This window comes from Lolium rigidum, chromosome 5 (assembly GCF_022539505.1).
Source record: "Lolium rigidum isolate FL_2022 chromosome 5, APGP_CSIRO_Lrig_0.1, whole genome shotgun sequence".
Lineage (NCBI taxonomy): Eukaryota > Viridiplantae > Streptophyta > Magnoliopsida > Poales > Poaceae > Lolium > Lolium rigidum.
In genome coordinates, this window is record NC_061512.1 from 268,330,257 (window position 1) to 268,402,345 (window position 72,089).

A 72,089-nucleotide genomic window follows, 5' to 3' on the forward strand; every position below is an offset into this window, starting at 1 on the left:
GAGACAATTTTTAGCCTTGATATACATGACATGCTTTTATCTAAAACATGCGCTCAATTCAGTAGGAAGGAAACAACCAATTTTTAGTTTTGATCAACATGAAATGCTTTTACCTACAACATGTGCTTCCATGATCAGGGCTCTCTCTCCTGAAGATAGAACCATGACGGGAGGTGCCCATCTCAGAACTAACACAGTCCGGCACATCCAATCAGGTACATTAGAACATATTCAACAGGACCTAAGGGATCTCTTTAGCAAGGCAACATGGAGGAGGAGGAGAGGGAGCTCACCTGCAGAAGGTTGTTGGTTTGGCGTCCGTTTGCCACACGGAATGCTTGCCGAAAGCAGGAGGTTGCGGACATTGCTGTTGGTTTGGCGTCCTGTTGCGACACAGAATATCCATGTGGTCTTATAACTGCAAGTAGCAGCAGGTCCGATAAAATTGATAATCCTAGGAATGAAATGGTATTACAATCGACAATATAATGAAGACAAGCTAAGCTTTGGGAGATCATACAGTTATCAATTTGTCATTACTATAGGAAACAGAATTTGAAGTTATGAAATTGTTTTAATTCTGAATAAGTCATCCGTTACAACTGACCTAATAGGAGAAACAATAGCCAAATTTTCTTTGAGGATGTTACGTTTAGGTTTATACACCTTAGCTCCTACAATATCTTGGAAGGCAAAATTACAACTAGCGCAACTACTGATCAAACAATTTTTAACGTACAGTGACACATATTGGAACAAATGAACAGTAGATAACAAACAGAAGAGGAATAAAACCATAGATTAAAAAGCGTGCACTAAGCACTTGACAACTTTCTGATGAATTATTTAAGACCAACTCAATACATATTACTATCGAGGTACAACCAACTATAGAGATGCAATGTCGAGCACTAAAGTGTCTTCACAACGGACATGTCATCTAATCAGCAATGCACAATATATAGCTCTACAGACCTCTTGATTTTTTGGCAAGTATTGTGTTACGAAAACAGATTATTTCTTCTGAACAACTCACATTTCTTGACTCTGAAATCTTATCTGAATATTAAGGAGTACGAGTCAAAACAACACGCAAATAAATCGTTTTTATTTTAACCAACATAATAACCGAATTGGTTTCCAAGTAGTAGTAGTATGCAAGCTTGTACTTTGCATATGCAGCTATAACATGTGCAATACAACACTAGCGAGAATTCCATGTTTAAGGGGATATTTGCCTTCTGTTTGTTCCTGTGGCTTGGACAGATCATTTCACCGAGCCAAAATTTCAGCATAGTTTTCTTGGTTCGGTGCCAAATTCTCCTTTTTCTTCATTACCGGTGTGCACCTTTAAACAAAAACTATCAAAGATATTAAAAAACAATTGCATAAGTAACACAGATTATCTCGACGAGAATACTTATTCTAGAGAAATAGAAAGTTACACAACTATAAACCGCACAAGCCAACTTGGCTTACCCAAATTGGCGGAGAACCATTCGTCTGCTTCAACTCCTTCATCATATGCAGAACAGACCACTCCCACACAGAGACATCATCAAGCGTGGCGCATTCTGCAGCAAGAGGGGTCTTGAGTGTGTCCGTTTTTGGTGCTCTTATAACTGCAAGTAGGAGAAGGTCAGATATAATTGATAATTTAGGAATGAAATGGGAACACAATCCACAGTGTAATCACCAGCTGAACTTTGGGTGACCATACAGTTCTCAATTTGTCATTAATATAGGAACCTAAATCTAGAAGATATGAAATTGCATTAAGTCTGAACAAACCATCCATTACAAATGACAGAATAGAAGAAACACTGGACAAATTTTCTTTCAGGATGCTACAATGAGGTTTATACACAATAGCTCTGACAATATCTTGGGAGCCAAAATTACAACTAGCACAACTACTGATCAACCAATTGTTAACGTACAGTGACACATATTGGAACAAATGAACAGTAGATAACAAACAGAGGAGGAATAAGACCATAGATTAAAAAGCTTGCACTAAGCACTTCACAACTTTCTGATGAATTAATTAAGACCAACTCAATGCATATTACTACTGAGGCATAACCAACTATAGAGATGCAATGACAGGCACTAAAGTGTCTTCGCAATGGACATGTCATCTGACCAACAATGCAACAATATATAGCTCTGCAGACCTCTTAATTTTTGGCAAGTAGCGTGTTACAAAAACCGAGAATTTCTTCTGAACAACTCACATTTCTTGACTCTGAACTCATCTTATCTGAAGATTAAGGAGTACGAGTCAAACAACACGCAAATAATCCGTTTTTATTTTAACCGACATAATAACCGAAGTGGCCTTTTCCAAGTAGTAGCAGTACGCGAGCTTGTACTTGCATATGCAGCTAACATGTATAGTACAAAACTAGCAGCTACCAATCCACATATATAGTAGTACCTACTGTAATATAGTTGTACGCATGCAGCTAGCAGCAGGCAACAAGGTGAGATTCTTCAGTGACCACACTTGTGTTCAGTCGTACTAGCACTAGCACGCACACGCAGGATACTTGACAAACACTACTACCACAACTGCATACGCAATAATTCCACTGATCTACACCGGCCACCATCCTCGGCCAGAAAGAGAGCGACGGTCTGCAGAGGGTCTTTGTTCAGCGGATCCGCCTGGATCCCTTGTGCTCCACATGGATTCAATTCACAATAACGATGCCACAGAGAAGACAGAGCAACATCATCCAAGAGAGGTTGAGGATCACCAAAGGCTCATTCAGTCCAAGCCCAAAAACAAACATGATATACACTGCTGATGAGATCCATCTATCGGTCAGATTAATATACGCGCAAGCATCTATCTACTGCCTACAGACCTAAACATTCAATCAAAAGGGAAGGAAAGAAAGAAATTTTAGCAAGGCAACATGGAGGAGTGAGGGATCACCGAGAGATGCGTCCTGCTGTGACACGGAATAGTGGTCGCGTCACCGGCAGCGGTAGCTCGCGGAGGTGGGCCAGGAGGTACTTTGCATATGCAGCTAACTTGTGCAGTACAACACTAGCAGCTACCGATCTACATATATATAGTAGTACCTACTGTAATATACTTGTACAGATGCAGCTAGCAGCAGGCAACGAGGTGAGATTCTTCAGTGACCACACTTGGGTTCAGTTGTACTAGCACTAGCACGCAGAGGAAGGATACTTGACAAATACTACTACCACAACTGCCTACGCAAGAATTCCACTGGTCTGCACTGGCCACTATCCTCGGCCAGAAAGAGAGCGATGGTATGCACAGGGACTTTGTTCAGCAGATCCGCCTGGATCCCTTGTGCTGCACATGGATTCAATTCACAATCACGAGGCCAGAGAGAAGAGAGAGCAACATCATCCTATCCTGGAGAAGTTGAGGATCGCCAAAGGCTCGTTCAGTCCTCTAAACAGAGGAGCCCAAAAACAAACATGATATACGCTGCTGATGAGATCCATCTATCGGTCAGATTTGAAACGAAACTTGTGAGATTAATATACGCACAAGCGTCTATCTACTGCCTGCGGACCTACACATTCGATTAAGAGGGAAGGAAAGAAAGAAATTTTAGCAGGGCTACATGGAGGAGTGAAAGCTCACCGTGAGATGCGTCCTGCTATGACACGGAATAGTGGCCGGCACAGCAGGAAGTCGCGGACGTCACCAGCAGCGGCAGCTCGCGGAGGTGGGCCAGGAGGTCGCCGGCAGCAGACCCCCATTAGGGCCTGTAGCAGCACCTCGCGAAGGCGACCATCAGCTCGTCCCCCGCTCCTCCGACCGGCCGCGGCCGTCGCCCGCGTTGGACGACGGGTGCAGCTCCGCCCATGGCCCCTTCGCTGGGTAGCTCGCCATTGGTCTAGCGTGGATGCTCCCGCGAGTGCTCCGTCGTGTGGGGTGGATAGGAGGAGCGAAATCGCGTGAGGGGAACATAGAGGAGGCCGCAGTCAAGGGAGTTGGGTGGAGGAGATAATGTGGAGGCGGCGGCGGTCTTGGGAGTTGGAGGAGATAATGGCGGAGGGGAACCGAGGCGGCGGAGTGAATGCGAGGAGAGTGGTGTGCCTACAGTGCAGCCTGTGCTTTCCATGGGACTAGTTTTCACCCGTTGGATGGGATAGGGCGTCAATGGTGCGGCTAGGTCACACATGATAATTTATCTTGTCAAACTTATATGTAGACGGAGGGAGTACATGAGTATCCTTAGCACCAACCATCGATCTCCTTGTACCCACCATTGTTCGTAGGTTTAGAATCCACCGCCCGATGAGACACCCGATAACCAACTTCGTCAACATTCTTGTGACACACCTAGCTACCATTCTTTCGTATAAGAACGGCGGAGAACCATAACCCGGCGGTGGCAACAAGGACTATCAACCTAGTATGTACATGGCACCAGACTAGCGATGGCATGGTCGTCCAACACCATATATCCTTGGTCAGGTAGCTCGGCAATAATTTTTTAGTCAATGCCCTGTGTGCTGAGCAAAACCTTTTTTCGACCATCGCCCATGGCACGTGTCAAGCACCCGTCGATGACGCTGTGTTTGCGTCATCCATCGCTGACAACAAAACATGTGCAACTCACATAGCCTACTACACCCAGCTACAAAATTATGTTAGAACAATGCATATGAAAGTTACCAACTCAAAAAATATTACATGTTCCTACAAAATTTGTGTCGGTGGCATTCAAGTGGGAGTTATGCACATCAAATCTATAATCTTTATGCAAGATTGTCCTAATAGTGAAGCAAATGTCGTTTCAAAATTATACTTTGGCTTTTCCTATATATGTCGGTACTATAAACCTACATGCGTTTCAAGATTGTACTTTTTTTTTGGAAAGTCATAAATCATATAAAGGAAATGGAAATAAAAGGCAACACATGCATTAGCTCTAATACATGGTACATTTCTGTAATTTTCCTGCGGGGTGGTCTTGTTTATGAACCAAATTCCATTTCAGAGTTGTGTCGTATTGGATTTTCCTATTAAAATCACACTTACATACCAATATTAGGGCCCCAAGAAAAAGGTTAAGGGTGTAAAAGGTCCAAAAAAGCAATGCAAAAAAGTAAGCATGTGTTTTATTTTTTCGATGGAAGTTACCATGCATACATTAAAAAAACATTTGGTTACAACGCAGCAACATCACGAACACTCCAGAAACACCAGTTGTGCCAACACTTTGCACAAAAGACCTTGCGAAAGAAGAAAATTACAAAGATGCCCTGAAGATCTCTGTGCAGGACGCCGACGAGCACCTCCTACAGCCGCCGTTGTTGAAGACGCCGGAAGGGAAGGAGATGGCATCCACACACCAAAACTCGGAGGAGCACCCCCGCAGACACAGCTGCCTTGTGGACCTCAATCCGCACCTGCCGCGCCCGGCGGGATTGCCTTCTTTGGGGAACATGGGCCGAGGAGAGCCCCGAGCTTGTCCGAGTCACCACGCTGCCGGAACCAATCAACAAGGTCGATGGTAAACTGCCGCCTCGCCCGCCCGCTACCACAGCCCGCGTCGGCCAAGCCAACCTCTGGAACTTGTTGACATCTAGTACCAGCGCTACTCCTATACAAATCCGGTGAAGGGGTAGCGGAGAGAGGGGAACAAAAGTCCACATCCGATCCGCCGCCGCCACCTCGACAACCCCTCCTGGACACACACACAGCCGAGCCAGATCTTCGATTGACGAAGGCAGAAACAACCTCATCAACCTCGGATCCGGAGGTATATTATTGAACCCCGCCACCGCCGCCGGAGCAGAGAAACAAGGGGAGGGGCAAACCCTAGCATCGAAGACTATACCTAGTCTATCGCTATACAAGTCGGACGCCGGATCCGGCCGACATGGGCATACCCTTCGGGTACCCATTATTAGTATACCTGGCTCGGCCCAATATGGAGAAGACCAAATATGGAGAAGGCCCAACAAGGCAACCCGAAGAAGTAGTCGACTAGGACTCTTGTAAAACCCTAGGCTGGTTGCATATATAAAGCTAGCCAGGGTACCCGAAAGAGAGAGGACAATAGATAGACAGAATATAGACAACATAACTCCGCTACAGCGGCACCATGTAAACATATTGTGACCATATAGTGGATTGCTAGCAGCACGTAGGGATCCTCCACCGAGGGGACCCGAAGCTGGGTACATCGTGTGCCTAATCTCGACCCCGGAATCTCCATCGTCGCTCTCCCGAAACCCTAGTCTACAATACGTAGGCATTGCCGAGGTATTCCCTCGTCAATTGGCGCCGTCTGTGGGAATTAGCGACAGTTGGATTTTGTCATCCGGGCGGGATCTATCAAGTTCGTCATCAACTACTGGCAGCCGGCCGGATTTTTTCTTCGCGTACAACAAGCGCGGGGCAGGATCTATCAAATTCGTCATCAACTACTGCCAGCCGGCCGGATTTTTCTTCGCGTACAACAAGCGCGGGGCGAAACAGCGGGTTCTGAGGCTCATCATCAACATCGTCTTCCACGAGCAGCTGCAGAACACATTCAAGAACGTGTGTCAACCGAACTCGTCAGATTGGATTAAAAAAAGGAACTAGACCTTGTTTAGTCAAGGCTGCGTGCGTGGCCGGATTGTGTGGATGGATTGCGGCTAAACAAAGCCACGGGAACTAAAGACTCGATCGACTTCTACAGAAAAAAAAAAAGCAAAGCTAAGTACTATTCTTACTACCTTACGTACATGCATACAATTACTACTACGTGGGTCTTCTTATTCTTCCATTAGCGCATTATTTGGTAGTATGAGTTGCTTGTTTCTACTACTCTACATAGATCAAGCTATCTCGCAAAATTAGACAAGCAACAGCGTGGATCCTTGGTTAAATATTTTTTGGCGGCTCGTATTGTTATTTGCCCGCTTATCAGCAGATCGAAATAAGCTCCGACCACTTTGCTGTGTCGATCATGTTTTCGCCATCATACATCCGCCGTCACGCACTCAACATCATGCACCTGTCATGCTCGGGGGCTCGCGTGTCGTGGATTCAGCATTGTGAACTCAACATGCTCGGGGCTCGCCCGTCGTGGATCCGCCACATCGACCGCATCTTCTTCATCGACTATGTCGGCCGCATCTATTACTTCCGGCCAGGCGCCACGAGACTACAAACCGCGTCCGAGAAACGATTTGCGTCCACATCGGCTTTGCCGTACCTGATGAAAAGCTAAGTTTTCCTCTTCCTTCAAGATTCAATTATTTATTTACTTTCCTCACATCCGAATACTCGGGGCTGCACCATTACATCATTACAGCAAATTTACCCGACATTTGGGGCTGCGCCATTATTTCGTTATCACAAATATACTCGGTTACTTGTGGATTTATCTTCTTCGGTGTACTGGATTTATTTGTTTCGGCTTGATTGGATTGATTTTCTTCGGGTGATTATTGGTTCACTATTATACAACATTACCCGATGTGTTTCCGGGACAATGGATTCATCTTCTATGGTTATTACTGGATTTTTCGGATCAATGGATTCATCTTCTATGGTTATTACTAGAACTATTTTCTTCGGATCAATGGATTCATTCTCTATGATATCAGCGGATTCATTTTCTATGATTATTACTGGATTCTTCGGGCCAATGGATTCATCCTCTATGATATCGACGGGCTTATCTTCAATATATGCTCTATATTTAATGGCGTAATCTTCAATATGGATTCATCTCAAATACTTCACCTGGGATTCATCTTCGTATATTATTGTCTATGGCTTCATCTTTAATGGCTTCACCAAATATGACGCCGACGTCGCGCCTAACGCTCGGGGGCTCGACAACGATTTCGCCTTGGGTCACGACTGCGACACAACAATCATGACATCACCTCAGCAACGCTCGGGGCTTGGCTATTTCTTCATCAACAATTTCGCGGCATCCACTTTTGCTATTTGGTAGTTTCTACTTTGGCTGGATTTCTTATCTACACTCGAAGACTTCATCATGCATCGACTTCATCGTGTCCAAAAAGCTAAGTGTTCTTTTATTTTGCACAAAGTTGATTATCATTTACTTTTGCTGCACCCGACGCTCGGGGGCTGCACGGCATATATTCACTTTACATATCATCAAATCCGAACATCTAACACCGCATGCGAAAAAGAGAGTCAAGGAAAAGATAGAAAAAGTTTGTTTATTTGTGCAGGAGATAGCAAATTTCAAAGTATATAAAAGAGCACCCGACGAAATTTTCTTCAAGAGAGAACCCGACAAAATCTTCTTCAGGGAGGAACCCGACGAAATCAAAATAGCACCCGACGAAATCTTCTTCGAGGGAGGAACCCGATAAAATTGTGAGAGAACCCGACGAAATTTTCTTCAAAAGAGAACCCAATGAAATTTTATTCAAGGAGGACCCGAAGAATTATCTTCAAGGAGTTGCCGAAGACTTATCTTCAAGGAGTTGCCGAAGAATTGTCCTCAAGGAGGACCCGAAGAAATTTTCCTGAGGGAGGAACTCGACGAAATTATCATCAAGGAGAAACCCAAAAAAAAAAAAAAAAAAAAGAGGAGAAGAAAAAAAGGGGAGGAAAAAAAAGAGGATGGACAAATCTTCGGGTCCATTGACTCGTCATTTGTTCTGAGCAAGAGCATCGGCGATGTGCCTGACGACAATATAGAAGAACCAATATATTCGGTTGTCTCATCAAGCCCGAGAGAAAAATATAGAAGAACTCGCAAAATGGGTCGTTGCATCAGCCGAACAAGGCACTCGACAATATATTCTCAGAACGCCAAAGTTGCGATCAATTTCTGAATGCCGCAAATTTGCGAAGGTAAGACCCCAGATCCGTTCTGCTGGGCGTGGCATCGCCAAAGACTGCGCTCTGCTACTTTTATCCGTATCAACAGATACGAAGAAAAATCCTAACGGACGCGTTAGGTACCCGATAAACATTTGCGGATCCTTCGAGTTCGTACCACACCTCAAGCCGCCGCGCTCGATTCCTGCAGAATCGTGCGACGACATGACCGCCACTTTTGGAGGCGTTCACTTCATCATCGACTCCGGAGGCTTTCTTCGCCTCCCTAGGACAGACTCATCTGGTTCGAGGGCCTCAGTTTCGGTAGATGACACTTCGGCAGCAGCTTTGGAAATCCCGCCCAGAAGCGTGCGAGGAGGTAGCGGAGGAAGTTTCGACCTCACAACAGGGCGAAAGAGAAGGCGAAGGGATTTGCACCGTGGAGAGGAAGAACGTTTGGCGCCCCATCCTCGCCAGTCCGAACGGGGACAGGAGGACGTGCAGCCGATCCATGGCCGCGCCCTTTCACCGTATCTATCGGCCACGGAGCAACTCGAGGCACCATGCTACCTTCACTCTTACATTGATCCGAAGGATGGGCGAGAGAAATCCAGCCATTTGCTAAGGAACTGCCGACACTTCCTGGAGATTCGACAGTTCTGTGATGATCTCAGGGCTGAAGCTACATCAAGAGTTCATGCAATGGAAAAGAGGACAAGGTCTTACAACTATCCGCCAGAACCGTACGTGCCAGAACCATATGAACCGATGGAAAGGGACAAGTATGTACCTGCCGAAGCGTTCCCAGAGCCATGTGGACAGGTCAACATGATCCATAAAACCAGTTTTTCAAAAAGGGAAATCAAGAAATTCTCACGAGAGGTGAAGTATGCGGAAGTTGCTATGGTTGACACACCCGACTTCATCGACTGGTCGCAGTGGAGGTACGAAGACTGAGTGACGACTGCTCCCTAGCCGCCCAATCCATCCGGAGCACCATGGTCTCTAGTTCCATTCCGTGGTCTCTTTTCTTCTTATTACAGAGAAGCGAAGGGGTAGATGCTGACATGCTTTGGGAACAAAAATAACAAGGGAAAGACAGAAACAAAGTCCAGGGAAGTCACCTGCTGCTGCAACCAGCCACATGGACGAAGATAGAGTGTCCACTGCTCCCTAGCCGCCCAAGCCATCCGGAGCACCATGGCCTCGACCTCGACCTCGCCTCGCCAAAGTCCAAAGTCACAAGTCACGCACGCGATGCCGCCCGCGGTTTTGGTATGGCTTTGTACTTATAGGCTCACTCTGGAGGGAAAACATGTTGGGATTCTGATAGGATTGGGGGATCTGGATCCAACGTTTGTCCTTTCTCTTGGTTGCTCCTATGGACGGGTGGGATGGGTAATCCACGGATTGCTATGTTGGCTTCCATAATTGCAGCGCCATGGAGAAGGTCATTGGTCTGCTTAATTTTGGGGTGGAATCCAAGAAAACCAACCAATGAATCGCGTGCGGCCGACAGCTCGGTTCTTAGTTAGCAAGTTAGTTGGACGGCCTCCCTCCATGTGCATTATATACCTGCGTCTGCAGACTCAAAATACAATTGATACAGCTACCTGGAAAAGTAGGAATAAGATAAGCTTCTCCACTTTTTTATTCACTACAAGCTACACCATGTTTACTTTAAATTGACGGTTTTCTAAGTTAATAATTTGCAAATTTATCAGTTTTTAGTGGCCAGAGTTATATAGTCGGGACTAGAACCACCACATCTGTAGTACTTAATTATTTGCACATTGCTATAGTCAGGACTAGAACCACCACATATGTAGTACTTAATTGTTTGCACATTGCTATTTACATTCGTGCATTCCATTTATATTCAGATCAAATATGCATATCCATTCTGGTCTTACTCATGCACGGAAAAACATCCCAATTCAAGACAGAGGTAGCTCAAAGTGTAAAACCAAAAAAAAGTGTGGACCAAATTGCTACATCATCGAATGCTCTTTCAGCTTTAGTTGCAACAAAAACAAATCGATGGTGATAGCTTCATTAGCCCCTGACTTTCCCAATGGATGTTCCTGACACTAATATATCAGCTAGCTAGAGGAAAATTAGTTAGAATATTTCGGCTAATACCCATGTTCTTTACCTCAACAAATGTATAGGCAACAATTCATAATCTAAAAGCAGAAGGGGGACTAATCGATGGGGAAAATAAATAAACAAAAGTACTCCAAAGATGGGGCTCTGCTTGTACTTACAGGCTAACATGCAATCCAGATTATCCCGCCTTCATCTGTAGACACAGGCTAGGAACAACTGATTGGTACATAACCTCAAAACCATTTCATAGTAGTAGTTATGTTGGAAAATTTGGCCAGTTGCGTCCATTGATTTTAGGACATTCACACCACATACGAAATGGCAAGCAATACAAGTGTCTAAACTCGAAAGCATATCTAAGTCGTGCCTCATTTGAACACACAAATCAGCCACAATTTTAATTTTAATTAAAGGAAAATTCAAGGGAACAAGTACACAATTATTACTACAAGTTCCAATCAACTGGACAGAAATAGCTGGGACATTATTATTACATAAATCAACGTAAGCATCCGAAGGCTAGCAGAACTAAACACATAGCTGCGTTCAACAGTCAACGGTAGAGCCATGTCATCCTCGCCCAACCTCTGGTCAACGATCAACATGGGAGTCATGCAAAGCCATGTAGTCCTCGCCCAACCTTTGCACCACACCAAGCGCAGACCTGCAGAAAAGAGAAACAAGACATCATTGCCATGTTTACCAATACTACTTTATATAATTACTTATAGGGGGCGAGTATTTGAGACCCAAATAAAAGCAGGTTTCACAATCTTGTATGCAGTGGCCTAAGTTATGAGTTAAATCATCTCCATAGTGAAGAAGGTGGATCACCCATACAAAGGGAATAAACCTGGCCATGCATTGAGTATTTCGACATAAATTCTAACCTCAGCAACATCATAGCGATATATACCCACAAATGCACTTAGTACACTAAGATCAGGACAACGGCTAGCAACTAAATTGAACCCCACCGAATCCTAAATAACACATACAAGGAACCAAAGTAGTACTCATCGGCCAAAGCCCAGATTACAAAACAAAAACCTAGAGGAGATAAGAGGGAAAGCAGGAGCTTACCCAAAACACGGAGACGTAGAGGAATGCCATCGATTTTCAACACCAAGGCCTACAACCGCACGAGGGAAAGACACAGGTTAACTTCTAGCAATAAACAATAAGATTGCACATAGAATATATAAGAAACTCGGATCCTAATTTATTTCCAGGGCAACACTTGGGTTAGATTTACCCATCATGTGGTGATTGCTGGTAAATTTGAAACAAAAAGGAAAGGACATCATGCACATATGTATGTGTTAACCTCCCCTAGACAGCGATAAATACCCACAAATGCAATTAGTACACTAAGATCAGGACAGCGGCTAGCAACTAAATTGAACCCCACCGAATCCTAAATATCACATACAAGGAACCCATGGTGACGACGGCGGCATTTGTTTGGAAAATAATTTGTTTGTCATTAGTTTAATCGTTTCTGTCATTTGTTTGGCAAAAAGTATAGTAGAATTCTGACTGCAAAAATGACAACATTTGCACATCTCGAGACACATACAACCATACGAACTCGCGCTAATAACAAGCAGAAACAAGGCACTAGTTATGATCATCTTGTAAGCACATTCCACTAGAGTTAAGATGGTAGCTGCACCAAATAAACGATTTCATGCACATACGCCACAACTCAAATATTTAAACTGACATTTATATATGGGGTATACAGAAATCTTACCATTGTGCAACTGTTGATCATCAACTCAGCTAGGTACGTAGAATCAGAAAAGGTAGATGGCGAAACAAAGGCATGGATCCTGTGTCGATTGTCCCTGGGTCCTGGGTCCTCCGTATTTGAAGTAGTGCAGCTACTGGTCCCATCTTGCCTCCTCCTTGCCCTTGAAGAAGAACAACACATGGTCAAGTACAACACACTCTGCTCTTAATTATTATTTCATAATCAGAATCAGCACAACAACAAAGCTAATAACTAGTTTATGAAAACAAGATCTGCAGAACATATAAATCCATCGATATACGTAGCTGATATGATCAGACCATTGGCGAGATGAATGGGCGCATTGGCAGAGCATTTCCAAATACACATAGAAAAAAATTTAATCACATCAATCAACCTCACATGCAAATACTAGATTTGCTTTCCATAAGAAAAATTTGAACATGTCCACATAACCATATTACTTCTAGTGCCACACTACCAAGTAATTTAAGGCCATTAGGTTGGCAAAAAATAAATCAGATCTCCTACTGTAAACATGGAAGCACTTGGACATCTACATGTTACCAAGATTTCGTACCATGTAAAATAGATGAAATTATAATTCTAAGCATCACGGCTTCTTTTCTGAAATAGTAAAAGATCAAGATCCCATGCGGAATAACACTATTAACAAGCAGAAACAAGGAACTAGTTAGGATACTCTTGTAAGCGCATTTCCCAAAGTTAATATGGCAGCTATACCAAACAAACAATTTCATGCAGATTAGCATATCTTGGAGGTTCAAATTCAGCTTTCAGAAGCCACATAAAGCTTACCATCGCGCAATTGATGATATCAGCAAAAAAGGAGAACCAACTAGCACGATGGCGAGACCAAGACATGTCACAGACGTCCCTGGGTCATCCAGCTTCCAAGTAGTATGGCTATTGGTTCCAGCTTCCCTAACTCCTTACCCTTGAGAAAAAAAAGAACAACACATGGTCAGTACACTGAAATTGGCAAAAAGTGAAAAAAGAAGAGCGGTTTACTTAACCCACACAACACAGAGCACTCGTACTTCTACATGTTTGCTATATTAACAAGTCACTTGTGGAATTATTGTGAACATCGTGGCATTAAAGATAAGAAAAAAGAACCAGAACAAAAGTCAGGATTAAAATTTTAATCAATCATAGTAGACTATTTCACAAAACATAGCACGTATACCATCACCAACTTGGCACATCAATTGAATCGTTGGAAAAAAATAACCTAGCGTATATTCAGCAAGTGAATCAAACTAGCTGGAAACAAAAAAGACAAGGGACCATACATCATAGAAATTGGCATAAACATGAAACTGTCTTCAGAATCGCAAAAACGCAATATAAAAATAAGTTTTATGCTTCGGAGAATGGCAGCTTTGGAGTACAGAGGACATGCGTAAACTTCTGACCTGTAACTAGCAGTTATTTTAGTAACCCATCTTCAAAAAATATGCAAAGGCCTACAATCACATATAGAAGTATGTGTTGCTACATAATTAACGTAAAGGCCACTGATAGTGTATAATAGCAAAGGCCACTGATATTTTAAGATGAAAACCCCATTCACAAGATAAAAATCATAGAGATTAAGACAGTAGTAGAGATTAAGACATATGTTCAATTGATTTCGACATCCGAAATCAAGCGCACACAATAATCAAAGATGCCGAACATCACATCGCAGTAAGTAGTAAACAAAATTGAATCTTGGTGTAGGAGCCTCATTCACAGCAAGCATACCTCACTATGGCAGAATCACACTCAATGAAGACATACATGGCCGTAGCATCAGGCTTGGGTCATCGGCTAGGTCAGGGCAGGGGATACTCGCATGACTCTCGGCCCAGGCCGCGGTAGCAGGGTTTCTGGCATGTTCACCACCCGTGAGCACACAACGCAGCTCTTCCCGCTCAAACTTTCTGTGTTAAAAAAGAAATGACCATTAAACACAGGACATTTTATCATAAATTTTCAGTCTTAAAAGGTTCAGTAAAAATAAGAAATGTCCTTCATTTAGAAGGTAAGCAAGCAACTCAACGATCCTAAAATTCAAAATTAAAATGAACAATTACTAATTAGATGGAAGTTATATTATTCACTTGATTTCACGTGCCTAAAAGATTCAGATGCTAACTAAGTAAGATAGAAATCTAGAACCGGCACCAACTAAAATGCTACACACAAGAACTAACAGATAAATTCCGATTCTAAAGTAAACTAAATAAAGAGAACTCAGAATCCTTGGCCAATAAAATAACTATTGTCAAACATTTCTGAACCGATTCATGCATTAAGATAATGCTACACTTTCCTAATTAAAATGGAATGGAAATCAGTAGATATCGATCTTAAATCTTGATTCACGTTCATATAAACATGTCTTATTTCGATTTTTTTATATATATCTGCAATGAAGAGCAAAGGGGCAGCGATAGCACGTTGTATTTATGCATCTTGAGCAGCTAGCGATAGCTAATTTTGCACACCACAAGCTGATGTTTAGATCTAACCAATATTGAAACGTATCTGGGTGTACGTGGACTTGCTCACACCGAAATTTAATCCTAAAAATCTGAAATATGTAATAAGGTAAGCATCATAATTAGTCAAAAGGAAACTTATTTAGGTATGTGGTTTAGCTTTCGTGTTTTAATCCAGCTAAACCCATATTTGTTCGAAGATGCTAAAAGAAAACCAATTGCATCCAACCATTAAACCACATACGCTGCAAAGCCAATCGGCATACCAAAAGATAGCTGCAAGTAGTATAAGGCATCAAGAAAGGAGTGTTGTCAACAACAAAGCCACTCGGCATACCAAAAGACACACATCACCTTAGAAGATAGCTATCATGGAGTAGAAGGAAGCAAGAAAGGAGTGTTGTCACCACCTAGTAACTTCTACTCCTCAAACTGTAGAAAAGAAATGGATACTAAACCAGCAAGACTTTACCACCACATACAAAACCTCTAATGCACACACAAACTTTACCAACACATATCAACTTTTTCAGTGTATTAATAGCTATGGCACCGAACACCCAAAAACACTAGACTCAACGAGATTCGTATCAAGATAAGTAGCAAGATATCCAGCAAAAAGAGAAAAAACAGGATTCATGTTAGGCACCATATAGTGTGTTGAATCAGAAACTATCTAGTCCAGATCAGCGCCAGCAATTTCAACCAGCAACATTGCATACGCAACCCTTTTATATTAGAACTCCAGGTTTAAGGTTGACATTGATTAAGTCTACAAAATCAACATATTTTGAAAATTACAACTCGTCCCTAGCAGCGATGGCGTCCGCCAGCTCGCGGTTCTCCTACTAGAAAGCCACATATTTCTATCCAAAACACTCAGCCAACTCAAGCCAACATTCAACAAACAGCTAAAGCCAAGACAAAAGCCACTACTTGGCATATCAAAAATAAAGTCACAGGTAGTTAACACTTCTAAAGCAGCCTTCTTATCGACTTAAGAAACCCAGCAACTCAACTTCATAACTATCAAGGAGAGTATGAAAAAACACCTGTAGCAGCGTAAGAACACAGTAAATGAAAAAGAAGCACATCTGGAAAACTTGGGCGCTGCCCCACGTCAAGCTTATCCACTGGTTGGCCTTCCATAACCGCTGCTGGAAAACGGATCCCCTGGCAAGGAGGGGCTTGCAGCACCACACGCGATGCCTGTTGTGCGACGAAGAGCCTGAAACCATGCGCCACCTGCTCATCGAGCGTCCCTTCACCAAACAGATCTGGCACGAGGCCTGGCCTGGCTGCACATACCATGTCGAACACCAAGTGACAAGGATGATTCCATCATCACCTGGCTCGAAGGTGCAAAGCACGCAACTCCTAAACCCCTCTGCAAAGGTCCTTCGCGTTTTCTCGAAAAAATAAGAAAATCAGCAAGTGAAAGCAAGTATCATCATCACCTAGTAAATCAGAAACCAGGAGCTAGAGCATTACATAACAATGTACATCATTCTCAGTAGTAAAGCGCCACTAGCACCAGTAGCATAGGATCACAAGGTAGGAGGAGAGAAGAAACACTCTAAACTCAAAAACAGTCTCAAGTAACAAGATTGGGAGACACCTAAAAGTTGCCACAAATCTATGTTTAAGTAGAGAAAACCATTCCAACATTGAAACAAAGTACAACCACATGCGAATTAAGGAGAAAGCATGCAATATACGTGTAATCAGTTCAAAATGGAAGCCAACGAACAAACTATCCACTGTGAGAATTCATCCAGAGAACACAGAAATGTATAAGCTATTGATGAAAACAGCTCATTCATCAGTCCATCCATCACAACACAGAGGGTCGTTGCAGAAGTACTACCTTCTTCGAAGACAGCGCCAGTAAGTGCGCTATTACTGCAAAGGAGGCGAATACAACACACTGGCTGCGCGGGAGCTGACCATCTACTAGCAGGAGGCCACATGCCCAGCAGCATGCAGGTACGCCTATGACGATGCTAGATCCACCTTCACATGCTCGACAGGGTCTCAGGTCTGGTAGTAGATAAGTTCCAAACAAGCACAAAATTCAGTCTGATTGTTAGGAAAATAAGAGGGACGCAAAATCAAGTAAAAGCACACAACATGTAAGAAATATCTTTGTTTGCATATACTAGGTACATCACTGCAGCAACACCATTCGGGCACAAACATGCCCATAAATCAGCAATTATGGTCATACGAATCATCGAGATGATACTTTGAGAATACATATGCAGAACTAAAACATTTGCACCCTATCAACAAGCAAAGAAGGTAACGCTGAGATATGGATCATGCATTGTTAACTAATTCAATTTTTCTTAGCAGCTACCGAAAAACAACCATTCAGCTCCAACAAGAAACTAAGACTACCTCAACATCAAGAATGCAAATTATGTACCGAGCCGGAGTACGGCTGCTCCTACATATCATAGTCTACAACAGAGCAGAGCAAAACAGGGGAAGTTGAGTGAGCCATATGTCATTGACTAGCTAGGCAGTAATTCAATGCATCTATTAGCTACAAATTGCTAGTGATCATAACAGAGGAGAAGAGCTAGAGATAGGGAGTTACACCTGGAGAAATAAACACCACATATGTACGAACGTGCCATCGATGAGGGAGACCGGTGGCAGCTCCAGGGGCACATCCGAACCAATTGAACCCGTGCCAGCTGCGAGAGCGCCACAGAGCTAGAAATAAGAGGCTCCAGTACATAGCTCGCAGGGACCAATAGCCGCTGCCAAGGATAGCTGCATCACTTTAGCAAGCAAATCTTAGTGAAAAAACATAAATAGAAAGTCAGTAGTATGACCAAACTGAAAATGTGCTAGCTTGGAAGCAGTATAATTATCCAAATAAATGGCCTATATTACAAACAATATGCATGAGCAGGAAAATCCAATACAATTTGAACCAAAAAGCATCTAAACAGAGTCAAAAAAAAATGCAGAGCATCCATTTCTTGTAAATGTACACAACATTCCAATTTTGTGAAGGAAACATGTATGTATCACCAGCAAATATATAGTATGAACCTGCCTATTCAAACGACACTGGCTTCAGCGAGATGGATTCATGTCTACTGCATACACGTATGCTTTTATCTACTACATATTGACCTAAACGTCAATTCAATAGAAAAAACAGAATGAATGATTAGCATTCATTTTCATGTGCTTCCATGATCGGGGTATCTCTGAGCATGAGGTGCCCGTCTCTAATCTGACACAGTCCGATGCATGCCAATCCCAATCAGGTACACTAGAACAGATTCAAAGGGACCTAAGAGATCGCTTTATTAGGAAGTCTACATGGAGGAGAGGGAGCTCAACTGCAGCAGATTGTTGGCCAGGCATCATATTGTGACAAGTAATGTTGTCCAGCAGCAGGAGGTCGAGGACATCACCGCCGGCAGTAGCTAAGGGAGGTGGTCCAGGTGGTCGCCAACAGCAGCTCCCCATGGAGACCGATAGCCGCACCTCACGAATGTGACCACCATATTACCTTCCACACCTCCCCTCCACCAGTCTTGGGCCACAGCGAGCTTCTGACCGCCCGCTCACGAAAAAAATTACCTCTATTCCATGATATAGGACGTATTGGCGAACAAAGCGTCCTATATTAAGGAATGAAGGTAGTACATGCAGCTGCTAACATGCCCAAGCTCAGGCTGGAGCTTCATTAGGGGAAGGGTATGTCTCCGGAACATAAACTGAGTTTCTGACCTTGACGATCATCCGTTTTCCCTTTGAGACTAAATTTTTCCCAAAGTACACCTACAAAACGAGAAAAAAAGCGGGAGCGGTTAAACGACCTAACTCTACTCTTGAAGGTAGTAACAGTACATTATGTTTAAGGGGATATCTACCTTCTGTTCTGTTCCTGTGGCTTGGACGGATCATTTCACCGGAGCCAAAATTTCAGCATAGTTTTAGTTGGTCGGTGCCAAATTCTCCTTTTTCTTCATTAACAGTGTGCACCTTTAAACAAAAACTTCCAAAGATATTAAAACAAAAATTGCATAAGTAACACAGAATATCGCGATGAGAATACTTATTCTAGAGAAATAGAAAGTTCCACACCGGTAAACCGCACGAGGCAAGTTGGCTTCCCCGAATAGGCGGATAACCATTCAGCTGCTTCACCTCCTTCATCATATGCTGAACAGACCACTCCCACATAGAGACATCATCAAGCGTGGCACGTTCGGTAGCAAGAGGGGTCTTCAGTGTGTCCATTTTTGGTGCTCTTATAACTGCAAGTAGCAGCAGGTCAGATATAATTGATGATTTTAGGAATGAAATGACAACACAATCCACTATGCAATCACCAGCTAAACTTCGTATGACCATACAGTTATCAATTTGTCATTAATATTGTAACCTAAATTTGAGGATGCTACATTGAGGTTTATACACGTTAGCTCCCACAATATCTCGGGAGCAAAAATTACAACTAGCACAACTACTGATCAAACAACCATTAACATACAGAACACATATTGTAACCAATCAAGCGACAGATGGAAATAACAAACAAAGGAGGAAAAGACCTGCCTATTCATGTATGCATCACCAGAAAATATAGTACGAACCTGCCTATTCAAACGACACTGAATTAGTGAGATGGATTTGCATGCACTAGATGCTTTTATCTACTACATACTAGCCTACATGTTTCAATTCAGTAGGAAAGAAAGAACCAATATTTATCATTTATCTATATATTCACAAGCAAATAGTGCAGTATACAACTCTTATATTTACAAATCAAAACAACACGCCAATAATCTGTTCTGATTTTAACCGACATAATTAACCAAGTGGTTTCGAAGTAGTAGCAGTATGCAAGCTTGTACTTGGCATATGCAGCTAACACATACAGTACAACACTACCATCTATGGATCCACATATGTAGTAGTACCCAATATACTTGTAAGCAAGCAGCTAGCAGCATGCGACTAGGCAAGATTCTTCAGTGGCCACATTTGGGTTCAGTCGTACTAGCACACATGATACCTGACAAACACTGCTAGCACAACTGCCTACGCAAGACTTCCACTGGTCTGCCACCATCCTCGGCTAGAAGAGAGCGACGGTCTGCACAGGGCCTAAGCGGATCCGTCCGGATTCCTTATGCTGCACATGGATTTAATTCATAATAAGGATGCTACAGAAAACAGAGCAACATCCTAGAGAAGTTGAGGATCACCAAAGGCTCGTTCAATCCTCTAAACATACACGGCCAAAAATAAACATGACATACGCTGCTGATGAGATCGATCTATTGGCCAGATCTGAAACAAAACTTGTGGAATTAATATACACACAAGCGTCTATGTACTGCGTACCTACACATCCAATTAAAAAGGAAAGAAAGAAACTTTACCAAGGCAACATAGAGGAGAGAAAGCTCACCGGGAGATGCATCCTGTTGTGACACGGAATGGTGGCCGGCACAGCAGTAAGTCGCGATCGTCACCGGCAGCGGCAGCTCGCGGCGGTGGTCCAGGAGGTCGCCGGCAGTAGATCCCAATGCAGACCTGCAGCAGCACCTCGCGAAGGCGACCATCAGCTCGTGCCCCGCTCCTCCCGCCGGTATTGACCATCGCCCGCGTTGGACGACGGTTGCAGCTCCGGCCATCCCTGCCCTTGGCCCGCTTGGCCCCTACGCTGGGCTAGCTCGCCATTGCTCCAGCGTGGATGATCCCGCTAGTGCTCCGTCGTCTGGGGTGGCCAGGAGAAGGGAAATGGCGAGAGGGGAACAGAGAGGCGGCGGAGGTCTACCTCGGGCGTTGGGTGGAGGAGATAATGCGGAGGGGAACCGAGGCGGCGGGGATCCAGGAGTGAATACGAGGAGGAGAGCGGTGGGGATCCAGGAGCTTTCGTTAGGATAGATGGGGTTCATTTTCACCCGTTGGATCGCTAGGGCGTCCACGGTCCAGATCAGCATGTGGGTGATCCGTGGGAGATGGCTTCTACCGATGTCATTGGCCGCACATGTAGCGGTCTTAGTTTTTGTCTCCCCCTTGGCAGGTTAAAAGTTTGACTCGTGCCCACTCTACTCATCAAAAACATAAAAGTCTGACTCCTAAAGGCAAAACGCGGCCTTTTGGTGAGACATCGCATGCAAATTTTATGTACTGTTGTATAAGCGAGTATCGGTAAACTCCTCAAGTTGCATGGGGCTAGGTCAAACGTACATGAGTATCCTTAGTTTGTACTACCCACCATTGTTCATAGGCTTAGAGTCCACCGCACAACGAGACGGTCGACATCAACATCCTTATCACACACCTACCATTCTTCGGTATACTTTGCTCACGTACAAGATCGGCGTAGAATCACAGTCCGACGGTGGCAACGGGTATCAACCTAGTATGTACATGGCGCCAGACTAGCGGCGACATGGTCTTCCAACACCATATATCCTTGGTCGGATGGCTCGGCAATAAATTTTTAGTCAACACCCCGCGTGCTAAGCAAAACGTTTTTTTCGACCATCCCTCATGGCGCGTGTCGAGCACCCGTCAACGATTAAAGGTGCCTGTGTCCACATCCTCCATCACTGACACAAAAACCTGCACAACTCACCTAGCCTAGATTACTACACCCAAAGTACCCCCTACGCTGGCAAGTTTCTATGAGAGACAAAGGCGGGGATGAAACATAGGGGTGGGTAGGGGGCACACCAGCGCCGGAGATGCACCACTATTTGTCCGATGGTTAAGGCCGAAAACATGCGATGGAGGTGGTTGGGGAGTGTGAGTGTCGAAACAGAATAGTTGTGTCATTGTTATGAATAATGTTAGATGTGTCAGGCTGGAAGAAGAACCCGAGGGGCATGATGATGCCCCGGAATTCTACACTAAAGCATCTCAACTACTTAGACTCGAAACAATTGCACAAATGAACCATTTTCTTGTCAACCAAGGCAAGGATGAAAAACATGATACTCCCTCCTTACCAGGGCATAAGGCGTATAAATTTTTGCACGTTTATTAAGGAGAGCTGAGGCATCGTTAGCCAGGAGAGAAAAAATCAGGAGGTTTCCTTGCCTGCCCCTGCATGCAGCGCTACCTCCTCCTTAATTCTCTCTCGGGAGACTCCAATGCATGCACCCCTGATTAATGACGCCCTTGATTATAGAGATTCCTATGCATGCACAACCAATTAACGTCACAGGAGATGCGAGAGAATTGATGAGAATTAAATCCAGTGCAGTAAAAGGGGATGGCTGGTGGGCTGGCTAGTGGTAATTACAGCGCGAATATTAAGGATCATTTAAACCTGATGAGGGTATTTCGGGAAGGTTACAACCAGCATGCAACCTACGCCTTAGACTGCTCATAGTGGAGGTAACATAGGTGGTAACATCACACATCTCAAGACATTTTGGTGACATGGCATACCAATAAAAGAAGAAAGAGAGTGAGGTGGTAACTAGCTATGTTACCATAACATCACACATCCCAAAGCAATATAAGTGTACAACATAATTAATGACACATTGCATGAAACCACATCTAAGTTACTACCCACTATGGAGATACTAACTTAGACTAGTAACATGACATATGTTACTAGACTAAGTTACTCTCCACTATGAGCAGCCTTAAGCTCTGATGAAATTTTGGAAAAAATATTACGCCTTATGCTTAGAGATGGAGGGAGTAATTTCCAACAAGAGTTGTCTCAACCACCTTGAAGTGGGAGGTTGCCAATATAAATTAAAAAATTCTTGCATGATAGTCTTGTTCATGAAGCAGGTTTCATTTCAGATTTGTGCATTGGTTTTTCCTCTTTAAACCACTATTACATGCCCATATTAAGGCCCCATGAAAAAGTTCAAGTGTTTCATTCGACCATCACCAGTTTAAGTGCCCCCTATTCAGCGGGCCCCAAGGACATCCTTTACACCATATTATTTCATTTACTATGGTGATCTATGTGAGTTTACTCGTAATTTGTTTATGTTGCAATAGTTTATATGCACATTGAAAACCAAAAAAAAGAGGCTAGCGATCTCCGAATAGCGTCGGAACTACTATGATGTTACTTACCATATTGGAAAGGAGTAGCTAGCTTTTTCGATGATGGCTTCGACATGTTTCATGGATGCATCAATGTGGAGCATCGCTTACCGCACACCACCTTATGATGTCGCTTTAACCCCGGCTAGCTAGTGCATGGAGTTCGAGGTAGTACATTGTATTGACGTGGTTTTCTACCGCGGTGAGTCGAGGTACTTGGTCCTATATATGAAATGGAAATATAAAAGCAGCAGTTGTACTTAGATTATACATGCATGCATGTGAATTCAGAGGAGTGTGGATACCTTATTCCACACGATGAAGATTCAAGCCTTCATCGGCATAAAAGGTTCCAGATCGGGAAGGGTTTTTTTTTTGAACTAAATCAGCAAGGTAATGTTGGGAGTGAAATGCATCAACAGTCCTCGAAGTTACCGGCTAGGTCTAAAACAGTCCTCAAACTTACGATTTGCCTCACTGCACTCCTCCAACTTACTCTCAATGTTCATGTACGGTCCAAAATACAGAGACCCACGGAATCAGGCCCACAGTAACGTTCCAGGCCAGCCCACAACAGCACCTAATCTTCCTTGCATGTGGGTCCCACTAGTCAATGGTGGAAGAAAAAGTAAAACTACAGCCGCTAGGAGATGATTCGCAGTTTTGAATTCACGATCGTATACTCTGGCCCACATTTCTAAAGACGATTGCATCAAAACAGCTATTCGCTCAGGAACGCTACTTTATTAAACGGCAAAAGTCAATAAACTTCATTCATTTGCTTAGCGATAACAAGTTCAAAAAATAATAATGACGATAGTAATTACTGTGCATGAATAATAGACGACTTGTTCAATTACATTTGAAAATCGACATACTTCCATGTGTTGATTTAAGGCTAGGATGTTTGAAAATCTACCAAACTTAGGGCTATTTTTTAAATCATACATTGTTTATTAAATTTCAGAAAATACACGTTCGGGAAATTTCAAAAATAATATGGCCTTGGCGGGGCCCACGTCGACGCTCATAAGTACTTATCGGCCTAGCCGACGCCGAAAGGCTCCCAAAATAGGTGACCAGCTGGCCTGCCGCTAGGCACTTATCAGCTTTGCTGATGCCGGTGCCAATAAGTACTTAGAGCATCCCCAAACCGTCCCCTAAACAGCGTCGGATTGAGCGTTTGGGGACGTGTTTTGTTCGTGCCGCGTTTGGGGGACGTTGCTTCCCAGTCGTGTCCCCCATACGCCGCCCCCAAATGAATATTAGTGCACAAAAATAAAGGTTCCCATTCAAATTTGATTATATATTACAAAGTTTGAATGAAACGGCTAGATTTCATCTAAACCCTAGCCTACTTACCGCCCGATGGTGCGTTCGACGGCCCCACCCCGTCGTCGCCCCCCGCCGCAGCTCCTGCTGCGCGCGCCGCCTCTCCATGCGTAGGGCGGTGACCAGACGCCGCTGCTTCAGGCGTCGGGAAGAAAGCGCGGGAAGAGGCGAGAAGCGGCGAGGTAGGCGACGGTTAGGTCCAAACTTGAATGTGTCGCCGACGCGTCGGTCCCGCCACGCCTCGCCTCGCTTTTCTTTGTGTCCGGCGTGCCCGGAGCGTCCCCTGTGGGGCGGGGACGGGCTCGGGTCGCCGGACACCGTATCGGACCGCGCCGGACAAAAAACGGGTTTGTGGGACCGGCGCGCCCCAAATCGCTTTGGGGGACGGTTTGGGGGACGCGACTGGAGATGCTCTTATCAGCGTGTGCCATGAAGATGCCGTATTATTTTTGTAATTTCCCCAAAATGTGTATTGTTTCCAAATTTTCATAAAAATAATTATTTAAAAAAACTGCACAACTTAGATGTTAAAGCTAGTATCCCCTTAGTACAGGATCTCCACATATATTCAACTATTCAAGAAATATTTATATCCAGTAACCATTTCTTTGGTACTCAAACAAATGTACTATTTGTGTATAATCAAAATCATTTGAAGAATAATACGGTGCAGGTATTGTATTGGGAAACACCTAATGAAATTGCAAAATCCTAGTTTTAATACTACTGAGAACAAGTGGACGTATGTTTTTGAGGGGATTCATTTATTCTAGTTGATAGACGTGCATACAATTTTCAAAAAAAAAAAAAAACGAACGGCTGGAAGATGTCAATAGCTTGAGAACGTTAAAAGTACCACAAAAATTAAATAAGAAATAACAAAGACTTAACGTCCTAGTCTGTAACCCAAAACAGATTGGGTTGTACTGGTTCGCTCACGTGGGATCCACCAATTGGGCTCCACTGTGGGCCCGATTCCATGCCACCTCAGCAGCATACGGTGCACCTCTGTATTTTGGACCGTAGGTGGACATTCAAAGCAAGTTGGGGGATTAAAGTAACGCAAATTCTAAGTTCAAGGACTGTTTTAGACACAGCCGGTAACTTTGAGGACTGCTGGTGCATTTCACTCTAATGTTGGGAAGGCAAACCGCCTAGTCCAAACCTCGCACCAGGTTAAAGGCTTGGGCAAATAAAAGAACTTTCTAAAAGGAAAAAAGAAAAGTCGCGGGCAGAGTGGAACGTGGGTCGTGACTCCAGTGTGAGTGTGTGAGCCTATCTTGAGCTTGCTGGAGGCCCGTACCCCAACCATACCGCATCTTCTCCTCTCCCCTCTCCCGTTCTGTCCTCTCCCGCGACGAGAGGCGGCGGCGCCCCGTCACGACGGCCGGAATCATGCCGGCGTGGCTGGCTTGCTCGCCGGCGCGCGCGTGCAGCGATGCGCGGCGCTCCGTCGAGCTCGCGGGACCGCGTCGCCCGCACAGCCGAGGCGACACCGGTAGTGCCGGCCATCACACTCGTCGGCGCAGCTGCAGACCCTTCTTCACGGTCGATTCCCTCGCGATGGCGCTGGTCCAGTCATTCTGCAGCGTCGACGTGCTGGTGGAGCCCTCCAGCGGCCGTGAATACCGGCGAGTGTCCTCTTCTCAACCATATGCCCGCTCCGTCGCAGCAGTCCCTGAACAAGGCCGCGCCCGTCGGTGAGACTCCTTTCCTCGATCTTGCATGACACCACCCACAGAGTGAAAGAGAATTGCGATTTTGGTGTGTACGATTGGATCCTGAGAGCTCTCATTTGTACATTCATCCGTGAGATGTTATTCTTTTACTTGGTTCAGATTGGTTAATTTTAGGATTCTTGTTAATTTAGGATCTTGTACTCATTCGTGCCAAAGTACTAATTCTGCCTCAAAATTCTCCGTAGATTAATCTTCACGGGTCAGTAATTGAGACTGTCAGTTAATAGTTTGGATATTCTTTCACGTATATGCTTTTGTTTTGTTCCAGCTTATACTGTTCGCTTGAAATTGAGCATCAATGCACTCATGTTATAGTCCAGAGTACCTGCACATATAATCCTGCCAGCTAGAGGATTAGTGCGGTAAAGCTCAATAGTTTTGATATTTGTTCTTGCTGTATTGATGGCAACACAGTGAAGTTGTCAGAACCCACTTTGAGACTGACTATTTCGGATGCACTGGTACATCTCTTCCACATAATATTACAGCGGTACTTGTTAGTTCTTTTCTTCTTCCATGAACACTGTTCTGGTTTTCTGAATTTATCAGCATTGTGATGGCCGGACTATTGTTTGGGCTGCTGTGCATAACTTTCCTGTTGATTATGTCCTGGTAATGACTAAGGAATCTAAATGGTCGATCCCAAAATTGCATAGATTGTTTTTGGGACTATCTACATAGTATGATTTACGGTTTATGGATAGTTTGCACCAAATGGTATTGAACGTGACAAAAACGTATTTTAATGTGCCATTAAAAGGTCTTGTATACACTCTTACATGCACACTCTACTGTTTTTGTTACAAATCTTCTACTACCTTATATCCATTTGTATGCGCTTTACTACCTTATATACCGTGCGCTGGGCCATGAACATGTATTGATTGATAGCTGATGCTTCACAATTTCAAAATTGTAAGGATGAGGCCGGGTTGGACGCGTCCAGGACGCGCATGAGGTCAAGTTCCTTGCCCCCAAGGCCCTCGATGCCAATGTAAAGGTAAAACTTATATATTTTGATGCGCCAAAATAGCGTGCCGCCCTGGCTTTTTAGTATTGTTTTGTGTGTTGTCTCGAAATGCAAACAGATTGCCATGAAGGAGGAGCAGGCGTGGCATCGCCGCACTGTCGGCTTCTGCATCAGCGACATGCGTCGCTAGGTGTTGCCTCCACGCCGCCTTGTCAAGCGCGAGCCCTCACCCTCCTCGGCAAGCCTTCGCCGCGACGCAGAGGTGGCAGGAGGTGGAGTAGGCGCGACGGCTTACTAGTAGTAGTAAGATGAAAGTAAAGAAATTGGATGGTTTTTGCATCGGGAATTGAAGGAACGAATGACCTGGCATTTGGTTGAGTTGAATGGCAGGATCGAAGGAACCGTCCGAATGTCCGATCCATGCGGCTCTTATGTAGTATTGACGTTACAACTATTTATAGTTCTGTTTTTGCTGATACAGTAGTAGTCAAGAGATGAAGGGTTTTTCCCTTTTTTTTTTCTTTCATTCATCGTTGGGGAGCGAGTTGGTTAATTGCGCCAAAGAAGCAAAGTTGCGTACCGTACAGTACGTGTGTAGTGGGCGATGGAAGAAATCAAATGGGATTTTTCTATTCGTGGGCTGAGAGATTAATTGGGAGCGAGCGGGCGGGATACGTGTGTAGTTCGGCTCATTAATTTGTATGCGCGCGGTTTATGGATAGTTTGCACCAAATGGTATTGAACGTGACAAAAACGTATTTTAATGTGCCATTAAAAGGTCTTGTATACACTCTTACATGCGCACTCTACTGTTTTTGTTACAAATCTTCTACTACCTTATATCCATTTGTATGCGCTTTACTACCTTATATACCGTGCGCTGGGCCATGAACATGTATTGATTGATAGCTGATGCTTCACAATTTCAAAATTGTAAGGATGAGGCCGGGTTGGACGCGTCCAGGACGCGTAGGAGGTCAAGTTGCTTGCCCCCAAGGCCCTCGATGCCAACGTATATGAGCTCGTCAACATCGGCACGCAAAGGTGAAACTTACGCCAAAATATTGTGCCGCCCTGGCTTTTTAGTATTGTTTTGCGTTTTGTCTCGAAAGGCAAATAGATTGCCCTGAAGGAGGAGCAGGTGTGGCCTCCACGCCGCCTTGTCAAGCGCGAGCCCTTGCCCTCCTCGGCAAGCCTTCGCCGCGACGCAGAGGTGGCAGGAGGTGGAGTAGGCGGGTTGCGGCAACCCTGAGATTGAATCGGGGCTTCTTCAAGCAGCGCCGAAGTGGATGGACGACGAACGCGCAATGGCTTTGCCCCTCTCCGTCGTCATCGCGCGGTCGTTGAGTGAGTATGGGAAGCTTGTACTGAATATACGAATCCAACGGTATACTGTTTGGCCATGAACACTCTTAAATACTCCCTCTGTTTTAAAATACTACAGTGTACATTCCAGCATTAGAAATTGTTTTGAGTTAATAAGTAGCACTAGTAGTAGAGTAGTAAGATGAAAGTAAAGAAATTGGATGGTTTTTGCATCGGGAAGGAACCGAATGACCTGGCATTTGGTTGAGTTGAATGGCAGGATCGAAGGAACCGTCCAAAGATGAAGGGTTTTTCTTTCATTCATCGTTGGGATGGTAATAATGGGCGATTTGGTAAATTGCGCCAAAGAAGCTAAGTTGCGTACCGTACCGTACGTGTGGAGTGGGCGATGGAAGAAATGAAATGGGATTCTTTAATTTTTTATTCTTGGGCTGAGAGAGAGGAGGAGGATTAATTGGGCGCCAAACCAAAACCATGTGATGGGTTCGGCTAGTTTATTCAGAAAAGAAGAGCCGCATTAATTTGTATGCGCGCGTGCGCGTGCGCGTGGAGCACACAAGTTGGCTGGTTCCAGCCTGGCGCTGGCGCGAGAGAGAGGAAAAGACCGGCCGGCCTCCCTCACGACCCGGAACTAGCATCTAGTCACGCACGTACGCGTACGTTGTCCCATGATTTCCCTTCCTTCATTCGTCCGCGCATGCAACGACTGGATGCGTTCCAGTGGATCGCCCGCGCCGCGCGCGCAATTAATCCGCGAGCCGAATTAATTCATTCCTTAAGCAAAACCAGTCAATCCTCCTTCCTCTTTCTCTCGCGGGCGGATACCAATTCACCAACCAACAGTAGTAGCTTATGAAAAACGGAGTATTAGAATTGAAAGAAAGGGCAGCAAGCATGCCCAAAATCAACAAACATGTTAAAATTGGTTCAAATTAATAATTAAACAGTACATTAGATATATGATGATACCCAAGAAATATATGTTCATGGACTAGTCCAACGAAGAATTAAGATGCTTGATAAGAAAAATTAGGGCACCTTCAGGCTAGGGCGTGGCCATGCCATGAAGTAGGGGTGCAGCCATCCACTGGAGCTGCAGAAGTCTGCCAAGATTAGCGTCTGCCGCTTGGTGTCGGTGTTGGTCTTGGTGGCGCCCTCCCGCCGGAGCGTGTCCTTGATGCGAACGGCAACGTAGCGGATGCCGTTGTGCTTGTAGCCAACGGAGAGCAGCACGACGCCGGCGGTCACGTCGTAGACCTTCCGCGCATGGCTGCTGCGAGCCGCCGGAACGGCCAGCAGATCCAGCTCATCCGAACCGTCCACCCTCCACTGCCGCTCCCATGGCGACGACCCGTCTCCCCTCTCCTTGAGCAACCAGACCCGCATGTCGAGCTTCTGCTGATGCTCGGCCGAGACGGCTACGAGGCAAGTCGTGCCGTCCTCCGCGTCCCCCACGGCGTACGACGAAAGGTGGTTTAGGCCGCCCGGGAGGGGCACGTGGGAGAATTCCATGGAGCCGATGTCGAACGAAGTGAGCACAGCCGCGTGGGTCCTCCAGTAGACACGCCCGCTGCCAGCGTGCATCGGCAGGTTGTGGTTCGAGTGCGGGTCCACCCTCCTCGGCGGCTTGATCTCTTTGGGCGCCAGCTGGTGGGACTGCCACTCGTCGGTGCGCGAGCTGTACACGTGCGGCCGCACCCTGCCGCCGCTCGTGCACTCCAGGCAAAGCACGCGGAACGCCGTCGCGTCGGCCGCGCTCACCAGGAGGATGCAATGGAACGACGACGACTTGCATTGGCTGATCCTGCTCGTGCAGTGGGTTATGCGAAAGTGCTTGTCGGTGAGGGGGTCGAACACGGCCATGCAGCTGTCGCTGCTAAGGAGCAGGAGGCCATGGCGGCAGTCCATCAGGCGCCAACTATAGTCGCCGAAGTCCGCGAAGTGGAACTTGCCGTGGCGAACGATGCTAGCCACGTCGCGGTCGGAGCCGAGGAGCGCCCGGTGGAAGGATGGGGCAGCGCCGCCAATCACCGATATGAAGTAGCCCACGAGCGGAGCTGGCGAGCTGATGCGACTAGCGACGACAGAAGAGTAGGTGCTCGAGGAGATGACGTTGCGCAACCGCTTACAGGCGAAGGCGGCCCTGGCGAACGAGGACAGCGACGTGAGGCGGCGGAGGATCTCGGCGAGCATGTCGTCGCCGAGCGACATGAGGGTAGTGGGTTCCTGTTGGCACTGGCGCTTATGCGGGGTTGCCATCTCACCCTACCCTAGAGTTAATCGCGCGCGCTTCCTAGCTCGGTGACGACCACCGGCGTATCAGCGCGTATCGCGACGCGTCGACCTCGTGCAGGAAAGAGGGGGCGATGGTGGTCGATCTGATGCGGGAGGGGGTGTGGCGTAGGGGAGGAGGTGATCTTGCCCATCCAGCTCACGTGACTCTTTCCTTCCTGGCGCGAGTCCTGCTCCGTGTACGTGTGTTCGGCAGCTGATGCCTTCACAGAATCCAGATGCAATCTCCTTCCTGTCTTGGTCGTCTTTCGGTCAGATGCGATCTCCGCCGAGTCTCCGTTCAAAATTCTATCTCTTAAGTCTTAAACTTCTAGAATTCATGTGTGACAGCCGGCAATCTTTTCTTTTCAGGAAAAAGCCAACATGCATGGCTAACAGACCCCTTAAAACGCCCAATCCCGTAAAATAACTGTCGATATACGGGGTAGAGCTCTACCCGGCCGTCTAGCAGACCCCGTAAATCAACTCCCTGTATCGAATTTTACAGTTTTGGCTACGGGGCGGCTCCTCGCCCCTTACAAGTACAGGGTGGGAGGCTGAATACAGGACCAACCCGTCACCTGTGGCGCGCTGAATTTTCACCAAATTGCAACTGCTTCCGCCATGGAGCCCCGCTGGAGAAACGTGCGACCACCTCCGCCGCGCCGCCGAGCGTCCGTGGCTACCGTGCTGCAGTGCCTGCAGGTCATCTCGCGGGCGGGGGCGGGCGGGGGCGGCCGTGGCAGGCGGGGGCGGTCGTGGCCAAGGCAGTGGCGGGCGGAGGCCGCCGTGGCCAAGGCTGTGGCGGGCGGGGGCGGCCGGCCCACGGTTGGTGGCGGGCGGGTGCCGTGGTGGGCGGTGGAGACGGGGCCGTGGTGGGCGGGGGCGGCCGGCCCACGGCCGGTGGGTCGGCGGGAGGCCGTGGCGGGCGGGGCGGCGGGGCCGTGGCGGGCGTGCGCGCCGGCGCGGGGCGGCGGCGGGCGCGCGCGGCGGGCGGGCGGCGGCGGGGGCGGCGGCCGGCCGGCCGGGCGGGGCAGGGGCAGGGGCAGTGGGGCTCGAGGAGGAAGAAGGAGAGGAGGAAGAAGGGGAAAAAAGAAAAAATATGATTTGGCATATTCTAGATATATGCTCTTTTACAGTTTAGGGATATGTGTTCTGCTAGCTCGTCCGAGTTTTCGGCCGGCGAAAAGTGAATACAGGGCCCTTTACTCGTGTTTTAAGGGGCGAAAATATACGGGCCTGGTTAGACATGCTCTAAACTCATTAAATATGGAGAATATAGTCCTAGTTATTATATCATTCAACGGACTTGAAACCAAAAGCTAACCGGCAAAATCTTACCCAAATATTATTACTATTATAAAAATAGCCAATTATTAATACTTCATAATCCTTATCGTCCATTCGAATGTATCTATTCATAAAATATGCCTAGATACATCTAAATTTGAGATAAGAATAATGAAAACGGAGGAGTATTATAATACTAGCTACACCAGTGCTAAACTCACTTCCCAAACAAAACTGTCATGTTGCCTCGCTCTGCTCTCTAACCGATTGACGTGGGTATCCATGGCAATGCTCATTGATGATGAACTAAGGTTTAGGGAAAGAGGTGCGCTCGCAGATTCGTCGGCTATTATATACAAAGGAGGAGGCGAGATTTATCAGGTTCAGGCTCCCGGGGGTTAAAACCCTACTTCATGCTTGCTGATCTTGATTGATTTATGAATATTACAATATCATCGTGATGGCTGCGGTGGTGAAGCTTGGAGATTAGATTGGATTTGTCGTGCATGTCCTCCCTGGCGGTTTCTCCTAGCCCTTATAAAGACTCTCCTGAGAAAGAACAAGAAACCGTAGCTTCCATTGAAGGGAAACTCGAAACTCTTAAGGAGCCTTAAGATGAAATAATTGCTAAAACTCACCAAAGAAGGAGATCATGCTAAGGCTACACTAAAAATGCTTAAAAAGAAAAAGACCAAATTTTATGTTAGTCATGATTAGGAGGCGGCATCATCACTTACAGTGGGCCCTCTTGTCAGGAAGGTGGTCATAACTTAGAACTGGTGGTTTTTTACGAAAAACATTGAAAACTGGTGGTTTTTTGTTACAGTGTCGTCAATTGTGGTGGTTTTTTGCAATTCTCTCCAAGCAGCTCTAATGAACTAGTGTCATATTTCCATACCTGAGAGTTGTTATACTTTGTGCCTCGATCATTTGTAAGTTTGCTAAGTATGTGAGGCTGCATATTTTGCTCAGGGTAATAGTAATACGAGCTTCTTTTGTGACCAAACCGGGTCTGTCATATGCAGCCCCACGCATTGAGTTTACCTTCTTCAATCAGTTGAAGTCTGAGAAAAGCAACATTATATTAGTGGACACTTAGATATATCAATCCTATCGAGAGCATGTGACAAAAGACTTGAGGAGGATGCAGACGGTTAGGTTCAGGTAGGTGATGCTTGCCTTTCTGGTGCTACAAACAAGGACAACTTGTCTCCATTCTAGTCTTTTCAGTTCCTTGCTTCCTCTGTACTCCTAACCTCTTCAATCCTTTCCCTCCTTTTTGCACTACATCACCGTCGGTTTAATTTGTTCTAATGCTTCGGGCATCAAGCTCTCGCCATATCCATGTTGCATACTTCCTGAAGCGGTAGCTGGCCAGGAGTTCATCGTTGGAGTTCTTCCGTGCCTAGGAGCTAGAGATTTGCGATGCCGCTAGTGAACGGTGGTGCCGCCGGACCAACCGCTGGCAGTGATGTTGCGGCAGCCACCGCTTCAACGAAGCGCAACAAGCCTCAGTGTAATTCTCTCCCCTAAAAATCAGATTCATATTATCATTTTCTCATACTTGAACTGTTCCTTCGTTTGATGAGAAAGTTGAAATGTTCTTACTGACGGTAGCTGCTTGATTCTTGACCTATAGCCCTTTTAGTTGCCTACTTTGAATCTTCAACTGCTCTGTTGGATGAGTAGTACTAATATAACACAGGGTGTATGAGAAATTAAATTATTAGCATACTCATGTAAATTTAACCTTCCTCCGTAACTCATCGTTCATAACTTGGTATGCTGTAAACTGAAGATGAAACTTTCCTTTCCCTGAAACTAGATGAGCCTGATTACCAAAGCTACAAGTAACGTACTAGTATTTATTTACTATCTGGAATCTATATTCTACTACCTGATTGGAACTTCATGATAGATATTTTCTCGATTGAAATTTATGTTAAGTACTAATCCGCAATCATTCTATTGACTACGAAGATCATGCATTTACTCAGCAACAACTTCCAGCATGCAAGCCTATACTGTCACCCCATATGGTGAGCCCAGTTCTTTTACCTTACTTCATTGTTTCAAAGTTTTATCTCCATGTTTTATGTTTCCCAAATTCAAAATTTTTGAATTAACTTTGGACAATCAGGTCATTCCTGTGCTTGCATTTGTGGGCTTAGTTTTCATTCCGATTGGCCTTGCTTGCATCGCAGCTTCAAACAAGGTATATTCTTTCATTGTGATTTGTTCTATTCTATATGCAAATCAGTACTTCAGTTTAAAACCTTTTGCTTCATCAATCTTCGGAATAATATCCAACTTTCAAGCAGGTCGTTGAAGTAGTTTACCGATATGACACGAAATGTGTACCAGGGAAAATGCTTCACAACAAAGTCGCCTACATCCAAAATGCGTCAATAGATAAGACCTGCGCAATTATTCTCAAGGTAATTAAAAGAAGAAACAGTTCCCCTATGTATCGTCAAAACGAAGTGTAAACCACTTAATGTTTCCGTAACATCTTATTCATTTAATTGCAGGTCCCCAGGGATATGAAGAGGCCAATCTTCATATATTACCAACTTGACAAGTTCTACCAAAACCACAGAAGGTACGACAAATACATTCACTGACCTCATAGACAAGTTCAAATAACAACTGAATTTGGATTTCTGACGAATGAAAATCTGGGACAAACTCAGGTACACTACGAGCCGCAGCGACATGCAGCTGAGAGACCCCAAGCAGGCAGCTGCCAATATAGAGTTGTGCAAGCCCGAAGCGTATGCCGCCAATGGCAGCCCCATCATCCCCTGCGGGCTCGTGGCGTGGAGCCGCTTCAACGACACATACAGCTTCGCACGTCGCCGCCGTCGCGGCGGCCACGCCGAGGCGTTGACGGTGATCAAGAGCGGGATCTCATGGCGGAGCGACAGGGGCCACCTGTTCGGCAACCACGTCTTCCCCAAGAACTTTCAGAACGGCAGCCTCGTCGGCGGCGGGCAGCTCGATCCGACAAAACCCGCAAGTTCCTCTGCAAATTTCAGAGCTTTTTTTTTACTTCCATCTTCTTCCTCTGTATCAACGATGATGGATGGGGATTGTGGTGGTGTGCAGCTGAGCGAGCAGGAGGACCTGATGGTGTGGATGCGCACGGCGGCGTTGCCGAGGTTCAGGAAGCTGTACGGGAGGGTGGAGGCGGACCTGGGCGCCGGCGAGCTCCTCGCCGTGGCGGTGCAGAACAACTACAACTCTTACAGCTTCGCCGGGACGAAGGCGGTTGTGCTTTCCACCGCGGGGCTGCTCGGAGGGCGGAACGCCTTCCTCGGCCGCGCCTACGTCGTCACCGGCGTGGCATGCTTCGCGCTCGCGCTGCTCTGCCTCGTCTTCCCCATGTGAGTCGTCCGCTCCATCTTCTTCTATCTCTTCCCCGGCGAACGCCGGTCCTCACTGATTCATGGATGATAATCTTGAATTCCTCGCCGGATCTTGCGCAGGAGGGAGGAGCATCTTCTGCTACGCGGTAGCCACCTGGGCCGTTGATCGGTTATTACTCAGGTTGTTCTTCATTTTTCACCAATTTGTGGAGGATTGGTGAATCTAGTTATGGCAGATAAGCTTGTGAGTTAGTTAGATGTAAAGTACGGTGCACGGATCTGAAGGTAAAACCCAGAGTGTGCCATGTACATTGTGAGAGAATGCGCCTTAGCAGACCAGTTTATTTAGAAAAAAGACATTAAATATAGGTGATACAATGTATTATCTCTTATTATTACCTTTGGCAATTACTAGCACAAAACCCGTGCGTTGCTACGGCCGAACAAATTTCGACGTAGCTACACGGATAGTAAACTGGTTTCTTAAATCTGCACAAACAGATGAAAGAGGTTAATAGCAATAGTAGACCGATGTCTCCTATTTCTAAAATGCAATTTCATATAAATGGTCAAAATGAGTGCACTTTGGTAGAATGGTAGCCCTATGAATAAATTCTTCCAAATCCAATTCCTTATATATATTTAAAAAAGTCGGTCAGAAAAAGTTGGTCATAAAGAAGCCAATAACAAGTATTGGTGAAATGTATTTAACCTGCCAATTATGCAGCTGAAACATAGACACCTCACATCATCTTTAAACTATGCTCCTCGGCTGCACTTTCTGCAAGATAATTTAGAGATGTGCATGTTACTATGTTAGACACCATCCGAAAAGAGTTGCAATAAACGCGCTACAACTACAATCACATACCATCATGGTGCAAACTCAGCCACAAACGAACTCACAAGATAAACGTATTCGCATATGTAAATAGCAAGCTACTATGATGATTGTAACTTAATTTTGCAGAACACTGATGTAGAATGCAGACGAATTAGTACTTATCTCCCGCAGGATGCAGCTAGATGCATGTGCTTGCCAGTGTCTTCTTTCATCTCGAAGTTTTGGAGTACCTCCACCAGATCTTTGGGCAAGTAATGAAGAGATTCACACTGTCGTGGAAAAAGCATCTACATCTGCATCAATAGTAAGGCAAACGCCAATCTATGAGTCCTCCACAACTTCATGGAACGTATAGTGTAGCTTGGATTGCAGGAGCTCCATGCAGCACATAAGCGGCGGAGCAGGCTGCTGAAGCAGCGCACGAGATCGAACTCCGTTCTCTTCGATGCAGATGTCGCTCTCATCTTTCTTTCAAGCAGCATCTTCATCAGCTATCGACAGTGTTATAATTCATTCTTCGGTACGGTAGTATGAACGCTGCTACTCTAAGTTTCAGTTTACGCTATTGTTTTCTTCTGTGATTTCCGTTGGGATGGGAGGGCAGGGGCGGCATCTGGAGGTGGCCGTCTGGCCGAAATTGCTCGAACACCCCATCCACGAGCTGCAGGAGCTCAAAATCGGCAGTCGATCCTCAGCCACGAGTTCGAGCTGTAATAATCGCGAGTTGCTTCTTATCCCCAGCCTTCCCATGCGCGACGCCTGCCCACTTTGCCCATCCTCAACCCAGGTGCGGCGCTCGCCCCGTCTGGCCCTCCGCGGCTCCACCCATCCTTGGCAGGGTCCGAAGCGGCCCGAGCAGAGAACCTAGTCGCGGATAGGAGAGAAGGTATTCCGGTTGCCAAAGATTCGATTTGATCTGCTCAATTGCGCATCTGATATTCTGATTTGACGCGTCGACTTCGCGACGTCCTCCCGTGGCCGAGCTCCTCCGCCCCTGCCTTCGTGCGCCCTCGACACAAGGGGACTCACCCTCACCTCGTGCGGCCGTCCAACTCCAGGCCGGCCGCCGCCTCAAACTCATCGCCATGAACCTCCCCTCGTCGACATGAGCAAACCCCCACCTCTTCTCAAGGGGCATGGGTGCGATGTGCGGATACCAATTTTCGCGAGGAAGAAGCACGGGAGAGGAGGAGAGCACCAGTCGAACCATTCAATCATCCCTTGATCCTACTTGCTTGGCCGGCAGCGGGAGTCGCGCGGCTCAAGCAGTTCTGTTAGAAGAAGGAGACAAAAAGAAAACGAATAATCTATCTATAAGCTGATCTCAACGTATCTTAACGTCAGTTCGCGCTCCTGGCCACGCGATTGGCATCCGATGGTCCAGAGCTTTCCGCAACGCGCACCTGGTGGGGACCCACGTGCAGTCTCTGTCGTCGCGTGTCCGTAGCATCAGAATTTTTTTTCGAAATTAATTGAGGCCTGTCGGCGAGCGACTTCATTTCGTCTTCCTCCCTCCTCGGATGCGGTCGTCCTGGTGCTCCGCCTCGTCCCCAAATCCGGCGATTGCGGTCGCCGGCGACGGATCTTACTCGCCGGAGACGATTTTTCGCATCAGGTTCGGTTCGCCCACTTTGATTGATCTTCCGCACCGTCGCGCACCTTCTCCTTGCTTCTAATTTCTCTCCTCGGGTTCTCAGGGGGGTGCCATACTTCGCCGTGGTTCTCGATTCTCGCCGATAGGAGTGGTCGCCGGAGTCGCCGTGGACGGTTTATTACTCGCCGTAGTCTGATTTTCGTCCCAGGTTGGTTTTGCGCTCCACTCCCTTTGCTCATCCCGCATCAGTGCCCGGATCTTCGTTTCTGCTTTGTTTTTCACATCTGGTTTTGTCAGGCGACATCCTTCTCCGTGGATCTACTCTTCGTGCTTCCGCCAGTGGTCTGGTCTGTTGTTCCCGCCGTTGTTAACATCGTCCTCTCTCCAACAACACGCTCGACGCGATTTCCTCTGTCTCCGCCACAGTAAGGTACTCGTGATTTCTGGGCAACATCCCTGGTGCATTTGATTTTTTAGGATGTTACTGTGTGGGCAGTTAGGATTGTGTGATGTTTTCATGTGTTTTTTTGTGCATCATATGATAGCAATTTTCGTGCTATGACATCCTAATGCAGTGGATTTTGTTGAGGATGTTACTGTGACATCCTAATGTAGTGTAATTTTAGTGATATGACATCATTTGCACATGTAATTATTTTTAGGATGTTACTGTGTGGTCACCTATGATTTTTTGTGATGTCCTAATAAGGTTTGTGTGCATCATATTGCAGTGTAATTTTAGTGCTATGACATCATTTGGCGCATGTAACTTTTTGAGGATGTTACTGTGTGGTCACCTAGGATTTTTTTGTGATGGCTTAATGAGGTTTGTGTGCAGCATATGGCAGCAATTTTAGTGCTATGACATCGTAGTCCAGGGAATTTTTGAGGATGTTACTGTGTGGTCACTTAGGTTTTTTTTGTGATGTCCTCTAGTGGTTTGTGTGCAACATATGGTAGCAATTTTCGTGCTATCATATCTTAGTGCAGGAATTTTTTTGAAGATGTTTACTGTGTGGTCACTGAGGTTTTTGTGGTCACTGAGGGATGAGCAATGATGTACAGGGTTTTTATGGTGCTATAACATCCTAGTGCAGGTTTGTTTTGTGTGTGCAACATCTGGTACCAAAAATTCAGATGTACCAAATGTGATTTTTGCTACTATAACATCCTTGTGCATGGAGTTTGGTGTGCAGCATCTGATAGTACTTTTGCTATTATAACATCTAGTAGCAATTTTTATGTACTATAACATGCTACTTTCAATTTGGTTTTTGCGCAACATCTAGTAGCAATTTTTAATTACTATAACATGCTACTGCAATTTTTATTTTTGAGGTTTGTTGCTATCTGGTTAGTTAGTTTTTTTGCGATGCCATAATGTGTTTTTCTTGCAACGCCTTGTAGCAAATGTTTGTGTCCCAGTAACATTTGAATCAGAAACATGTTTTCAAACCTTCTGCCATATATGTGACATCAGTGCACCATTGTCTCAGTAACATTTTTTTGCTAAATGACATCTACACCTGTGTGGACATTTGTTATTTTCTTCCAATAATAACTTTCACCTTGCTTAATTTTTCAACAGGCATCAATGACAAAGTCAAGTAGTCATAGGAAAAACAAGTCCGGCAAAAAACACAGTAAGCTAAGCCTTATGCGCAAGAAGCTTACATTGAAGCACAAGGTTTCAGCATTTCATTGTGACCTACCAAGTGAAGTAGATGTACCTGTTGAAGCTGTCCGCGATGAAGTGAATGTTGTTCAAGAAACTCAAAAACAAAATGAAGCAAATGTTGTTGAGGAAGAAGTAGAACCTGTTAAGGTGAGATAAAGAATCTACAACTTTGTAGTACATCTTCTTTTTTTTTACTAGATGTTTTTCCTCTAGTGGATGACGGGATGTACATGTTTTTCAGTAAGTCCTAATATATTCTTGTTTTACAATTGCATTCCCATTAAAATGTAAAATCATTCATACCCAATACAGAAGGCTTTTACCGCGGTAGTTGGCAATTTCTGCAAATTCATAAACATATTGTATTCCCTTTTCCAATTACAAGTTGTCTCTTAAAACAATATCATTAAATTCAGCAAGTACAACATAGACAGTATTAACTCCGTATAATCTCCTTTCCCAGTTTGCTTAAAGGGTTTTTTTTCGCATTTGTTCTAGGTGAAGAGGAAGAAATTACTACAGCGTGCATCCCCAATGAAGCTAGTGAGGTTATATCCTAGCATTACAGCTGATCAGATGACAATGATTAGGAATGCAGATTATGGTGGATTATTGGATATCAAATGTTCGAAACTGCAACCTGAATTGTGCAAGTTTCTGATGGAAAGCTTTGATTCAGCATCGTGCAGTTTGGTCTTCCCTGGGAGAGGTTCAATCCCTATCACTGAAGAATCCGTACAAAAGGTTATAGGTGTCCCGCGTGGCAAGTTACAAGTGTCCTACGATCTCAATTCAGATGCAATAAAATTCATGCGGGAAGAAATTGGAGTTGTAGGAAAGCAGCAACCAACTATCAAAGCTTTGGAAAAGAAACTTCTCACACTGAAGAAAGCTGACAGCCGGTACCTAAGATTGTTCATAATTTATGGGATGTGCTCCGTGCTAGCTCCTACTACAGGTGTACGCATTAGTCCGAGGATATACTCTTCTTTTATTCAAATCAAACAAGCAAAAAATCTGAATGTCTGCAAGTTTGTGATAACTATGATCCAGAAAGCAACTCAGTCAAGTTCAGAAAAGGCAATCCTAAAGTCATGCATGTTGTACATCATGGTAACTTCTTCTGCTCCTAATTTGATTTCCATTGATCATATTTTTTTCATGCCTGGAAACAATGTCCTCTTTTCCTTACAGATTTCCTTTTTCATCCGTTACAGTGTCAAGTACCTAGATTCATTGCAACTAAATGATATGGATATCAGTGATGAAGGGACGCGTGTTTCAGTTTGGACAAACGCAATGGTCAAGAAAGCTATTATGCAGGACACACGACCTGATGGTTCGTTCGGCAATGCACCGGTAAAAACTTACAGAAATAGCATATGTAGTTTAACTGTAGTTTTTTTTTTGCCTTTTCAACCAAAACATATGATTTGTTCTCTGATATATGTTCCTCTCTGTCTATGAATCTGAAGTTGAAACCTGAATATGCGTACACAAGTGCATCTGAATCAACTTTAAGAGATGTATCTGTCGAAAATTCAGAAGCTCATGGGCAGGATAAACTCAACAACCTAAGCAATAGGTCCACTAATAGGGATGAATCTATGGAGCAGTCACATACACTCGGACATGATGAAGACAACACACATTTTGAAGAACGTGCCGATGATGAATGGAAGTATGGTGACATGAATGAAGAAGAGTTTGAAGATGTCAAACCAGAAGCATATACTGGGGCCAAACCATACTTTTTGCAGACCCGGATGTTATTGATAGGTTCATCAGACATAATGTGCCATCTACATGCACAACGCAAGTAAGCATGAAAACAACATTTTCTTACTCTTTTTACGTCTCACCTAGAAAATAACACCCATACTAAAGTAGAATGTAACTTCCATCTGAAAATAACATGTACGCATTTGAGGTCGAATGTTACCATCAGAGGATTAATTTCTGCAATTATTTTTACCATAGCTTTTTCTGCTTTCCAATGTTCCATGTTTTCAAACACCACTAGTAGAATAAGACATACATTTTTTCCCTATTATACAAGAGTGACACCAATTTCAACCAACTTTTCCGGAAAAAACATCTGAACTAATTTTAACAAAAAAAAAGTTGCAAACATTGGTTCAAATTCTCTAGGATGTATCATTACCTGCAAATTTATTACTTCTGTTCAAAAAAAATTTGCTGACAAAACTACTTACAAACTTACTGTCATTTGTAGGAAACCTATAGATTCAAAGAAGCAATTGAGTACGCTTGTCATGGTTTTGAAGCAAGCTTGCAGATGCTAGTTCGAAACTTACCAGCAAGGGCAGCAAATCCAGATTTCACAGGTCAGCAAATCAGCTCGCAGGAAACACTGTCAAAAAGTAAAGATTCTGAAGCCAACACACAGTTCAAGCAGACAACCTCAAAGTGTTTTTCCAAGAAGCAATCATCAACAACACATGACGACAAGACCGTCAGGACGCATTCAGAGATCAATCACAACAACAATTCTGTTTCTATTGGTAAAGACGAGGGTTGTGCCAGCAAAACAGTACCAGATGCACACATAGAAGGATTTGAAGAAGAGTTGAAACAACATATGGGTCCTGCTGATGATACTACCAAACCAGCTAGTCCACAAACAGTAAACCAGAACCGTAGCATTCCAACTATGAGTCCTGCTGAAGATGATGCACATAAAGAGGTGAAAGAACATCCTGATGGCATTTCAGTGAAAGATGTAGAACAAGCATTCATCGAAGACCATAGCATTCCACCCACAGTAACTGCTCAAGATGATGGAGGCATTCAACTGGAAGTTGAAATACCAAACACTGTGTACAAGAGCACAGTGGATCATGTCAACCATGTAGCATGCAACAATGAAGATAAAGCAAATTTATATTCTCTGGATAAACTTGTGGCAGAATATAAGCAGAAAAAGGGGGAAAATCAAGAAGATGTTAGTAAGATCGGGACATCAACCGTGAAGTATAACGACAGTGCCACCAATTCAGACAAGGTGACATCAAATCAAGCTGTGGATACTGGAATCTTGGAGCACAAAAATGTAACTTACAATCAACTGTCCGGTGTGATGTTTGATGATGAAGATAGCTCAGTAAGCAGTGAAGACAAAAAAAGGATAGAGTTCATGCACTATGTGGGTTTCTTACACATTCACAAGTTAAGCATACCAATCCTTAAAGTTCCAGAGATATCTGACAGTGGTATTCAAGAAAATACATCTCAACTAAGGAGCTAGATGTTGCAGCAACTGACAAACAAGCCAGCTCCAGAAGTAAATTCTGGATTGGAATCACTAATTGATGGAAGCAAAACAGATGAGATGGAAAAATTATTGTTAGACATGGTGCCAAAAGTAGAAAGAAACAAACGGAAAAAGGTCTCGTTCGCAGATGGACCTAGTAAGAAGATGAAAGAGGAATCAGTTTCTGTAGTTCCATCTCCATCCAGATATAGAACAAGATCTGCTGCTCGTGAAGAAATGGCTTCAAGCCCACAGAAAGCGCAGGATCTAGGTGGAGTCCAAGTAAATACAACAGCAACAAAAGGAAGAACAATGACGCCAAGAAAAACAACTCATCGCCAAGTATCAAGTCCAAGTGACAGCAATTCTCGGAGACAAACAAGACTTTCAACAATGAGCACTATGGCAACAGAAAAAACTGAACACAAGAAAGATGTAACTCCAAGTTCATCTGGAATCAAAACTACAACCAGTAGCATCCCAAGTTCAGCAAATTTCGATCCAATGAATAGGAAACTAAACTTCGACAGCACATAATCTGAAAGGAGAATGCACGCAATGAGGATGGCTCCGGACCCACCACCTTTTGATCTAAGCACACCACCAGAAACTAATGATCAAGATGAATTAGTCATCACCGAAGCTAACAAAGAAGTGGAGATACAAGAAGCGTAAAGCCGTGGTTGCAGCACCAAACATCAAGAATACATCAGATGCATCAAGGAGCAAAACACCTGTGGTTCATGAATATCAAAAGAGAAATGTCAAGATAGGCCACTTAGCAAAATCTCCATTCGTCAACCTTGAATCCAAGTAAAACTACAGTGTTTCCAAGTCAGTGGAAACTCTTTAAAACATGGTGTGTGAGCATGGATGGAAGACTACCTCACCGACGAATAAAGAAATAGTCATTGATACAACAAATTACTATTGCAACCTCGGGCAGTTGGCTGATTCAGTTGCACCTGGGAAGATGTTGATAAATACAGTAGCTGAGATTGGAATTCACATAATGACATTGGAGAACAGAAATCCTAAGAAATACATAATGCCACTACGTGTTGCTGTAAGTAAACAATCATCGATTTCTTTTGTACTTTTACATTTGTTCATGCACTTCTTTTTGTCCACATTAATTATGCAGCATGTAATTCCTGCATCTCTTCTGCAGAAATACCTCATTGATTCCCGATATGATTTAAAAGATGTTACAAGGTGTTTCGAGAATAGTCCAGCAAACAGACTTTATCACAAAGAAATTGTAAGTTTGCTAACTTCTAAACTGATTTTTTAAACTGAATTTTTATACAGCAGGTGTGCCGCCACATTAAACTGTTTTTTTTTAAAACATACAGACAATAACATCCTTCATCTAACAGGTTTGTTTCCCGACACTCGAAAAGTGGGCACGAACACCTACAAATGGTTCTGGACACTACTGGTTGGTTGTTCTTAATGTAAGTGCAGAAAGATTTGAGATAATTGACTCGTTATCATCAAGGAAAAGGGGGAAGCTCTTATGATGGAAGCATGTCACATGCTCATAGCGGGAATCAAGGTTATGTGGAAAAGAGAGTATGCAAAATCAAAAGTGCAAATCGTGAATTGGCCAATAGAAGTTATTGACAGTCCTCGTCAAACAAACACGTAAGATTTTCTTGTTTTTGGTACTTGACAAAGACAAATAGTACACTGCTACATCAGGCTTTTTTGGATATCTCAATATATGTTAACTATGTTCCTGATCCATATGATCTCCTAGGTACGATTGCGGTTTCTTCATGTTGAAGAACCTTGAGGAAAAACATGGAAGGATGGTTTCATCATTCACACAGAAGGACTTGCCAAACATCAGGAAACTATACACTGACAAATGGCTCCGCACAGAGAACAAAGCACCTTGGGGCTTATATATCTAGCTATGCTTCCTGATGTTAAGGTAATGAACCTTCTTCTCCTCATTTTTTCATCAAGGAATTACATCTGGAATTTCTCTGGAATTTTTCTTCTCATTTTTTACACAAAATCACATGCAAGTTAACACTTCACTTCAAAGAACAACAAAACTTACATAAACTGAGAACGTAAATTGCAACCTTGCTAAATAATATATTCAAATGGACTCTGAAACCATGTATCCATGTTAACATAAGAACAAACTCTGAATCCATGTCTCCAAGTCTAAATCTTAATTACTACCAAACTATTTTCTGGTTCCTATCACTGGAAAAATTGATGAAAAGGGAATTTCTCTGGATTTGCCAATCTTACTGGACAATTCCTTTCATCATGATCGATTTCACCACAAACACTACAAGTAGTTGGGTTAGGTTTCTTTAGTTGGAGTCCACCTTTCTTCCTTTTACTGCATGGTCTTCCTTTAGCTGCAGTAACAGGGGGGTCTTTTGCTTTCTTGTTTCTAGATTGAGAAACATCTTCATCCATTCTTCCCTCACAGGGAGAAGAATCTGAAATAACTTTAGTTGCAACTGACTTGCTTTTCCTCCTCTTCAGTGCATCTGCATTAGCTTTCTTCAAAGCAGCTAGTTCTTTGCTCATTGCAATCATGTGCTTGTCTGCTATTTCTTTTGTTTTCTCAGAAACTGCCAATTCAACAACGAGTTTTGAAAAATCATTGCAGAGATTTCCATACCGCAGTAACCTCATGTCTTTTCTAGACATTTTCTCTGTTTTCTTCTGTACTGGCTCGACAATGGATGGAACAATATCAGGAGGGGGTAGGGACCACCTAGGTAGAATGTAGTGCTCAGGTATCTCTCGCACTTCACCAATGTAAGACATTACTTTCATAATGTGGCAACAAAGAATTCCATCCTTGTAAAACTTGCAAAGATCGGCGCTTGTACATGAGGTTTTCAAGATCAACGTCAACCACATAGGTTCTTCTACCATAACCATAGACAGTACCTTGCACTGGGAAAACCTCAAACACACTACCACCACAGTCCCTAGCATTGTAGGATGTTATCTTCCGCAACTCCAGCTGGAAAATGTTGTAGATGGGTAGAGTGTAGGTTTGCAAAATTTGATCTTCCATTGGAAAATCTCCCCACAACCTGAAAACTTTGTCCATTCCCATGAAATCATGCCCATCCTCAGCAGAATCAATCTTCTCTTGTAATTTCAAGTACTGCTTGAAGAAATCAAGTAGGCTTCCGCGTGGGCTTATGTACTGCTTCAAAACAGCATTAAACCCTTCACTGCGAGCTGTTGTTTGCAAGAATGGGAAAAAGCGCTTCATGAAATAAGCAGGAACAAAACATTTCCGTAGTTCATAGATGTCCTTGAAATGATCATTATCAACAACATCATGTTTTTGGATCATCTCAGCCCACCTAGTTTCAAATTCTTCTTCAGTAACACTATAGTCAATAACATCATTGAAATCTCTTCTCAAGTCTTCTCTTTTGGCTGCCATAGGACCAATTTTTTCTCGAACCTTCGCATGATATGCCATCTGCGCAGTTCCGGTGAATGGTGTCGTGGAAAACCATTTCAATTGCGAGTCCTCATAGCTACATCCCGGTCGGCAATGATGTTCGGAGGGTGCAAACCATCCATTGCTACTAAGAATGTCCGGAATAGCCACTCAAAGTTCGCAACCCTCTCATTCCTCGAGAAACCACAACCAAGCCGTATGGACCGACCATATCTATTGATTCCAATGAATGATGCGCAAGGCATGTTATACCGATTAGTCATGAAGGTTGTGTCAAACGATATGCAATCATTGTACAGCCTTGTACACATCTCTGGCTGCACCATCAACCCAAAAGATGTTCTCAACCCTATTGTCATCGTCTAGCTTGTAGTCATAATAAAACCTAGGATCATCCTCTTTTAGCTTCTCAAAGTATTTCAACAACTCAGGGATGTCTTTGATTTTGCGCTCTTCACTATGTTGGGCTCGTAATTGCTAATGGTTTTAGTACTCGTAAGGTACATTCTCGCTTGCTTCCATATAATTCCGCCATGATTTCCATAATCCTACCCGAACTGAGATTTACATCACTTAGCAAATCAATGAACTTCTTCTCTTCTTTTGGAATTTTGTTGTGCGACCTCAAGAATTTTTTCATAGCAAATTTCTCAACAAATTCATGCGTATGCTCCTCGACAAACTGAGTAACTTCCCATCTGGCACCAGATCTTTTAATCCTCATTTTTGCCTTGCAATCTGCCAATTTTGTGATAGTTCGGTTTCTAATCTTCACAGGAGTAGGTGGTAATGAATTGTTCCCCATTTTATTGCAAACAAACAAGCATTTGTCTTTCTCTCCATCTTTTGTAGACTTCCTAGATGATTCAATCCTAACAGAGAAGCCAACATGATACGCATACCTATTGTAATGTGACAGAGCAGCTTCCCGTGTGTCAAATTTCATGCCAAGAAATGGTGTCTTGGGGGAAAAACCTTCGGTGTTGATCGAACTTCACCTTCCTCACCACTCGTCCTCACTTGGTAAAGTCACACCTGTCTGGAAACCTGATCCGGCGTTAGTGCCTCTGTCCGAAGTGTCCTTCGGGTCGACTTGTGCATCACTACTCTGACCAGCCGAATATGGACCAAATGGCCCAGTTGCATCAACATTTTCCCAATTAGGACCACCATGAGATGTTCCTGCAGCATTGCTATTACTCCCAGGAACAAAACCTTGGTCAGGAGTGCTTTCCCAAACTGGAGGAGCATGAGATGATCCAGCTTCATTGTCATTGCTTCCAGGAGCAAAATCTTGGTCACCGGCTCGTTCGCATCAATTCCGAACCAGAAATCAAAACCTCTCGGCATCCGCAACGGCTTGCACAAAGTTATAAGATGAGAATTTATACAGTTGAATAACTAAATGAACAAGAATTTCTTTTTTCACATCGCATTTAATTACTGATTTTATGGATGTTGTTCAACATATTTTTTCATTTCATGTACTAACTAACTCCTTTTTCCCCCTAGGGTACTGATGTCATTGGTTGAAGATCATGCAAAGACATCCAGGTGCAGGTACTGCAAATAGTTAACACCAAAAATACGGACCAAGTACGACCTGAACATTGCATCTCAGATGTTATTACTGATGTAGCCGCAGTTTTTGTAAATTCTATGTGGAACATGGTGATGTAAGTAGTAAGGCATGCTAATACCTAGTATCTTAAGAAGTCTCATCCAGTATCATCCGAAAACTGTTGCAGATGCCGTTACTTTTGGATCATGATCATCAGATGTAACTATCTAGATGATTTTCCTGTTTGATACATCTTCAGCAAAATTACTTTTGGATGCAATCTAATGCATGAACTGATTCAGTTAATGTATTTTCTCCATATGCATAACTGATTTTCTTTCTTTGCTTCTAGATTTTTTGTGTGCAACATCATAACTGAAATATAACTTGATATATCTTACTGAAAATTACTGATTTTTATGAACAACAACTAATGCAGAAACTTCAGTGTAAATTACATTGCTGCTCAGGATAGGAAACTATTTTTTGAGCAATCTACTTGATGTTTGTTATTTTATCATTGTCAAGAAAGCATAACTGATGTCTACGGGAGCTTCTATTCTTGTAGACAGTGTTGGGCCTCCAAGAGCAGAGGTTTGTAGAACAGCAGCAACTTTCCCTTAAGTGGATCACCCAAGGTTTATCGAACTCAGGGAGGAAGAGGTCAAAGATATCCCTCTCATGCAACCCCGCAACCACAAAGCAAGAAGTCTCTTGTGTCCCCAACACACCTAATAGGTGCACTAGTTCGGCGAAGAGATAGTGAAATACGGAGTGGTATGAATGAATATGAGCAAGAGTAACGGCACCGTGAAAATAGCTTGTCGGCGTGTAGTTGATGGTGGTAATATGGTAGCAAGTAGTAACGCAAGAAAACAAGAAACAAGCAAATGATAGCAGATATTTAGGAACAAGACCTAGGGATTAGACTTTCACTAGTGGACACTCTCAACTTTGATCACATAACAGAATAGATAAATGCATACTCTACACTCTTGTTGGATGATGAACACATTGCGTAGGATTACATGAACCCTCAATGCCGGAGTTAACAAGATCCACAATTCAATGTTCATATTTAAATAACCTTAGAGTGCATGAAAGATCAACACGACTAAACCAAGTACTAACACAGCATGCACACTGTCACCTTCACGCTATGTAGGAGGAATAGATCACATCAATACTATCATAGCAATAGTTAACTTCACAATCTACAAGAGATCATGATCATAGCATACGCCAAGTACTAACACGGATGCACACACTGTCACCATTACACCGTGCAGGAGGAATAAAACTACTTTAATAACATCACTAGAGTAGCACATAGAATAGTAGTGATACAAAACACATTGCAATCATAAAGAGATATAAATAAGCACTTCACTACGCCATTCATAACAGTTGAATAAGTATTCTCGTGAAATATAGCCTAAGAGACCCACACGGTGCACACACTCGTCACCTTTACACACGTGGGACAAGGAGTCTCCTGGAGATCACATAAGTAAAATTCACTTGACTAGCATAACGACATCTAGATTACAAGCATCATCATATGAATCTCAATCATGTAAGGCAGCTCATGAGATTATTGTATTGAAGCACATAGGAGAGAGATGAACCACATAGCTACCGGTACAGCCCCGAGCCTCGATGGAGAACTACTCCCTCCTCATGGGAGACAACAGCGTTGATGGAGATGGCGGTGGTGTCGATGGAGAAGCCTTCCGGGGGCACTTCCCCGCTCCGGCGGCGTGCCGGAACAGAGACTCCTGTCCCCGCATCTTGGCTTCACGATGGTGGCGGCTCTGGAAGGTTTCTCGTACCGTGGCTTTTTTTTCTCGTGGCTTTAGGTCGAGGGGGCTTAAATAGGCGAAGAGGCGGCGTCAGGAGGTCAACGAGGCGACGACACCATAAGGCGGCGCGGCCAGGGCCTGGGCCGCGCCGGCCTATCATCCGGGGCCCGTGTGGCCCCCTCTGGCGACTCTCGGGTGTTCTGGATGCTTCCGGGCAAAATAGGAACCTGGGCGTTGATTTCGTCCAATTCCGAGAATATTTCCTTACTAGGATTTCTGAAACCAAAAACAGCAGAAAACAGGAACTGGCCCATCGGCATCTCGTCAATAGGTTAGTTCCGGAAAACGCATAATAATGACATAAAGTATGCATAAAACATGTAGATATCATCAATAATGTGGCATGGAACATAAGAAATTATCGATACGTCGGAGACGTATCAGCATCCCCAAGCTTAGTTCCTGCTCGTCCCGAGCGGTAAACGATAACACAGATAATTTCGAAGTGACATGCCATCATAACCTTGATCATACTATTGTAAACATATGTAATGAATGCAGCGATCAAAACAATGGTAATGACATGAGTAAACAACTGAATCATAAAGCAATGACTTTTCATGAATAGCACTTTCAAGACAGGCATCAATAAGTCTTGCATAAGAGTTAACTCATAAAGCAATAATTTAAAGTAAAGACATTGAAGCAACACAAAAGAAGATTAAGTTTCAGCGGTTGCTTTCAACTTGTAACATGTATATCTCATGGATATTTGTCAACATAGAGTAATATAACAAGTGCAATATGCAAGTATGTAGGAATCAATGCACAGTTCACACAAGTGTTTGCTTCTTGAGGTGGAGAGAAATAGGTGAACTGACTCAACATAAAAGTAAAAGAATGGTCCTTCGCGAGAGGAAAGCATCGATTGCTATATTTGTGCTAGAGCTTTGGTTTTGAAAACATGAAACAATTTTGTCAACGGTAGTAATAAAGCATATGAGTTATGTAAATTATATCTTACAAGTTGCAAGCCTCATGCATAGTATACTAATAGTGCCCGCACCTTGTCCTAATTAGCTTGGACTACCGGATCATTGCAATACACATGTTTTAACCAAGTGTCACAATGGGGTACCTCCATGCCGCCTGTACAAAGGTCTAAGGAGAAAGCTCGCATTTTGGATTTCTCGCTTTTGATTATTCTCAACTTAGACATCCATACCGGGACAACATGGACAAACGTGATAATGGACTCCTCTTAAATGCATAAGCATGTGGCAACAATTATTATTCTCATATGAGATTGAGGATATATGTCCAAAACTGAAACTTCCACCATGAATCATGGCTTTAGTTAGCGGCCCAATGTTCTTCTCTAACAATATGTATGCTCCAACCATAAAGGTGGTAGATCTCTCTTACTTTAGACAAGACGGACATGCATAGCAACTCACATGATATTCAACAAAGGGTAGTTGATGGCGTCCCCAGAAACATGGTTATCGCACAACAAGCAACTTAATAAGAGATAAAGTGCATAAGTACATATTCAATACCACAATAGTTTTTAAGCTATTTGTCCCATGAGCTATATATTGTAAAGGCGAATGATGGAATTTTAAAGGTAGCACTCAAGCAATTTACTTTGGAATGACGGAGAAATACCATGTAGTAGGTAGGTATGGTGGACACAAATGGCATAGTGGTTGGCTCGAAGGATTTTGGATGCATGAGAAGTATTCCCTCTCGATACAAGGTTTAGGCTAGCAAGGTTATTTGAAACAAACACAAGGATGAACGGTGCAGCAAAACTCACATAAAAGACATATTGTAAATATTATAAGACTCTACACCGTCTTCCTTGTTGTTCAAAACTCAATACTAGATATTATCTAGACTCTAGAGAAACCAAATATGCAAACCAAATTAGCAAGCTCTAAGTGTTTCTTCATTAATGGGTGCAAAGTATATGATGCAAGAGCTTAAACATGAGCACAACAATTGCCAAGTATCAAATTATCCAAGACATTTTAGAATTACTACATGTAGCATTTTCCAATTCCAACCATATAACAATTTAACGAAGCAGTTTCAACCTTAGCCATGAAAATTAAAGGCTAAGAACACATGTGTTCATACGAACCAGAGGAGCGTGTCTCTCTCCCACACAAGCATTTATTCAAACAAAAACAAAAACGAAAACAAAAGCACACAGACGCTCCAAGTAAAGTACATAAGATGTGACTGAATAAAAATATAGTTTCAAGAGAAGGAACCTGATAATTTGTCGATGAAGAAGGGGATGCCTTGGGCATCCCCAAGCTTAGATGCTTGAGTCTTCTTGAAATATGCAGGGATGAACCACCGGGGCATCCCCAAGCTTAGAGCTTTCACTCTCCTTGATCATAGTATATCATCCTCCTCTCTTGATCCTTGAAAACTTCCTTCACACCAAACTCGAAACAAACTCATTAGAGGGTTAGTGCATAATCAAAAACTCACATGTTCAGAGGTGACACAATCATTCTTAACACTTCTGGACATTGCCCAAAGCTACCGGAAGTCAATGGAACAAAGAAATCCATCCCACATAGCAAAAGAAGCAATGCGAAATAAAAGGCAGAATCTGTCAAAACAGAACAGTCCGTAAAGACGAATTTTAAAAGGGCACCAGACTTGCTCAAATGAAAATTCCCAAATTGAATGAAAGTTGCGTACATATCTGAGGATCACTCACGTAAATTGGCTTAATTTTCTGAGTTACCTGCAGAGAATTAGACCTAGATTCGTGACAGCAAATAAATCTGTTTCTGCGCAGTAATCCAAATCTAGTATTTACTTTACTATCAAAGACTTTACTTGGCACAACAAAACACAAAACTAAGATAAGGAGAGGTTGCTACAGTAGTAAACAACTTCCAAGACACAAATATAAAACAAAGTACTGTAGCAAAATAACACATGGGTTATCTCCCAAGAAGTTCTTTCTTTATAGCCATTAAGATGGGCTCAAGCAGCTTTAATGATGCACTCGCAAGAAATAGTAGTTGAAGCAAAAGAGAGCATCAAGAGGCAAATTCAAAACACATTTAAGTCTAACATGCTTCCTATGCATAGGAATCTTGTAAATAAACAAGTTCATGAAGAGCAAAGTAACAAGCATAGGAAGATAAAACAAGTGTAGCTTCAAAAATTTCAGCACATAGAGAGGCATTTTAGTAACATGAAAATTTCTACAACCATATTTTCCTCTCTCATAATAACTTTCAGTAGCAACATGAGCAAACTCAACAATATAACTATCAAATGAAACATTCTTATCATGAGTCTCATGCATAAAATTATTACTACTCCCAACATAAGCATAATCAATTTTATTGGTAATAGTGGGAGCAAATTCAACAAAGTAGCTATCATTATTATTCTCATCATCAAATATAGGAGGCATATTGTAATCATAATCAAATTTATCCTCCATAACAGGCGGTGCTAAAAGGCTACTATCATTATAATCATCATAAATAGGAGTCAAAGTATCATCAAAGAAAATTTTCTCCTCAATGCTTGGGGGACTAAAAATATCATGCTCATCAAAGCCAGCTTCCCCAAGCTTAGAATTTTCCATATCATTATCAACAATGGTGTTCAAAGCGTTCATACTAATATTACTACCAGCATGCAAATAAGATTTCATAGGTTTTTAAATTTTCGCATCAAACCATCCATGTCTTAAATCAGGAAATAGAATAAGAAGCTCATTGGTGTCCATTATGCCAACTAGTGTAAACAAGAAACAAAAAGATGCAATTGCAGGATCTAAAGGAAATAGCTTTGAGTACTTACAACGGCGAAAATAGCTTAGTAGCCGAGATCCGGAGTGTGAGTACCTTTTACCTTTCCTCTCCGGCAACGGCGCCTTAAAATAGCTTGATGTCTACGGGAGCTTCTATTCTTGTAGACAAGTGTTGGGCCTCCAAGAGCGGAGGTTTGTAGAACAAGCAGCAACTTTCCCTTAAGTGGATCACCCAAGGTTTATCGAACTCGGGGAGGAAGAGGTCAAAGATATCCCTCTCATGCAACCCCGCAACCACAAAGCAAGAAGTCTCTTGTGTCCCCAACACACCTAATAGGTGCACTAGTTCGGCGAAGAGATAGTGAAATACAGGTGGTATGAATGAATATGAGCAAGTAGTAACGGCACCGTAAAATAGCTTGCCGGCGTGTAGTTGATGGTGGTAATATGGTAGCAATAGTAACGCAAGAAAAACAAGAAACAAGCAGACGATAGCAAGTATTTAGGAACAAGACCTAGGGATTAGACTTTCACTAGTGGACACTCTCAACTTTGATCACATAACGTAATAGATAAATGCATACTCTACACTCTTGTTGGATGATGAACACATTGCGTAGGATTACACGAACCCTCAATGCCGGAGTTAACAAGCTCCACAATTCAATGTTCATATTTAAATAACCTTAGAGTGCATGAAAGATCAACACGACTAAACCAAGTACTAACACAACGATGCACACTCGTCACCTTCACGCTATGTAGGAGGAATAGATCACATCAATACTATCATAGCAATAGTTAACTTCACAATCTACAAGAGATCATGATCATAGCATACGCCAAGTACTAACACGTGATGCACACACCGTCACCATTACACCGTGCGGGAGGAATAAAACTACTTTAATAACATCACTAGAGTAGCACATAGAATAGTAGTGATACAAAACACATTGCAATCATAAAGAGATATAAATAAGCACTTCACTACGCCATTCATAACAAGTGAATAAGTATTCTCGTGAAATATAGCCTAAGAGACCCACACGGTGCACACACTCGTCACCTTTACACACGTGGGACAAGGAGTCTCCGGAGATCACATAAGTAAAATTCACTTGACTAGCATAACGACATCTAGATTACAAGCATCATCATATGAATCTCAATCATGTAAGGCAGCTCATGAGATTATTGTATTGAAGCACATAGGAGAGAGATGAACCACATAGCTACAGGTACAGCCCCGAGCCTCGATGGAGAACTACTCCCCCTCATGGGAGACAAGCAGCTGTTGATGGAGATGGCGGTGGTGTCGATGGAGAAGCCTTCCGGGGGCACTTCCCCGCTCCGGCGGCGTGCCGGAACAGAGACTCCTGTCCCCCAGATCTTGGCTTCACGATGGCGGCGGCTCTGGAAGGTTTCTCGTACCGTGGCTTTTTTTTCTCGTGGTTTTAGGTCGAGGGGGCTTAAATAGGCGAAGAGGCGGCGTCAGGAGGTCAACGAGGCGACGACACCATAAGGCGGCGCGGCCAGGGCCTGGGCCGCGCCGGCCTATCATCTGGGGCCTGTGTGGCCCCCCTCGGCGACTCTCGGGTGTTCCGGATGCTTCCGGGCAAAATAGGAACCTCGGGCGTTGATTTCGTCCAATTCCGAGAATATTTCCTTACTAGGATTTCGAAACCAAAAACAGCAGAAAACAGAACCGGCCCTTCGGCATCTCGTCAATAGGTTAGTTCCGGAAAACGCATAATAATGACATAAAGTATGCATAAAACATGTAGATATCATCAATAATGTGGCATGGAACATAAGAAATTATCGATACGTCGGAGACGTATCAATAACATCTGATAATTTTCATATGTAGTGAAGATGTCCTTTTTATACCCATTTTTCCCTGATACTTTTTTTGACATATGGACAAAATCATGTGAATAACTGCATTATACTGCCTGTACGGTGTATATATGTAAGCAATTCCAGTAGATGTAAGCAGGTTCAGTACATGTAAGAAGGATGGATGAACAACAAATCAGGTAAGCAACAAATTTCTGGGGTAGATGTTAGCAGGAATCTTGGGGTAGATGTAAAGGAAAAGAGGTTATTCCTTTTTCTCATGTAGATGTGATGTTTCAGCTTGTACCTGATTTTGAAACTCCTGGTAGATTTTTTTTGCTGCTGCCTGACGGGATGTTGTTCAAATCCCTGAAAGAGTAGACAGATCGAGATTGCTGGGTAGTTTCTGGTTCGGAGTTAGAGGATGTTGATTTGAGTCTTCGCTTTTAGTCTGGATCTGGTGGTAGATGTAATTTCTGGATCTGGTTTCTGGAGCAGGGAGGAAGAAGAACGAAGAAGAACGTACGGCCAGTGAGGGGAAAGCTTCACGTTTTTGGGGCTGGGGCTGGGGATGATATTCGGGACGATTTGGTCCCACTCCTTTTTTGTCTAGACGTTTGGCTGGTGCCAACCTGTGTTCACACGGGACAGCACGTGGTGGTCCACGTTCACAAAAGGAAAGTTTCGGTGACCTGGCTGTAGCTTAAAACTAGGCTGACCTGAACGTAGTCGCGTCCAAAAGAAAAGAATAAACGAACAGGTATTATGGCATTTTGATGTATTATGTAGATTGGTGGGAGGGCAAAACGGTCCAAAAAAAGCGTTGACGAAACTTTTTGGCAGAAACCTTAGCTCATACGGACCAAACCGAGGAAACGCTTCTCCCTTTATTATTAGGTATAGAATTTTAGTAAATTGAATTGAAAAGGAAAGACATATGATACAATGGAGAAAATAACCTTCTCTTAGTCAAGGAAATTACAAAAAAAGAAACCACCACACTTCAAGCATATGTAACAAAAAGGCACCACTTTACGTTAGAGTTTCAAAAACTACCACTTCAGTGCTAATATGTAACAAAAAACACTGCTTCACATCTAATGTTCGTTTAATCGCAAAACTGATGCGTGGGTCCCTTGGTTAGACTGTCGTAGCGGCTGGTAACGGTGAAAGAAGATACACATAAATTGGTTCTGGATTTTCCTGTAAATTTTAGGGGGACCCACTTGTCAAATGGCATCATCCCTTATATCTTCTTTTTTTTCGTGTAAGTTTTCCTGGGTTTTGGTTTCGCCCCAGGTTCCAGAACTCTCATGACCGCTATGGGTACGTCATTAGTAGGATTTTTCCTACTAGTCTAATATCCGAATTCGGATATATGGATTCGTTTGACAAATACAAAAGCAAAAGTGGTATGGGATTTTGAACCAAATGTGGATTGCAAATGGTTATATCTGTAACCGAACAAAATTATGTTAGCCTACTTTAGTAACTATATCTCGACATGCCTATTATTCAACCAAAAATACTAATAAAGTTGTCAAATTTAATTTTCTATGATTGAACTCGAAACAATTGAGTATTATAGCATTATACAATTGATTCACTGTAAGATATAGGTGTATTATTTTGTGATTCATACCCTTTTTGAAATAAGAAAATCTATTTTGTGTTTAAATAACATATGCTCCACATTCTTATTAAAAAACATCTATATAGAAAAACTAATATGCAAAAAAACCATTATGAAATTTATATCCGATCCGTTTCACCCATATTTATTATGATAGCTAGGACTTAGACCTTGACGACAACTTGGAGCAGGAGGAGCTACTCGTTTATGGCAGCAGTCCTTCTCATGGACAATGACGCAGCAACGGCAGATCGATTGAGATGTGCACAAGGTGCATGCATGCTCCTTCTGCTACTTGCTAGGAAATATTTTTTTTAGGAAACTTGCTAGGGAATTTTCATTACAGTAGCAAACTCGGATCTATCCGGTGACAATGTGCATGCATACGTTGACTCTTTACTGGATTCAAAATGTCGTATATTCGCCGATGACTGAAGTTTTTCGGATATTGAAAATCCAAAACCATAAACATAATTAAAAATGTATATATCTCGATGAGTCAATTGATTTTGTACGGAGAGAGTTTTCATCCTCATACAAATTTCCCATGCCGCAGATGTGACACATCTGGAGTATATGATGATCATCTTGAAAAAGAAAACACTCCTAGTCAAAAAAGACAGATCAAGACACAGATGCTAATAATAGGACCAACCAAGATACATGTTGCCAATAGATGTAAACTAGTCGCCACCTGCAGCCAGTGAGCTGCGTGGATGCATGCATGTGTTGGCTTGTCTGCCAACCTGGTCAACATGGCTTGATGTTCAGCGACCCAGAATAGTATCAGCTCGTCATTCATGTTCATGCACCCTATTAATTCTTAGAGCATCTCAAGACGCAAGCGGACACAAAATGAGTATACAAAACAACTGAGGTTTGTATTTGCGTGGTTAAAAAATAAGTCTGCACCCTAGCCCAACGATCAAATACAAACTGACTGAGTTGTCTGTGGAGACACAAATACGGACCAAATATGGGTCATGTTTGCATCTATGCCAAGTAATTTTTTTAAAATAAAATAAAATATGCAAAACCAAACAAATATAGAAATAGATCTAAATTCAATGGCTTGGCCACCAAAATTACACGCTAGGTTGGGCCAAATTATTCACATACATACATAGAAATCATAAGAAATCAAATGCAAGATGTTGGCTCTTCTGTTGCCACTGGTGTTTGATCCTCAATCGCCGCCGCTGCCACACAATCCTTATTTTCTGCAAAATATGTTAACGATATATCGTATGTCATGTCTTCACCTTCGGATCCATGTTGGACATGTCGGCCGTCAAGATCATAAAGTCTTGTTTCCTTGTTTCTTCACCTCAACTCTTTCCCTCCCAAGATTGATCTTGTTGTCTTGTTTTTCCAATAAAACCGCCCGCATTGCATCACTCGGTTAGTCTCTCAAGATCCAGTCCACTAAGATGTTGATGAGACACTTGTCAATCGATGCACATTGTATATTTTTCGTACAAGACAATCTTTGTAAAATTTAACTAGGAATATATAAAATTCTCTTGTCATTTTAATAATATTAATATTAACTTAGCAATGGGCATGTACATACTTCTATAAATATGCATGGTAAAAATTTGTAAACTTTGACTTTGATTAAAAATTTGGATGCAATCTATTTAGCCAGGCACTACGAGGGGGTATGATTTACTAGTTAATACAAGCCTCGCTATCTCCGTAGAAAAAGAGAGAAAAAATACATGATGCAAGCCATACATGTTATTCACTACCGCGGGTATCTCGACGATAACAAATACTCTTCTTCCAAGCTATATTGTCTGCTCGCCACATCCTTCGTACCTGTAATCTCGATCACTGCATGACTTGGTGCATCGATGTCACACATTGCAATACTTTCATGGGGCACTCGAAAGCTCTCGAGCTTCATCTCCACTTGTCTCATGGTCGGCCGCTGGGCTCCTTCCATCCGCACGCACGCCGCTGCCAATATAGCTACTTCTTCAACCTGCTTGCCCCCTTCCACCTCCACTTGGGGATCCAACACACTAGCCAGATCGCCTTCTGCGAGCAAAGCCGTGAAGTATGCAACTAGGCTTTTCTCTTCAGACGATCGATACGAGCATGGCTTCTTCCTTGTGAGCAGCTCCATGAGGAGAACGCCGAAGCTATAAACGTCGCTCTGCTCGGTGAGCTGCCCCGAGTAGAAGTACATGGGGTCTAGGTACCCAAATGTCCCTTGGATTGCGGTATTGTTTGATCGACCGGAATGCACCTCGAAGCTCCAAAGTCCGACACCTTGGCTATGAGAGTGTCATCTAAGAGAATGTTTTGAGACTTGACATCTCGGTGGACTATTGGGAATGACACGGCCAAGTGAAGATACGCGAGAGCTCTCGCGGTCTCCGTTGCAATCCTCAGCCGATCCACCCACGGCAATGATGGGTTAGGTTGCTCGACATGGAGATGATGGTAAAGGGTCCCATTGGATATGAACTCGTACACCAGCAGCGGCACTTCTGTCTCGAGGCAGCACCCGAAGAGCTTCACCACGTTCACATGGTTAATCTGCGAGAGGATTGCCACCTCGTTGATGAACTCGTCGATCTCCCTCCGGATCGTGACCTTGGACTTCTTGATGGCCACGACGTGCTGATCGGACATGATCCCTTTGTACACCATGCCGTGGCCTCCGCCGGCGATCTCGCGAGCCTTGTCGAAGTTGTTGGTAGCCTTCTCCAGCTCCACCAAGGGGATGATCATCCTCTCGGCGATGTCCGCCTTCTGCGACACCAGTTGCTGCAGCAGGTGTCCCCTGTTTTCCCTGAAGAATTTGTGCTTCAATACTTTTGCCCTGTGATGCTTCAGCTTCCGGATCACAAAAATGGCACCAAGGACCAGGAGCAGGAGGCCAGCACCACTGCCGATTCCTATGCCGGCACTCAAACCTGAAAGTGTGAGAAAAAATGGGTCATGGTTGAGGGAGAATTCTGTGATGTGGAGCAGAGCAAGAACCCAGTCGATCTATATCTCCCTAATCTCACATACAGCTAGTGATGCTCACCTATGGATGATTTGACGCAGCCATCTTTGATGCGTGGGTTGCCACGGGAGCCGCGCGGACAGTGGCATGTGTAGTCCCCGGGCGTGTTGGTGCACTCGCCGCCGGAGCAAGTGCCGGGCCGCGCGCACTCATCGACGTCTAGGCATCCGTCTGTGATGTACGGGTTGCCCTGGTACCCGGCCTGGCACCGGCACACGTAGCCGCTCCGGTAGTTGCCGCTCACGTTGTGGCATGAGCTGAGGCTGCTCCGGCACACGAGTTTCGTCGCCGCGTCGTCGGGGCAGCCCGGTGTCGTAGGCGCCTGGTACACGAGCCGCGCCGAATTCACCGCCCACTCCAGCACCACGGGGATAGCCGTCCGGCCTGAAGACTCACGGGATGGGTCGTTGAGCAGCGCGGCGGAGGCGCCCTCGAACCAGCCCGTCTCGGCGACGCGCACCGCGATGGGCGCCACACCGTCCATCTCCTGATTCAAGTCCAGCGGCTTGAGCCACACGACGTAGGAGGGGCGGCCGATGGGGATGGGCGTCTCGCAGCAGCCGTCGCCGCCGCATGCGGCGAACACCTCCGGCGAGACCCCGGTGCCCGCCTTAGTCCAGTGGTCGGTGATGGCGCAGAAGGTGGAGCAGCCGACGATTAGGTTGTCGCCCTCCCCGAGAAGCGTGCCCTGCACGTTGCACCCCGTGACCAGGAACCGGTTGCGCGCCGGCGACACCACGAACGGGCCTTCGAGGGCACCGGCTCCAAGGCTACTCCACGCGCCTTTGGCATCCACCGTGCCCGGGGCGGTCGCCTGGTTGGTGATGGTCACGGCGCCCGCGGTGTCCATGACGCGCACCGTGGAGTTGGCAAGCGAGATCTCCACGACCTCGAGGGTGGCGCCGACGCCGCCGATGAGCAGCCGCTCTCGGCCGCGCGTCCGGTCGCAGGTGAGGTTGAAGCCCGCCAAGTAGCACATTGGGTCTGGGCCGATGCCGAACGGGTACGGCACGCTCACGTTGCCGCAGCTGCTCGGGCAGCTCGCCGTAGATCCGTTGACCTGAGCCGCCGCCGCGGCCAAGAAGCTGAGCTGCAACAGCAACGCCATCAGCGCGGCCGCCGGAGTCATCGTCTTATGTGTGTATGCCATCGCTCGATCCCCACCCTGTGCGTACTTGTCTTGCATATATCCATACTACGAGCGGCAAGGTAGGGACGACGTCATGCGGCTGTCGTACTTGTACGGCCTTCAAATATGGAAATTGCGCTGCGCCTTCGTTTGACCATTGGATGCAATTATTAGGCATTCTCATGGTTAGGTCGGCAGAGCAAGTCTCTATACCGCTTTTTTTTAAAAAAAAAAAAAATACTACTAAGAAGATCTCAAATCTGCTTTTATGAGAACTTGAATTTGGGTGGCTGAGGTATGCATCGACTTCCCTAATCAATTGAGATGGGCTCACTTCTTTTAGAATGGGGGATATTATAGACAAGAGAATGATTTTATTGTAGATTTTTTTGTATTGGAAATTTGGAATGATAAAAGAGGTTATATATCTTACTCCCCTGTTCCGGTTTATTGGTCATGTTTGACCATAAATTTAACCAACTTAATATAAATTGTACGACATCAAAATTATGTATTTAGAAAGTAGAAGATCTGAACTTTCTAATAATACTTTATCCCTTTGTGCACCTGTGAATTTTTTTCTAGGTAAAAAAATGGTTTGACCAACCCGATAGAAAAATAGTACTTCATCCAACTCATATTAGTTGTCGTAGATATAGAACAACTTTGTTACAGATATGTGAGAATTACTATCAGAAAGTGGGAATAGCAATGTTTAGAATAGCACTGCAACACAGATTATGGACACCTGACATACATGTTCCCCACGGGTGGTAGGACGAGATGTCATTGAGTTGCAAAATTACGACACCATAGAGCACATTGTGTTGCAATGTGTGTATGCAGGGAAGATTTGGCACATGTGCTTCACCATGGCAGGCTTGCAGGTTGATGTCCCGGAGCAAGATGACGCTCTTGAGTCATGGTTGCTCAAGACGGGGAAGAGATTCCAAGGAAAAGAGAAGAAGGCCTACGACACAATGATCGCCAGTTGGGCTTTGTGGAAGCGGCGGAACATTAGAGTTTTTGGAAACCTTGAGCGACAATGCATGGTGTCAGAGCTGGTTACTTGTATTGTGGATGGGTTCAGACATTTACTTAGAGTGAAAGCCAGTTTAGGTGCTGGTGTGGGTCATCATGTAGGGAGAGAGTAGGCTAGAAAGTAGTGTAGGTGCTAGTGTGGGCTCGGTGGACATTCTAGATGCCCTCCCCTCGATCCTATGCCACCAGCCATGGCTGTGGAAATGCCTGTGGTGGTGGTGGTAGTTTTTTTCGATAAAGGATGCTTTATTACTTCAAGAAGCAATTACATCCAGCCTCTGCATAACCAGGATGCACACAGCCGTTTGTTGTCTCAAGTGACCAAAGTTACATAAAACAAAAATAGGCGAAATACATATCGGAACGATGAATCATATAACGCCTAAGAGCTAGGTGGAGCTTATATCCTTAGACTATGCTGCCACCCATGTAGGGAAAAAGTATCCCTCGCCGTATCCTCCAACCGTGTACGGACCTCCGTAAACAGGTCTCGATTCTCCACCCGCTGAAGTGGTAACCACGAACGGAGAATACCTGTGCATCATCGTAGATAACCTGCAACAAAGAGCAATTTTTGTCATTAAAGATCTTGTCATTTCTACATAGCCAGAGCGCCCAGATAACTGCTAGCGCCCCCATCCTAAGAAGCATTTTAAACCTTGAGTCGATACCATGAAGCCAATTGACAAAGACATTAGCGACACTAGTCGGAGGATACAAGATAGACGCTACTTGGATGACTGACCATATAGATCTTGCAAACTGGCACTGGAAGAATAAATGATTGATGGTTTCATCATGATGACAAAAGACACATCGTGTACTTCCGTGCCAATTCCGCTTAACAAGATTGTCTTTGGTGAGAATAACCCCTCGACGAAGATACCATCCAAAAATTTTAATTTTTAATGGTATCTTCATCTTCCAAATTTTCGTATTATTATCAATCGGTAAATCGAAAGCGAGCATCGCATTGTATAAAGATTTTACAGAAAAGGAACCATCTACGTGGAGGTTCCATCGAAATTCATCTGGCTCTGGCGATAATTGAATATCTCCAAGCCGCAGAATTAGGTTGTTCCATGCCACGAGCCTTTGTCCTAGTAAAACCCGTCTGAACGTCACATTCGGGGTGAGGTAGCCATTACTGTTGCAATGGTATCACCTTGGCGACGCGCAATTCTATACAAAGCGGGATACTGTTCACATAGGGGTGCATTGTCGAGCCAAGCATCTTCCCGGAACCGTATCCGTGCTCCATTCTTAATGGAGAAAGTCCCATGTCGAAAAAAGACATTTTTTGTCGCCATAAGACCAGCCCAGAAGTGTGAATCCCCAGGTTTCCAAACCACTTGAGATAATGTCTTCGATCCGATATACTTTCTCCGGAGTATAGTTTGCCAAATCCCATCCTCAGTAAGTAGCTTAAAAAGCCATTTACCCAGTAGCGCTGAGTTTTTGACCTCCAGGTCATGAACTCCAAGCCCTCCTTGATCTTTGGGACTACAAACTATACTCCATTTAACAAGTCGATATTTCTTTTTCTCGATATTTCTTTAAACCTTGAGTCGATACCATTTTATATAATTTATTACAGTGGGTGCGTATTTGAGAACCGGAAAACAACAGGATTAACGGTTGGGGATGCAGAGGCCTAAATTATGAGCTAAATCGTCTCCATAGTGAAGAAGGCAGATCAGCCTATAAAGGGAATAAACCTGGCTCACAATATTAATGCCACATCATGTCAAAAGATAAAACTACAAGGAGGACACCCAACAGCCATCACATGATATTAATACCAGTCTCTCGAAAAACTACTGGGTTCTTGCTCTGCTTCATGTCACAGAATTCTCTCCCGCAATTTCAGGTTTGAGCACTGTCCTATAATTAAGCCACCCAGCTTTTCTTATCAAGCATCTTAATTCTTAGCTAGTCCAGGGGAGTCGCAGTACCTGCTGTTGCGCTGCTGCTGCTGGATCGATCCACCAGGATGAAGACGAGGTGTCCACTGCTGCTCCCTGGCCGCTTGAATGATCTGGAACACCGTGGCCTCAACCTCTGCAAAGTTCAGAGTTTTTGTTACTTTCATCTTCTTCCACTCAAGTCTCAACGATGATTGATGGGGATTCTGGTGGCGTGCAGCTGAGCGAGCAGGAGGATCTGATGGTGTGGATGCGCACGGCAGCGTTGCCGAGGTTCAGGAAGCTCTACCGCTTGAATGATCCGGAGCACCGTGGCCTCGGTCTCGTCCCCGCTGGCCGCTTGAATGATCCTGACTTGCTTTTAAAACGAAACTAACAAGGGAAAGACAGAAACAGAGTCCATGGGAGTCACCTGCTGCTGCAACCATCGACCTGGACGAAGACGGAGTGTCGACAGCTCCCTAGCTGCCCAAGCCATCCGGAGCAGCATGGTCTCGCCCTCGACCTCGCCTCGCCAAAGTCACAAGTCACGCACGCGATGCCGCCCGCGGTTTTGGCATGGCCTCCTACTTATAGACTCGTTTTGGAGGGAACGGAGGTTGAGATTTTGGATGAATCAGGCGTGGTTTCAATCAAACGGTTCTCTTCTTCTCTTGGCTGCTCCTATGAATGGGTGGGATTGACTGTCCCACGGATTGCTGTGTTGGCCTCCAATAATTGCACCAGCCATGCGAAGATCAGTGTCCTCCTAATTTTTGTTGTGGAATCCAAGGCAACCAGATAAGACAATAAAAAACAGGCAACCGACTGCTCGGTTTCTGACTTAACAAAGTTGGACGGTCTTTCTCCCTTTGCATTACCTACCTACGAGTCTGCATGCTCAATATAAAATTGATATGGCTAACTGGAAAGTAGGAAGATGATGATGTTCTAGAGATTACTTATTCGTGTTGGCATATTGCTACAAACTCTACTGAGTTTTCTTTAATTGATAGTTATTGATAATTTGCAAACTGGTCAGTTTTTAATGGCAGTAGTTATATAGTCAGGACGATAACCACTACATATGTCCTGCTTAATTATTTGCATTTTTTATTTACAATCGTGTATTCTATTCAAATTCAGATCAAATGGGGATATCCATTCCGTTCTTACTCATGCAAATTAAAAACACCAAGTGTGACCCAATTTAATCAACCAATAAATTGCGGGTGGCCGGCGTCTCGGCCTCGGCCTCGCCAAAGTGACAATTCATCCACATGATGCCGCCCGCGGATTTGGCATGGCCTCGTAAATTATAGGCTTGTTTGGAGGGAACAAGGTTGGAATTCTAATCGGATTAGGAGGTATCTCGATCAAACGTTACTCCTTTTCCTTTTGGTTGATCCTTTGAACGGTTGGGATTAGTAATCCACGAATTGCTCAACTGGCCTCCCATATTTGCAGCAGCAGGGAGGATATCAATGGCCTGCTTAATTGTGGGGTGGAATCCAGGATAATCAATCAATAAATCACGCACGAACAGCGCCTGGGTTTCTTCCCTTAGCTTAGCTGAGCTGGACCGGCTCCGGCTCTCTGCTTCTGCGTTTCATACATACTTCTTCATGCTCAATATAAAATTTATATGGCTTGCTAGAGAATTAGGAACAACATGACCTTCTACATATTTCTTATTCGTGTTGCCATATTGCTACAAACTCCACCAGATTTTTCTTTAAATTGATAGTAGATTTTCCAAATTAATAATCTGCAAATTGATCAATCTTTAGCGGTCATAGTTATATAGTCAGGATGAGAACCACTACATATGTCCTGCTATATTATTTGGAAATTGTTATTTACAGTCGTCCATCCTATTGACATTCCATTTCATTCTTACTAATGCACAGAAAAAACATCCCAATTCAAGACATGTAGCTTATAGTGTGAGACCAAAAACGTGCCGACCAAATTGATACATCATAAGTAATAAATGGACGTCACAAGCTTCATTAGCCCCTGACTTTCCACATCGATGTTCCTGACACTAATATATCAACTAGCTAGAGGAAAATTAGACAGCAAGTAAAATTTCCATCCATTTATACAGGTGGAATTCTTATGTGTACATAAAATACCCATGTTCTGTAGCTCAACAAATGTGTAGGCGGCAATTCATCCAAAAAAAAAGAACAAATCAACAGGGAAAATATAAAATATAAGTAATCCAAAGATGGCTCTGCATGTACATGTAATCCCGATGACACCTCACTATTCTGAAATTGCAGGAGCAACTCTGCAACTGATTGATCCATCAGCTTAAAACCACGCCATGGTACTTGTTACACTGAAAATTTCGGCATGAACACCAATGATTTTCGGACATTCAAACCAGATACCAAATGGCTAGCAATACAAGTAACCAAAGCACAACTCAATCATGTCACATTTAAACCTACCATTAAGCCAAATCACAAGTTTAATTTTCATTGAACACAAATTCAAGGAAATAACTACACATATTACTATAAGTTCCACTCAACTCGACAAAAATAACGACATACACAGTTCCCCTGAATATTACAACAACAGTTGGGACATTATTATTATATAAATAACAGGCTACAGTCAACAACGGACAGAAGTGGTCGGAGGCTAGCCGAACTAAACACATAATTGCGGTCAACAATCAACATCGGAGTCACTAAGAGTCACACCGTCCTCGCCCAACCCCTGCACCACACCATGCGCAACCTACAGATAATAGAACCAGGACATCATTAACATGTTTATCACCAATACCATATTATATAATTTATTATAGTGAGTGAGTATTTGAGAACCAAAAAACAACAGGATTGACAGTTGTGTATGCAGAAGCCTAAATTATGAGCTAAATCATCTCCATAGTGAAGAAGGCAGATCAGCCTATAAAGGGAATAAACCTGGCTCACAATATTAATACCACATCATGTCAAGAGATAAAACTACAAAGATGACACCGAACAGCCATCACATGATATTAATACCAGTCTCTCAAAAGACCACCGAGTCTAGATGGCTGGAGCACAGAATACCCAAGCCTCAATTGCTGTGCTATAACAGAGCACATAGAGGATACAAGGGGAGAAGAAGATTCTCACCTAAGTAATACCATTGTCAAAGTCCTTGGTTTCCTTGCACTCTAGCATCTCTACAATGGCAGATATTTTCTGCATGAATCAAAGCCTGACATCATTGCCATGTTTACTACCTAAGTTACGAGTTAAATCATCTCCATACTGAAGAAGCCAAGATCACCTATACAAACGAAATAAACCTGGTCATGCATCGAATCAAGCAACGGATTCTGCATGTGTCTAGAAAAGGAGAAAATGATGGGAGAAGAAACCTCACGGTTAGGGCAGGAGGGGCTCACCAACTGCCAGGCTCGGTGAAACTATCGTCATGCATCAAATCAAGCAACATAAAAACAAATGAAAAGGGGAGAAGAGGCAAGCCCAAAGATCCAACCGTAGCCCACCTCAACTAGCATTGGCTCCCGGAGGCGCCACCGATGGCCAAAGAAAATAATATGCAACAACAGTAAACTTAACTAATCCATTTCCATGCATCATGCAAACCTTTATATTTACATGAGCTGGTATGAATGTTACAAGAAAAATTAATAAAAACATCCTACTATTTATAAGAGTGACAGTTCATCTCTCATTAACCAGAACACACAATCTAGAAATAACCCTGGAAAACTATATCAATGGAACAATTGTCCATGGACAACGCTCCCATGCATTTAGTAGCCAACAACTTTAAGATGATAAACTCCAGACAGAGATATCAAATCAATGCAGGTCCAAGCATTGCAGCCACAACAGCATACATGAGCAACTAATGCTTATCAGAAAAAAAGAAGAACCAAGACATGTCTCAGTTGTCCCTGGGTACTCTAGCTTACAAGTAGTGCACCTTACAAGTTATTTTGTCCTCCCCCTTACCCTTGAAGAAGAAGAACACATGATCAATACAGAACACTCTATTCTTATCTATTATATAACCAGAAATAGTACAATAACAAAGATATGAATTATATAAGTCCAGCACCATGCATAACACTAAGATTAAACTACTAGATTGGATATATCTAGCACCATGCACATCACGTGCACACCTTGGAAATCGCCATAAAAGAAAAACATGTAACCGGAAATGCAATGTACACAATTGTGTACAATCAACCATCATGCCAATACTAGCTTTCCTCTCCCTGAGCTAAATCTGAACCTAGAAATGTAACCAAAGTACTTCTAGTGCCACAATAGAAATAATTTAATTGTTCGTGCCATTTGTTTGCCAAAAGGTAAATTATATCTGACTACAAACATGGTAGCACCATCACATCTACAGGTTAGCAAGATTTTTCACCATGTCACCTATATGGAATTATTACTGCAAACATCATGGTTTCATTTTTCATCTCGCAGTTCTGGAAACAACAACTGACGAGACCCCATACATCCATACGAACTAACACTACTAACAAGCAGAAACAAGGTACTAGTTAAGATCATCTTGTAACCACATTCCACCAGAGTTAAGATGATAGCTACACCAAATAAACGATTTCATGCTCATACAACACAACTCACAGGTTCAAAGTGGAAATTATGGTGTATACAAGCTTACCATTGTGCGACTGGTGATCATCAGTCATCAGCAGCCAGGTAGAAGTATCAAGGTAGATGACGAGAGGAAGGCATGAAGCATGTCTTAGTTGTCCCTGGGTCTTCCAGATTCCAAGTACTGCAGCTAGCTACTGGTCCTAGCTTGCCTACTCTTTGCCCTTGAAGAAGAACAACACCTGGTCAACTACAACACACTCTGCTCTTAACTACTTCATAATCGGAATCAGCACAACAACAAAGTTAATAACTAGTTCATCAAAACCAGGTCTGCAGAGCATGTTAATCCATAATATACATAGGTGATATGATTAGACCATTGGCGAGGTGAATAGGGGCATCCGAGAGTGTTTCTAATTTACTTAGAAAATACTGAATCACATCAATCAACCTGACATGCAAATACTAGCTTTGCTTTACCTTAGCAAGATTTGAACATGGCCACATAACCATATTACTTCTGGTGCCGCAATATCAACTAATTTAATGTCATTAGGTTGGCAAAACATAAACCATACCTTCTACTGTAAACATGGCAGCGCTTGGACATATACATGTTACCAAGATTTTGCACCATATAAAATAGATGCAATTATAATTGTAAATCATGGCTTATTTTATGAAATAGTAAAAGATCGAGATCCCATACGGACTGACACTTCTAAGAACCAGAAACAAGAAACTAGTTAGGATCATCTTGTAAGCGCATTTTCTAGAGTTAATATGGTAGCTGCACCAAACAAACAATTTAATGCAGGTACACATGTCTTAGACGTTCAAATTCAGCTTTCAGAAGCTACATGAAGCTTACCATCATGCAAGTGATAATATCAGCAAAAAACAACGAGAACCAACTAGCTAGATGGCGAGACCAAGACATGTCTCGGTCGTCCCCGGATTATCCAGCTTCTAAGTAGTGGAGCTCCTTGTTCCAGGATCCCTCTCCTCCACCTTGAGAAAAAAGAGGAGCGATCAACTTAATCCAAGCAACATGGCAGCACTCGTACATCTACATGTTTGCTATATTAATTTAAAACAAGTCGCCTATGTGGAATTATTGTGAACAACTTGGCTTTGAAGATAAGAAAAGAACTAGAACAAAAGAGACAAGCCAGGATTAAATGTTTAATCAATCATAGTACAATATTTCACAAAACGTAGCACCTACACCATAACCAACTTGGCATCTAAATAAACCCACTGTATATATAGAAAGTGAATTGAACCAGCTGGAAACAAAAAAACAAGGTGCCACACATCATGGAAATTGGCATGGACAACTGAATCGCAAAATGGCAATATAAAAATAAGTTTTATACTTCAACAAACGACAACTTTGAAGTAAATACGACACATGTTAAACTTCTAACCTATAACTAGCACTTACCGGACAAAGTCATATTCAAAAATATGAAAAGGCCTACAATCACATACACAAGTATGTGCTGGTGTATAACAATACATGCCACTGATAACGTATACCAGCAGAGGCCCATGATATTTTAAGATGCACACCACATTCAAAAGACAAAAATATGATCAGTTCACAAACTGAACAATGCTTACTTTTTCTAAATAAACACAACAATAGAGATTAAGGCACATGTTTCAATTGATTTCAAAGTACAAAATCAAGCGCAATAAATCAAAGATTCTGAACACCATCATACCACAGTTAGTAAACAAAAAAACAAATCTTGGTGCAGGAGGCTCATTCATAGTCACCATACATCCCTATAGAAAAACCGCACACAATGAAGACATGCAAGAGCATCAGTCTTCGCATGCCTCTCGGTCCAGGCCGTAGGAAGGCCAGAGCAGCAGGGCATGTGGGACCGTTCGCCAACCATCAGCATGAAGCCCAGCTCCTCCGGCTCAAACTTTCTGTCTTAAAATAAAGAAATGACCAATAAACACAGGAAATTATATCATAAATTTTCAGTCTTACAAGGTTTAGTATAAATAAACTGTCCTTCCTTTATAAGGTAAGCAAGCATCACAACAATCCTAAAATTTGGAATTAGACATGAACATTTACTAAGTAGATGGAAGCTAGATTATTTACTCGACTATTCAAATCACGTACCTAAAAGATTAAGATGCTAACTAAGCAAGACATAAATCCTACACCAATTCAAATGCTACACACAAGAACTATGAGATAAATTCATATTCTACAGTTAACTAAATAAAGAGAACTTAGAATCCTTGGGCAAGAAAATAACTACTAGCAAACCATTTTGAACCAATTTATGCATTAAGATAATGCTACACTTTCCCAATTAGGCTCTGACTCACAAAAAGAAAACATGGGAATAGTACAACATACGGGAACAGAAAAGTAACGTAATCACAAGACTTAGGAATTGAAATCACAGATGTACAGGAATCTGATGGTTTTGTAGATGTTGGCCGATTGTGATCTACTTATCTAGGAATTTGATGGTCTATTGATGTTCGCAGATGTACATGAAGAAGTAGCATCCCTAGCGTTCGGAACACATGAAGGGAATAGTGAGAGGACATCGACTAAAATATTAATTGTAACCAGGAGTGCATGATGAACTGAAACCATATGGGCCACATGTGCTCTCTAATTTCCGATGGTCCACATAGACCCAGCCCACCCAAACTTACTGGTATTATTTCATAGGTTGTGCTCAGTCCAGCGCTGCAGCAATACCTCGGCTTCCGCCAAAAATGAGCTCTCGGTGGATGTTTCATTTCTTGTAAAAAAGCATAGGAAAGCTTGCCTTTCCAAAGGATCTGGGGGTGTCATTTCCTTCACTCCGAATGGTTTGACAGGGAAAAATTCCATAGAAAACTAAAACTGCAAAATTCACTTTTCCCGTATTCCAAACGGAGCCTTAGAAGGAAATACACAGGAGGGGAAATTGATCTCAAATGTTGATTCAGATTCATATAAACATGTCGTATTTTGATTTTTTTATATTAATCTGCAAATGAAGAGCACATGGGCATATTTATTCATCTTGAGAAGCTAACGCTAGCTAATTTTGCACACCATGAGTGGATGTTTATATGTAACCAAAACTAAAAGGTATGTGTGTGTATGCTGTACTAGCTCACACCAAAATTGAAACCTAAAAACCTCCCATGGTTTAATCCAGCTAAACCCATGTTTGTTCCTAGATGCAAGATAGAAAACCAATTGCATCCAAACATCAAACCACATATGCTCATAGTCATGGTTTTTGAGTCGCTGTATAGTCGCCGAGTCGTTTTCCAAAAATCACGGCGACTCGCGACTATACAGCTTTTTTGGTCG

At 43.7% G+C, this 72,089-nt stretch overlaps 1 protein-coding gene, 3 long non-coding RNA genes and 1 pseudogene across 6 annotated transcripts; 1 reads left to right on the forward strand and 4 right to left on the reverse strand.

Moving 5' to 3' along the window:
* Positions 1-11,418: 11,418 nt before the first annotated feature.
* LOC124657917 lies at positions 11,419-18,916 on the reverse strand. Of its 3 annotated transcripts, none has more exons than XR_006988928.1 (8): positions 18,545-18,916; positions 17,786-17,949; positions 17,049-17,221; positions 14,442-14,620; positions 13,491-13,629; positions 12,672-12,831; positions 11,999-12,047; positions 11,419-11,579 (listed from the first exon to the last, which is right to left on the reverse strand). It is a non-coding gene; the product is annotated as an uncharacterized LOC124657917 (long non-coding RNA). The 3 variants fall into 3 exon arrangements; XR_006988927.1 differs by having other exon boundaries at positions 17,786-17,962; XR_006988926.1 differs by having other exon boundaries at positions 17,786-17,970.
* A 51-nt stretch (positions 18,917-18,967) lies between these two features.
* Positions 18,968-21,011, reverse strand: LOC124657918. The gene is made up of 4 exons (XR_006988929.1): positions 20,631-21,011; positions 19,295-19,467; positions 19,081-19,192; positions 18,968-18,988 (listed from the first exon to the last, which is right to left on the reverse strand). It is a non-coding gene; the product is annotated as an uncharacterized LOC124657918 (long non-coding RNA).
* Positions 21,012-33,384: 12,373 nt separating this feature from the next.
* LOC124654376 (ALA-interacting subunit 1-like) lies at positions 33,385-35,931 on the forward strand. The gene is made up of 8 exons (XM_047193384.1): positions 33,385-33,689; positions 34,154-34,212; positions 34,314-34,388; positions 34,495-34,611; positions 34,705-34,775; positions 34,867-35,188; positions 35,282-35,559; positions 35,662-35,931. The coding sequence occupies exons 1-8, from the start codon at positions 33,599-33,601 to the stop codon at positions 35,705-35,707; spliced, it is 1,059 nt and encodes a 352-aa protein (XP_047049340.1). The 5' UTR covers positions 33,385-33,598; the 3' UTR covers positions 35,708-35,931.
* LOC124654377 lies at positions 35,536-36,431 on the reverse strand. Its single transcript, XR_006988322.1, has 3 exons — positions 36,254-36,431; positions 35,941-36,030; positions 35,536-35,764 (listed from the first exon to the last, which is right to left on the reverse strand). It is a non-coding gene; the product is annotated as an uncharacterized LOC124654377 (long non-coding RNA).
* A 21,921-nt stretch (positions 36,432-58,352) lies between these two features.
* On the reverse strand, positions 58,353-61,176 carry LOC124654374 (annotated as a pseudogene).
* Positions 61,177-72,089: the final 10,913 nt, after the last annotated feature.

Bases quoted from the DNA above. Each gene is read 5' to 3' on its own strand.
- LOC124654376 (XM_047193384.1), top strand. From the start codon at position 33,599: ATGCCGCTAGTGAACGGTGGTGCCGCCGGACCAACCGCTGGCAGTGAT. The intron at 34,389-34,494 runs GTATATTCTTTC...ACTTTCAAGCAG, and splicing joins GCATCGCAGCTTCAAACAAG to GTCGTTGAAGTAGTTTACCG. The intron at 34,612-34,704 runs GTAATTAAAAGA...ATTTAATTGCAG, and splicing joins CCTGCGCAATTATTCTCAAG to GTCCCCAGGGATATGAAGAG.